Source organism: Lipophrys pholis (genome assembly GCF_963383615.2).
Source record: "Lipophrys pholis genome assembly, chromosome: 13".
NCBI classification, from domain to species: Eukaryota; Metazoa; Chordata; class Actinopteri; order Blenniiformes; family Blenniidae; genus Lipophrys; species Lipophrys pholis.
In genome coordinates, this window is record NC_137632.1 from 19518786 (window position 1) to 19590874 (window position 72089).

Here is a 72089-nt window from a genome sequence, read left to right on the forward strand (position 1 = left end):
TTCGCATAATCCATTCATATTTGTGTGCAGATGGTTCTCCTACCTGAAAACTATCACTGCAATCCCTCAGTGGTCATTCGACTAAGCCTCCAAATGGCAGGATGCTTTATTTACTATCCAGTGCAATGGCCGCAGAGATTCAGGGTGTTTGAAGAAACATTGAGCTTCTGAAGAGACTGACTATTGCACTGCGGGAAAATTGCTACCCGCTCAGAATACAGCGACTGTGTGCTGGTGTGTGCACACAGAGAAGACATTGTTAGGCCAGCACAAATCAGTTTTCCTGATGTCGAGAGAGTCTTGGAAATTGGAGTCTCGACTGAGGATGGGTCAGGGCTCCCACCACAGTGTGTTATTGAAGGCTTCCACTTACCTCTAATAATACCACAATCCTATCACACTATTTCAAGCTGAATGGCCGGCACTCCATAATTCTTCAAGGTGTTGTTGATGGAAAGGGGAGCAGGTGGTTTGAATGTGTTTGCTGGACTGCCGTGGAGTTTGCATAATGCTAGTGTTATGAGACTTGTCATCACCTGGGAGTTCGCCAGCAGGGGATTGACGGCTATTATGTCCTTGAAAAGTCTGCCTGAGGACTGGCTCCTAAAACCATTAAAAGACACAGGACGGCTGACGGCAGACCTCTATGTTCAGCCAGAATTCAGTCAAGCACAAAAATGCTTTGGCCAGAGGGAAGTTATGGTGAAAAAAAAAAGACTGACTGCTCGCTGTGCTCTGTATAATTCGTTTAAAGTCTGTGCAGCGAGGGTTTGTGAGAGATGCTGTGATACAGTAGAGAATGGTTAAAAAAAATCCGAATTGTCTTCCTGTTTGTGTTACTTGATATTTACTTCTGTTTTAGCTCACTATTTATATATTCTTTCAAAAGCATTGTCCATTTGCTTATGTGTGTCTTGTTTATAAGTGACATTTTGTGAAGCTCACTGAGATTTGGTGATAAATAAATGCTAAAAGTTTGGAGAAAAAAACTTTGATTCAGTCAACAACACCATAAATCATGGTTTATATTAAAACGTGGTAAATCCTATTAAAATCTAATCCACAAAAAAGATGTCAGTATGCAACAGTTGGTACAATGCACAGTGGGTTCTGCTCTGGCACATTTGAGAATAGGTGATATACTGAAACATTGAGCAGTTGGACATGTGCATTCAAAGGTCACTTAAGGTCATTTGGGGTCACTGCCGCATTGACCGCCTGACCACGGGCCTCCACCATCTTCAGCCTGATTTGATTCCTTCTTCTTTTGTGTGTAAAAAAAAAAGTATTTTATTTTATTCACTTGTATTCTGTTTCTCTTGCTGACACGTACCTGTGCCTGTTGGTCTGTGCGTCCCATCGGGTATCTGGGCACTGATATCGTGTGGCACAGTGTCTGCATCTATGTACTTGTAGTCCTTCTGCTCCTTTTCTTCACTACAGGGGTGTAACAAATCAAAAGTTGACCTTGACTGACACCCAGAACGCACAAGAATTTGCAGACTGGTACACACACAAGTTCATCTAGCAGGCTGTTCCATGACTATAAGTCAACGCAGCCAGGTTCTGCAGAGGGTAAGGAAATCTTTATTGTTTGTGCAGACGGAAAGGCCATGTCTTTTTGGCCGTGGATTACAAAACAGTGAGTCTCACAAATGCAAAGAACAAAACTAACCCTTCGGCTACTAATTTAGCGTGATCTCCTAAACAGTCATGGTTGCAATACGCTGCAGAACTCAAGGCTTAGAGAACACCAGAGTCACATTTGCTGTTCATTAGTGCAGCTGCCAGTGGCAATGCAATTACTACGGATTAGGGATTCAATTCATCTTTCCAGGACCATCCATTCGTCTTAATACCTAGAAACTAATCACGAGGAGCAATCGTGATTAACACCAGCAGGTGGAGCCAAAGAAACAACCATGAATAATGCTCAGGAGACATATTTGTGCTCACAGATGGAAGATAGCAAACTCCATCCAGCATCTCCACTAATTGAATTTCATCTTTGAAATACTTCATTTCACTGAATTTGTGCCCATATGGATGAAAAAATATCATGCATTTGTATTTTGTCCCATCAAAATGCACAATTAATTGATTTATTTTACACTGCAAACAGTATATTGACAAACTGTTCTACTGGCTGTGTTGTGTGTGGCCTCATAAGCTTAAGATCAAACGCCCTAAATGGGGAAAAGGTGGATTTCATGTTCAATATCATAAAAATGTTGCAGTGGTGTGCAAGTTTAAAGCAATAGAACCTTTATTACAGGCCAAACTTCAGTGTTTTCCACAGTGCCTGTAGCTGTGAGTGTATAGGCGTGAGCGACTGTTTTCCCCGTCTTGAATGTACCCCATCTAAAGTCAGCTTGGATAGTAATAAACCCACCGACCCCCAACATTAGTAAAACTGGAACAGAAGTTTAAAGAATGACTGAAATTCTTCAATTCAGGAACAGATCATTTTATTCAAAAGTGTCAGGCACTTGTCAATTATGCACTAGTGAATCATACCATGTCCCCTAGATGGAGCCCAGCAGCTGTACTGGAATGGGAGTTAATTAATGGACAAGGCCAGCAACAAAAATGTACTTTTGCCAGTGGAGCAACAACCCGAACAACACCAGAACTTTCTTATAGGGAAGTGAGATATTTTGATTGTTCTCTTCTCCACAGGCAAAAAAGAATTACCTGCTAACATATAGGACATGTTGAACAGAAGCAATAATGCAATACCTGCCAATGAAGTAGTAATTTTGGCCAATAATGGATCTACTTGCCAATAGTGTTACTAATAGTTGAGCCAATAATTTCAGTTATTCAATTAGCATTAAAAATACATACAATTTTCTATGAAATTCTTTTTTGCAGTTTGCTTATCAAAACAGACCTAATGGATGGCATAGTCCTATTCATTGGGAATACAAACTGTGTAGAGCACGGTCAATAATTAATGTATTTTTTAAAACTATTTTACTTTATTATCGGAAATCATTAATGGCCACATAGTTCACTGTTGCCTTAACAGCTTGTTTTGTCTGTCATTTTGTAACACGACACCAGAAAAATGCAAGGCACATCTATTACAATAAATGACTTTTTTGCTTTTCTTCTGTGAATTGTTGATTTCATTATATTTACATTTAAAGTTGAGGTGACGGGCTCCAGTTTTGTATGACATTGACGGTCACCAGAGTGAACTGTATATAACTTTCTATGGATGCAGGATAGAGACATGCTTTCACATGCACGATGACTGATGCAACCTTTACACGGGTCGCCTCTTCTGCGTTCAGATCTACATATATTTTGTAACGTCAAAGGTGCTACAATCCCAGTCTTTAAACATTTACATTGGGATCCTCATAAATTCACTGAGCTTCTCATGGAGCCATGTGCCAATTTACTGAGTTCATCTCCACTCAGTGCTTTGCGTCTCCAGTTCAACTCGAAGGTTTCACAAACCTATGGAGGAAAATATATCATCTATGTCATCAGTGCGGCAAGAGTCAAGGAGCGGCTGCGTCGTCGCATTTGTAGTCCTGCTTTGCCTTTTGTCTTCGGACAGTGGAGATACTGCCAAGTCCGTCCCATTCCGCTGTGTCCTTGGTTGTTTCTTTTTCGTAACAGTTCTGACGGCAGAAGATCTAAATCGACTTCTGAGAGACCGAAACAGAGTTTTCTGGTAAGTCCATCTTCTCATCAAAGCAAAGGAACACAGGGTCTTTGGCGGTGGCCCTCGAGGAGACGAAGCCCAGAGAGTGTCCCTCCTGAAGGTCCTCAGCTTCTTCTGGACACTGTGGATGGAGACAGACAACCATGATTTACTGCTGCAACGATATCGCCACACCAGGCTTAAGCAAAAAGGTTCTGCTTGAAGACCTATATATTCAGTGGTGTTGCTCTTACTTGTATCCTGCTGCCTCCAGACGCTCCATCTTTTGACACTTTAAATGCATGAATGATAAGAGGCGTTTCTCCTTCTCCATCCTCTGCGATCTGCACCACTCAATCATTTCTTCAATGTGGCTTGCGATGAGAGTGAATGTAGCAGCTTTTCTCACTTGTGTTTTAAATCCTAGTTTCCTTTCATCCTTGCGGGTTTTTTCTTGAAGCGTGTTCCCCTAGAGTGCCGGAACACTGCTCTTATTAGCACTCGGCAAGCAAACAGATTAAATAAGAAAATATTTAATGAATTAGTGTAGTTTGCTCACATACCTCTTTAAAATTCCTTAAAATCCTAAAAAATGGTTTCATGTCGGTGTCATTCACAAGATCTGGGGAAAAAAGCAAACAATAGTCATGGCACCAGAGGCATCATGCTGCATCAGGAAGCAGACGAGTGAAAAGCAAATAAATTGTGTGTGTGGGGGGGGGTGCATCAGAAAATCTACCTCGTTCAATAGCAACACCAAAGTCTTCAATCTTCTCCACTTTGACCTCCACTGATGATTTCTTCATTCTGATCTGTTTGGCACCAGGGTGTCGGCTCAGTAAAAAAGCACATGAGGGACCCAGGAAGTGAGCCATGTCAGCTGGGAGGGAGTACTCCGTGAGGAATGGCATAGGCTGAGCCTGAGCCACGTCTCTAAGGAGGACGAGGAGCGTCTCGTAGAGAGAAGACAGGCTGACCAGCACACCTCGGAAAATCACCCTGACGAAACACAAAACAGGGACGTTAAGACTTTGGCGATTAAATGCAAAAACAAATCGTTTTCTGTGTATGTTTCCATCATTATCTAAATTGCGGTTGAAAGAAGGAGAGAGAAAGCCAGGCCAGAGGCCCATCACAGAGATACGTGCACACCTTGCTCAGAGTACATTCCACTTCTGCAACAATAAGAGAAAAGACTCACCAGAGCCGACTGAGCATGCTGGTTATCACCACATTCAGGATTACAAACTCCTCCCATTTCATCTGCCGCTTTGAGAGTCTGGAACAAATATCAGTTAAGGGGGAAATCACAAGCAGACATCTGTGGAATAAAACTGTTACAAATGCAAGAAGTAGGAGGACTAATGTGTAGAAGTTTCACCTTTTAATTTAAAAAAAAAAAAAAAAAAGGATACACAAAAGCCATACTGCAGCGACGCAACGTGCAGCTCATCAGCTGGCCGGCTCCCAGCACTTTGAGACAGGTCCACTCCAGCATGGGCTGACTGGGAACATCACACTCACCACACTTGAGGGCCACTTTTCTAAAAAATAAATAAATAAATACATTTATGCCTATCATCACAATTTGCAATACTGTTGATGGGATGATGGATGTTACATGGAGCCAAAAGTGGAAATCTTTGGGATTCCAATACATCAGTGTGTTATAGGTTACTAAATGAATCCCATAAATTAAAAGTACGGCTTACATACTGTCAAACATGTACAGCTTCGAACCCAAAGTATCAGGTTGTATGTATTTCTAAAGCACAAACGCTCACATTTGGCAAGTTTTAAGGTGTTTTGTGTGCACTTTTGCTAAAAACTATCTTATTTCATTTGAGATCGGAGAATTGTTTTTTTTCCAGCTGCATGATGTCCAAGTAATCAACGATTTTGCTCTACAAAGTGCCTACATTGTCATAGTGGCTCCTGTAAATAATGTTCCACATCCAGGACAGTGATATCGACAACATACCTGGGATGTGAGAAAATGTCAGCAAAAAAATAAATCTACACCACTGGCATAAAAAGACACGATCTGATCTCAGGAAATATACAAAGGATTTGACATTTGGTTATACAACTTAAAAGCAAAATATATAGTTGTCCAACATAGTTTCACTGTGTGAAATCTATGGGTCCACATTGTCTTCCAAAAGTTGTGCAGAAGCAACATGAGCCCTACCTTTCAATCTGACTGGGGCAAACCTCTGCCAGCTCCTGTAGGGCAACATCCAGCTTCATGGTCTTCAAGCGGTTTATACATTGTTCGACCTGCAGTAGAGGAGATAGAGACGTGTCGTCAGGTCATCTTTTCTCCACTAGTCGACAATGTTGGGAGGGGTGGGGGTAGGGGGTCCTGACCTGCTTCAACCCCTTGAATGTCTTGTTGCCTCTGAGGCTGTTGTTGAGGTTGTACAGCAGCTCGTACAAAACTCGGATCTCCGTTTGAAGACTCTCACACCGGATCAGCCTCAGGACCTTCTCGCTTTGCTCCAGCAACGCCTGAACGTTTGGATCTGAGGGCAGAGGCATGGCTTCACACGTGGGTTTACACGCGAGGCGCTCCTGCGCGCTATTTCTCGAGCCGATTTTAAACCACGTGAGGGATTTATTCGCACTCGGACACGGGGACGTACCTGTGGATGGTGTTGCAGGTATCCGCACGGTAGAAACGGCGCTGGGAAACGGGACGTGTACCCGGTTCCACAGCTCTGCCGCCATGCTTCCACACGCAAAGGAAAATATACACCCGGAAGTGTAACAGCCAATGATATTCCAGTATAAATACATGCTCTTGTCGTGTTCAGCACACGTCATGAGCTTGTTAAAGGTGCAGCGGCCACACGTTCTTCATTCATTCATATATTTGATTCAGTCAGGGATTACAAATACTCACATTGCTGTCACACACAAGTGTTTTGATCTACTTGTAATTTAGGAGTGTTTTTTCCCCCAAAATATGTAATTGTATTTAGATATACATTTTTCATCATTTAATCTGCTTTTTAAACTGTACAATGTAATTAACATCTCGCTGTTTGATCTGCATTGTTGTTGCCAATAAATATTGGAATTTAAAGAATTTTCCCATGGTGATTAATAACGTATTTTATTATTCTATATGATTTTGTTTTTAGTTTTCCTCCAGCGACTTATCACACAGCTCCTTTCTTTAACAGTAATTGACTTGTGTCATGTAATATAATGATAGACCTTTAGAATGATAATGAATGTAAGTTAATGCAGTGTCCTGTTAAGGTCTGAATATCTTCTCTCAGTTTCTGGATGCCAGATGTTTCCATGATGTGGTCCTTCCTCGTCACAGTCTTTCTTTTGAATCTGGAACGCCTTTCTGTCATCAATCAAGTTGTTATATTCATAATCAGAATATCTTATGTGATGTTCAGCGACTTCCTTGATATATTTTCTTTTCAGCTGAAAATTTTAGAGTCAGTGTTTACATCATAAAATAACAAAAGTAAACTTCAGCTTAAGTTACTTTGAGGAAGATGGTTCATCATGTGTTGCTATAGTGCATGCATAGAAATCAATGAATGAACTACTTATAATAGGAAGCAGATGAAAAATCTAAAATAAACTGCCCCCAAACAAAGGCAAGTTAATACAAGTTATTAAATAAGCTAAGGAATAAAACAACAGCTGACAAACAAGAATAGTTTTTTTCAGTTTATTATAAAGATTCAGTCAACAGTAGTTCAGGTTCTGGCACCAACAATATTAAAAAAAATAAAAAACTAAATAAAATAAAATAAAATAAAGTGTACACCCGAAAATAGCATTGAACAAAATGCCTACATAAAAAAGGGGATAAATAAAATAAAAAATGGATCTAAAAAAATACAAAATATAGGGAATTGTTGACTTTCTTTTCTTGGAAATAATGGTTATTTTTCCAATTCTCTTAGGTAACAGCTTAAACTTTGGGCCAGCGAGTTTTGGTGGAATAGCTTTGTATTTTACAGGTAAGTTTTTAAAAAAAATTGTGTCATTTCATTAAAGTTGACATTTTTCATAGGAAGATTTTCATGCCAGTAAAACACACAGTGAATGATCAATGGTAGCTACGGTCGTCATTGGGGAACCTGATCAATTAAAATCTGTTACATTTAAAGCTTTTCAGTGATTTAATGTGTTCAGAAAAGGAGAAATGTGATGGAATGTTCGGCAATTAAAAAACAAAACAAAAAAAACCCCAAAGAAAGGATGGAAATACATAAAACGACTGCAGTTTGTGTGTGTTTGCAGACTGTATGCTGGGTGAAGGTGAGAAAGCAGCAGGAGTTGTGCTCTGTGAGAAACGCGTATTCTTCTCTTTTTCTCCGTAGTCAGGCACGAACAGCTGGACAGATGTTTGGAGCAGAAGAGTCTTTTTTTTTCTTTTTTTTAAAAGGCACTACACATTGATGTGGTGAAACCCTTTAAGGCACAAATCTGATGAAAATGTTTTTTGGTTTTTTTTGGTGGCAGTGGGAGGAGCCGTCCTTCATGAAGTGGTGCCGATGCAGTGAAGGGGCCTCATTTCTTTTTCCTCCTTCACTCTTTGCTCTACTCTGAGGGGCTGAGTGCGTCTGCAAGCAGCTCGGGCCTCAAACATTCAATCGGACACTGGATGTTCTGCAGAAACAGAAAAGAAAAAGTGAGACGTTTTGGCTTTTCCAACAGAGCAAAGGTCACAAAGTAATCAGCTCGATGATAAGGACATTTCCTCCATATGAACTCAGGATTTAATTCAACCAAGTTTAGACTTTTAGATAAACAACAAACCGTCATTATAATGGCAGGTTCATGTAAATGCCAAAGTCCCCCTGTCGAGAATGTAAACTCTTTGGAGTTTTTTATTTTAAATATTTTTTATACAATTCACATGAGTCAAAGGCCTTTGCTACTCATTACTGACTACGTCCATAATTGAAAATGTTATATTCCAAAGTATTTCCCTGCTTGTCTTACCCAATCAGCTTATTTTATCAAGACAATTGTTGTTTCACTTCTTCTACTACCATTTTACTTTTTTATGTACTTTGCGCTATAGGAGGAATGTGCCTGTTAGAATATAAGAAGTTACAGCTGTGAAATGCCTATTACAGTTTTTAAATGTACTTTTGATTTTCATTAGATTACTTTCAACTATGATACTTGAAAAATTCTTGTTAAAATTAAAAATACTTTTCAGATTTTAATAAGAATTTTTCAAGTGTCGTGATAAAATTTCATGATGAAGTGAAACAGCCGATGCGACCTGTCATGATGAATGCCGACAGTTTAACACAGCACGCGCGTCGACAGGTTGAATTTCGTAACTCGTCAAATGACGCGCAGCGGAAATGACGACACTGACCATTTTGCGTAGAGCATTCTCTCTGTAGCGGTCGAAAACATCCAAGTGGACGGGCTGCAGGAGGTCAGCATCCACATCAGTCTGTGCGCCGGGTCGTCTGCAGTTCTCACATCGCCAGCCCTTCATACAGAGGGGAGAACACTTTTTAATACAAAACACACAGCAAACGGCTATGAGAATACACCTTGAGATTCAGATTCTTTTAAAATCAGCAGAGCTCAGAGCAGAGGATATAAGTGTGATTTTTATTTTTTAAAGGATGATCAAACCAACTTTAGAAATTAAAAATTTAGTTTTATATAAACAAAAATAAGAGCGATCTGAAATGATAAATGGATATTACCCATATGATGCATTTAACTGCTTGAGTGATTTCAACGCACTTTACATGGTACGTCGGCGACAACGGAGGAACTCGGCATCACTGAGAGCAATTTGGGTTTCAAACCTCTGGCTCAAGAGCACTTCCAGATAGAAGTTATCAAAAGACTGCCGCTTCTGTGGCTGCACACTCTCCAGCCACCATCCTGCATCTTTGGTCTTCATAGTGTAGTTTTCTTATACGGTCATGTGAAAACTTTAGGACACCCCATTAAATGTTCAGTTCTTTATCAATAAATATTCCCACACTGATGTCTGATCTTGCTTTTTGTCATCTCTGGAGAAGAATGTGATTTAATTGCAGGTAAACAATAAAAAAATAACCTTGTTTTACTCAAACAAACAAAAATGTGGATTCTAACTGAGGAAAAAGTTAGGACACCCGACCCACCAATAGCAAGTGTTGCCCCTTGTGGCTGAAATAACTAAGTCCCTTGATGTCATGGACACCTGATGTGATCCAACTGTGTCTGATTTTAGCCATTTTAGGAGGGAATAAATGCGGGGGTGTCCTAATTAAGTCCTCACTAGATATTGCCTTTTTTATTATTTACATTTTTGAAGGGTGTCCTAATCTTGTCACATGACTGTAAAGGTAGCCTCAGTTAGGAAGTTATTGTTTTGTAATGTCATCCTACCGCAGATTGAACCTTCTGGTGGCCAGTTTAGGCCCGCGGCCCCCCCCTTGTTTGACCTCCCTGGCATATACCCGAGCGTTATCTCACCTGTTGTCCTCCGTAGCAGGTACAGGTGCAGATGGCTCCCATGTATTCCTTCTGCCACTGGTTTCCAACCTGATACATCTTCCCATCGTCATAACATGTCGACTCATCTGGAGAAACGATATTAAAATCACGAAACTTCACTTGTGAAGGAAAAAATATCCAAACATGCATATATGAAAGATTGCCCTTTTCAATCCATGATGGTTTTTGTTTTTGTCGGTCATCGTTAGTTACATCTGAAATTTAAAAATGTGTTTTTTCTGAATGTTTGTCTGCACTTACGTGGTTCACATTTAAACTCTCCCTTGCCGTTGCCCAGACAGGTGCAGCTCATCATGTGACCGTTCTCAGCATGGCGGTCCCACTTCTCTCCAATACGATAGTTATTGCCGTTGTCATGGCACCACTCTGTTGGCGGCAGGAGGAGCACACAGAAGCACAAGATACAGGAGGAAGGAAATGATGCACAGAAATATGCATGAAATAAGAGAGAATTTAGAAGAGGTGGAAGAAAAACCAGATGTGCAGGTTGAAACAGACATGGAAAGGAGAGGATTTCATCAGAATGTGTAAAATAATGAAAAAAATATTTTAAAAAGTGGCCTGTGGAGAAGGTTTCACATAATCACGTGTTGTTTTTTGTGCAACTCAGCATCTATAACATCTGTATTTCAATCACAGTCGCGTTCACACACTTATTAATGTTCCCTGTAAACTGCACTGCATATCGTCCCCCATGATAAACACACAGACCAGACAAAGGACACATGGACTAATGAGCTCAGTTTTTGGTATCGTCATATTAGCTTTGAGTGATTTTGAGCAATACAAAAAACTGAGACTGAGGTTAAGCTCTTATTGTGAAGTCCTCACATTCTAGAGATGAAGCGGAAAGATCAGCATGGACAGACTTTAGGTAAACTCATACAGAGAACAAATAATAGTATTTAAGATCAATTTAACAAGAAGATTGTAAGAGGATGTCCATAAAATTACTAACAATGACATAATTAGAGCACAAACATAAGCACTTATTTAAAATTTATTGCTAAAACTGCCCATGCTGACATTCTTTCACTGCTTGGTTCTGCACATAAAATCTGCCCTGCATGATTCTATGGCTCATGAACTGTAGCTCAGGAATTTATAACATGTCTAATATAATCAATCAAACGAACAAATTTTTTTTTTATAAATTCCTCCACATTAGATCACATAGAATTACAACATATTTAATTCCATGGTGCGTTGCAGGGTGTTTGTGAAGCATGAAGTGATGGGGGTTAATAAGCCACTCACTGGATGAATCACACCTAAAGTGACCGCTGCCGAGCCCCAGGCAGTGGCACCACAGCTTGAAGCCCGTCTCAGACATGCGCTCCCACTCCGAGCCCACCTCGTGGTACGTCTGCGTGAACGTATCGAAGCACACGTCTCGGTTGGTGGTAACGGGGACGTCACCTGGGACTGGGGTGCAGAAAGGACACGGATTAAAAACACAAGTGTCTATGTGTGTCCCTCTGCTCCCCATTCAGGAGAATTAAAAAAAAACAAAAATAAACCCTCAGTTGTCATCATATTATATTTTTTCATGTGTGTTTTTAATCACACTCTTCAAATATTTTGGAATTCGACATGAACTGAAAGTAAAACGACAGAGCTGCAGTACCGGCGTTGCCAACAGTTACGACTTCCTCCAGAACCTTCTCCTTGGCCCCGCCCCTCATGGCCTCCACCACAACATTATAAGACGCCCCGGATGTCAGTCCAATCAGCGTGGCGCTGTTGGAGGTGCCCGGAAGACGCATCTGCATATTGAAAAAGAAAAAAAATTAATAAATAAAATAAAGTCAGCAGAAATTCTTCTTAAGCCGTTTTTTAAGGTTTGTGTTAATGTGAATACCTGGAAGCCCCCTTCCTCCAGCTGTGTGATGGGATTACAAGACACCTCGTACTCTGATGTGAGGGGGATGGGTTGCCAGGAGATGGTGGTGACCGTCTGAGCTTCTTGGGGAAACTCCGTTTCATTGTCGGGGAAACCGAATGCAAGTCCCGGCAGAGGGCCGTCGCTCACCTGATGGATGAGATGCAATAAAGTGGTGTTTGAAATTTAAGGAAATAATTACAAGCCTGCCACAGCTTGGAGTTCAATCCATCTTGTGTGTTACTGTAAAAATCCTGATGACAGGATGTAGACCTGCTTTCTAGCACAGTTGTCTGCAACCTTCCCCAATAAAGGGGCTGTTTTTAAATCTCTTTACACCAAATAAAAACCTTTTGGAGCCACAAAAAAAAAAAAAAAAAAAATTCAATAATAAAAGATCACAGCGTATGAATTTTTTTTAATGTAGTTTTGCTAAATGTACATTCATGACTGCAATTGATTCAGTTAGTTTGGTTGTTTAGCCAATCTTTCTTTTCGAACACTTTTTTTCAATTTTATTTAAAGCAATTTTAGCATTTTGTAGCGTTTATAAAAACACACAAAAATTGCGAGGATCATTAATACACCTCACAGTAATCTTTTATTCCAACTAAGTATTTTAAGTCTACAACAAAGAACCCAAGTCTTACCCACCTTGACCAAAGGGACTCGGTTTCCATCTGGGCCGGCTGCAGGAATGTAAACCAGGGGTTCCCTGAGGGTGGGTCTCTGGCCTTCTTTGGGGCCACTAAAGGGCCCGTGAAGTCCGTTGTTGGGTCCCAGGCTCTGATACTCTGTGTAAATGTGCTGACCCTGCTGGCCTGGTTGGCTCTGGCCTCCGGTACCAGCCAGGTGGACAGTATTCGTGTCAAAACTGGACAAGACAACAAGTTGAAGGATGAGAAAAAGAGACGCACGTGTCATGTATTATGGACAATACAGACAAAACTGCTCCTTAAGTTTAACAAGCCACAGACAAAAAGAAGTGATGTGTAGTAAATACATTTTCATGCATTCTAATAATTTTAGTCTGATTATGGAGACGATTACATCTTGTCATTGAAGGACTCGGGAACATCCAGGATGTCAGTGGTGGGTCGATGAGGAACAGGAAGCTGAGGCAGCTCTGGGACCAGCAGCTGAGGATCTGTCGCCGGTTCTGATTGAACGAGAGACAAACAGATGTTGTTATTCAGCATTAAGACCAGTAAAGACTTTTTAGATGACTAATCCTCCTTTATAAACACCGGACAACCCACTGGTCTGTCTGTTTCTAATGGAAACAAAGAGGAAAAGTATTTTTCTATTTGTAATGGACTGTTTTTTGGAGAAAAAATAAAGAGTCAACTTGGAGACAAAAAAAAGCCACTAATTAAAAATAAGTCGTGATTGCTTGGAAACAGGCCGTGTTAACTGAGGTTTTTAATCAGAGAAAGTTATAACTAGAATGTAGTTGGTTGTATAGTTCTTAAAAGAGCCTCATTAAAAGGTTGTAATTTAGACATTTTGCTCTAAATCAGTTCCAAAATTAATATTTTGGTGTAGAAGTTTCCCTGCCGTCCATTATTGGAACCGACTCAAATTGTCAAATGTAGTTTCCTCCGTATAGGAGAATACACGCAAGCATTTCATTTACATCAGAAACTTTATATGGGTTAACTGCATTCTGATCACTGTACAAGAGAAAACCAGGAGAGGGCAGCACAGCATAGCTATTGTCATGTAATGCAGCCATTGTTGGTGCTTAAAAAAATCATGGCCTCTCTTCAAGTAACCCACATATGGCTTCAACAAATTACTGTGAATATTGTGCAAATTGTCGGCACAACTTCTTAAAGTGGATCATAAAAACTCGAGTTGTTCACATGATCATTGATTTGTTTATTGGTTCACTAACAAAGTAATATGTAACTAGTGCGAGGCAAAAAGGTGATTTTTTGTTGTTACAAGAAAAAGTTGTATAACATTCAATTTCTACAAGAATGCATTTCAGAAAAATGGAGAAGAGTCCCGTCAAGTCGCCTTGTGAAATAATCCCATTCACGACTTACGTGTTCTGGCTTTTCCCACCAGAGGTGTGCTTCTCAAAGAGTTCTGTAGTGCTACGATCTTAATGACGTACTCAGTTCCTGGTTTCAGACCTGCAATCAAAAATGACACAGAGGAGTATAAATCCTAAATAAATTCTTCAACTTGTGCCGTAACTTTTTTTGACGCATACTGCAAATCTCAGACACACTCACCGTTTATATTGGCGTAGGACTGGCCTGCGTGGGGTCTTGGGATCAATTCCCGGGGCAAACCCCCAGCTTCTTCAAAGGTGACGTAATAACCAGTGACCCGTGGACTGCGGGACAGCTCCCACATGAATGAAATGCTGGTAGGATTCAGGGAGGTGAAGCGAATGTTGGTGGGAGGGATGACCAGTGGCTGGGCTAGAAGAGACACGCGCATTAAAAAAAGAAAAAAAACTTAATGCATGCTTATCTTGAGAATCATTGTCATCATTGTAGTCCTCTCTAGGACTAAAAAGCCTAAAGTAATTCTACTCCAAGCACAGACTAAATCAATGGTTTAACTTTTTACAATATAAGGATGCCACGACACAAGTACGTACTGCATGGTGCTGTGAAGGCTCAGTAATGTGTCCCTTGTTGTTTCAAAGAGAGAGGTCATGTTCAGTTTCCATGTGTATTGGTTACCTGTGGTGGCAGTGAGTGTGAGCGGCACACTGCGTCCATTGTCTTTCAGTGTATAGATGTTGATTTTATAATTGGTTCCTGGCTCCAAACCTGAAGAATAGATGCACATTAGTTAGAGAGAGAGTTTGCAACTTTTTTTTTTTTTGCTGAACGTTATTTTTGTATATTTGAATTGTAATAGTTCTGTACCCGTAATAGTGTATGAACGCGAGTCAGAACCGATGGTCTTCTGAATGGGGATGAAGCCTGAAGAAGAGGAGGTGGGCGTGGCTTCGACCAGGAACCCAGAGATGGTGTCCGTCTTGGACCTCCAGGTCAGGGAGATCGAGGAATCGTTGACGTCTGCGATGCGGACGCGACGAGGCGGGCTGATATCTACAGGTTGATTAGTAACAAAAATAACTTGTAATATTCACTCGTATCTAGAGAATAACACTATTCATGATGCTACCAGAGTTTTTGGACTTACTCTCCAGGGTGGTGACCTCTCCTTTAACTGGCCTGCTGGTCAGAGAGTTCTTCAGGGCGTAAACATGGACTTCATAGGAAGTTGCAATCTAATTGAGGGGGAAAATTAAAGTTAGCCATACAAATGAAATAAAACGGCTGCAGCTGCAATCCTAACTCTTTGTGCATGCTTGTGCTTATGTATCCACAGGCACAATCCTGTCCTTGTCTCACATTTTGCTCCTTGGCATTAGAGAGCGCAGATGTCCACACCAGTCACGGCGTGTTTGTTAGTGCACAAAGAGTTTTCAGTGACCTCAAGCTGTTCCAGTTCACACTCACCATGAGTCCTGAGATGTGTGCCTGAGTGGCGTCCGGGGCCAGGTTGATCTCTTTGGTCGGCCCGCTCTTGTTCTTGGGGTTCACCACCACACGGTAGCCTGTGAGGCCTGGCAGGGCATTAAGCTGGTTTCCCTGGCCCGGCACAGCCCAGCGCATGGTGAAAGAAGTAGGCCCGACCTGGGAGAACTGGAGGTTTGAAGGAGGAGAGATCGCTGGATGGAGGGAAAGAAAAAAAAAACATATATAGATACGTTTCTCTCACAATGAAGAATGAATAAACCGAACCGTCTTTGTAAAAGGAGCAAAACTCTTGTATTGTGAGTGACTTTTCACATTTGAGAGACTAAAAACTTAAAATATACAGAATGAAAATCTGATATTAAATTCCTTCCTGACCTGTAGCTTGTGTCCCAACCAGTGGCGTACTGGATGTGCCGTCATGCAAGGCGATGACCTTCACGGTGTACTCGGTGCCGGGCTGGAGACCGTAGATGACGGTAGACTCGGCGTCTGACCGGGGAGCAGGGCGCAGCTCTCTCTCACCCTCCTCTGAACTTGAATAAAGCACCCGGTAGGAGGTAACAATTCCCTCGGGACTGTCCCACGTGATCCTCAGAGAGGTGGAGTCGATATCTGAGAAGGTCAGGTCCTTGGGACGGTCAACATCTAAAAAGATAAGAGAAAAATAAGGTAATAGTGCTGACAATGCAGTACAGTGTCAAGAAATTGGACTACATTTTCCAAATAAATACTCACTTGTTACAGCATTCGCCACCAACGGGGTGCTTTCTCCATCTTGTCCAAGAGCAAACACACTCAGAGTGTATTCAGCAGTTGGCATCAGTCCTGAGAAAGTGAATTCTGTTTGGTCTGGGGGAAAAGAAGTAATGTTAAAAGCCATTTGGATTATAAAAAAAATAAAAATAAAAATACAACCACAAAAAAATAACAGTGTGAAGTGAACGTTATACCTGGAGCCACCACCTCAGTGAAAGATGACCCCTGTCCATTTTTGGGGACCCCAGTCACCCTGTATCCCATGATGGGGCCCTGGGCCGGACTCCACCTCACCGTGACACTGTTGTCGTTCACATCAGTCACTTCCATTTCAGAAGGAGAGTCGACGCCTGGGAGGGACGAGAAGCCGTGAATGGAAACTCGATGTCAAGGAGTGATCACAAACGATGTGCTTGTGCATGTGTGTACCTGTTTTGTGTGTGACATAAATGGGGATGCTGGAAGCGGGGCTGTCTCCTCTGCCGGTCACGGCATAGACCGTGACGGTATAGTCGGTACCAGGCTTCAAGTTCTTGATTGTGGCTGTGGACTGAGAGCCGGGCACTGTGAACTCCTTGACATTACTGCGACCACCTGGATGAAGAGAGGGAATGTGGAAAAATAAATAAATAAGTCAAGTCTTCCTTTTTCTGAATGCGAACATTACACAAAGAATAAGCATCGCAAGATAGGTTCATGGATCACGATAAATGAAATATTTTCAAGGGGCAAAAACAGCAACAACTAAATAACAACTGAAGTTGAAAAATACAAATAGAAAAGGCCAATGACTGCAAGAATAAAACACTTTTTTGTTAGTTTTACATTCTAGACAGAGAAAAGCAACCTAAATGTCTTAAGTAGATGGCAGTGGACACATAATATAAGAAAAGACATCACATAAACTATTCTTTAAGGTTTTTTTGGGGTTATGCCTATAATCTTGCGGCAGACTTTGAATCCTAAAATTAACCACATGGGATTGGCAAAGTTGTTTCTTTCGCACGAGCAGATAAAGATGAACCGAGGAGGAAAGGATTAAATCGATTGAATCTTCAGCTTACCAGACTCTCCATGAGTGATCCTGTAGTAACGGACAGTGACTGGAGGGGCAGTCCAACGAACGGTGATGGTCGTAGGGGAAGAGTCCAGCACTTCCAGTTCAGTAGGAGCATCGGAGACTGAAGAGAGAAGCGAATCAAACCCATCGACATCGAGGTTAGCAGCAACTTGGCGAGTAAAAAGAGAGACTCAAGAGTTAAGTCCAGTATTCCTACTTGTTTTCTGTTTCCCACTGAGCGGCAGGCTCTCCTGGGTGCCGCTTACGGCGAAGATGTTGACCATGTACTCAGTGTCGGGGGTGAGGCCTGTCAGGGTGAAATGGTTTCTGGAGGGGGGCAGCCGCTCGTCCTTGGACCTGCCGCCGCTGACCATCTGGTAACGGATACGATAGCCGCTGATTTTGCTCTGTGGCGCGAGCCAGTGGATGGTGAAGGAGTTGGTGAAGATCTCGGAGAAACGGAGGCCGACCGGCGAATCCAGAGCTGCGAGAGGGATCAAGGGACGGATTGACGAGAGTTAGGGAAAAAAATAAAGAAAAATACAATGAGTGTACATTCAGGATCCATGTGCCTGATGCTAAAACTGTTATTTGAAAAATCACCTGTTTTCTTGGTGCCAACAACAGGGGAGCTTTCCCTCTGCTCATAAACGCACACCACACTCACCAGATACTCGGTGTTCGGGAGCAAATCTGTGGGCAGCCAAAACAACATCGACATAAACCGATATTCACATGTGATTGGAGGTTTCTGTGCAATATTTGTTGTTCCTGCGACATACTCTTCAGCACCACAGTGTTATCGCTGCCTCCCACACTGGTTTCTGTGATGTCATCTTCATCATCGATGGGGTGATATCTAAACGATACAAACGTCCACCAGAATGAGTTTTCTGAACGTAGTGCCAGTTCAAGATAAACAATCCAATCATATCTGTTTGCATACCTAATAAAGAAGTTGTCAATGTCTGCAGCATTTGGCACGCGGGGAGCGATCCAGGTGACCTCTATGGTATCGGGACCAACTTCTCCGAAGTCCAGATGAGTGGGCGCTGGCACGGCTGTTGGAAAAAGAGAGCAGCCCGATTCAGGATGAACGTCAGGTTAGAGTTTAAAGATGTGTTACTGCTCGTAAAAGGGCGTCGAGGGGATTGTAAATGTGCTATGAAATAGTGAGGAGTAAAGACAAAGCAGAGACGACAGATGAAAGGAAATGAATGAGGCAACTTATCTTCCAAAACACAAAAGTCAGTGTTTTATGTGTGCACATGTGTGTCAGTGTAGATTTACATGTGAAGTTTTACAGCATCTTAAAAGTGAGAGAGCACGCGCCAGTTTGCAGTCGGGGGGGGGCAAAATGAGCCTCAGTATGATAAACCTGCTCAACTAAAACCAGATGTTGCACGCGTACACAGAGGATTGTTAAACTGACAACACAGCATGTAAAGCACATTACAACAACAACTTGAAAAGGTTTTTGTTGGGAGGGCTGCACCACACGGCTAATAAGAACCTTATTACCACACACTGTCTTTTACAAGTCCATCATATGCAAAACTTTTTCATTTTTATCTATTTCGTGATCTAAACCCTTCCAAGGAGAAAAGGATGCAATGGAAGTTCGGTCTTACAGGTCTGCTGGGTGAGCATGGTGGGCTCGCTCTCGCCATTTTCGCTCACGGTGATCACGCTGATGTCGTAGTCGATGCCAGGCTCCAGGCCATAGACGGTATAGTGACCGGTCGTCGCCTGGACCATGTCCTCGAAGATGGGTACGCTCTCGCCGGCCGCAACCACCGTGATCCGGTAGCCCGTGATGGTGGTGGTGTTGAGCGGTGACCAGCGGAGACTGATGGTGGTGTCACTCACATCCTCGAAGTTGAGGTCGGTTAGCTTTGGCACCTCTGGGCGGGTGGGAAATCGATTTTGGAGGAGGGGGGGATGGGGAGGGAGGAGAACACAAGAAGAAAACAAACAAAGGCAGGAGAAAAGCAGAATGTGTGAAGCATTAGTAAGCGGAGTAACTAATGATATACTTCCAGCAGGGTGACACACAAATCACATCGGTGGAAGAACGCCTTCTAGATTTACATCTGGTGAGGTTATTTAATGAAGCATCTCCATTTAATATACACACAGATGAAACGGCATTAATGTGGTACATTAGTCCCTTTTGCATTAGCAGCTCAGACCATGTTAGCATATTGTTAGATTAACGCAGCTGCCATGGATTCACTCTTGAAAGCTGCAAATAAGATTTCAACATCATAGTACTTGATAGTGTGTTCCAGCTCAGAATTTGGGATTCTGTATTGTTTTGGGGGTAATAACAATTAAATAAAAATTTTTAGAATGCCATCCTTGAGTGCACAAAACTTTCCCAGATAGTTTTCAACAAGTCTACATGCAGTGTGACAGTGTTTCAATCTGGACATAAAACTCTGCCTATAGATATGAAGTTACAATATCAATGTGAATAGAATACTTTGCTTTCATTTACTTATACATAAGAACAACTACGAGTTCTTATTTTTCTTTATTCATATTCTTATTTACGCTTTCTGAGTGGAACGCATTATTTGTTGTGTCGTCTCCATCAATGACGGCATGCCATTTTCTGCACACACAAAAAATATCCCGAATAAAAGGATTATGAATTTTTTTTTATCAGGGAGGTGGCACAGATCTAAAATAAATAAATAAATGAATAAATTACCATCCCCAGCACTCTCCAGAACCTCCCTACACTCACCTGGTGTGATGGTGGTTGACACAGGAACGCTCTCCACATCATCCTTCACAGTAAAAACACTGACGTTGTACTCCACCCCTGGACTGAGGTTGTCCAGGGTGCAGGAGTTCTCTCCCGCCTCCACAAACTCCTCAAAGCTGTTTCCTTGCTGCCCTTTTGTGGGAGTGGAGGTCACTTTGTAGCCAGTGATGTCTTCAAGAGGAAAGGAGAAGGTTTAGAAGGGAGGAATCTGGTTGTTAGTCAACGTGTTTCTCGTTTACCTGGTGTACTCCCTCCGTTCCAGTGGATGATGAGCTCACCAGTGTTCGGGTTGGATTCCAGGTTGAGATCAGTGGGAGGAGATAAAGCTGGAGAGAAGAACAGAGTTCAGTAAAGAAAGTAAAGACTTGGTTTACTGCAGAAGTGTCCAAACCGCAGCTTCAGGGACAAACTGTGTTCAATTGCCCACCATTTTACACTTTTTATTTATGATACGAGTATTTTTATATTATATGTACTATTGTCTTTTTCGCAGTATTTTTATTATGCACAAGGGGGCAGCACCTGTAATTCTATTATATGACACATATAATGACAAATGAAGCTATATAATGGGCAACCAGGTAATCATTTGCCATTTTCAAATGTAATAAATCCAACAACATAAAAACTGGATGATATCGCATTAAAACATTTGACAAACTTGCATATAATTCCAAAAATCATTACATCATTGAAAGAGAATTAGAAATAATGTGAAAATGTTATAATCCTCTTAAAGCTTTTTTTTTTGCAGTTTTATAATCAAAAACAGATATAGTGGATGAGAGTTATATTCACTGAGGATACACTATGCAACACAGTCTCTCAGTTATGGATTTACTTTATTTGCTTAATATATTAGCAAGTTATTACATTATTGGCTTTATCACGTTTCTACTGGCCAAAGAGATTACGTTGTTGGCAGGAGCTACTACATTATTGTTCCACTGTTAATTTATTATTGGCACTCAGCAAAGTATATATATATATATATATATATATATTTTTTTTTTTTTTTTTGTATGGGGATTTCAGTGAAAACAGTTTGGATGCTAGACCCTGGGTTTACACTATACTCACGTGTCACAACATGGCGAGTGATTGCAGTTCCTTGCTCATATCCATTCACAACTGGCTGGACACTGTAAGTATACTCCACTCCTGGAGTGAGGCCAGAAACGTAAATGCTTCCTGAGTCAGAGGTCACGTCTCTTGGGGCCTCCCCACCCTGACTGGGCCGTACTGTCAACTGGAAAATGGATGAGCACAGAGTCGGAAAGATGAAGGAGAGGGAGAGATAGATCATGGATACAGGAGGTAAAGGTCAGAGGTCGCCGTTTTCCCAAGGAGATGTAAGCCTTCAGCGGAGTCTCATCTCTGGTGTGAGATATTCGAGCCAATTAGATTTATCTCTGAGGTCAGAAGCCCCCATGTTTGCTGACACTCAATGAGGTCAACAGCACACCAAGAATAGCTCGGGTTACCTTGTACCCAATGTGAGGAACTGGAGTCCAGGAGATGATAATGGAGGTATCAGTCACATCAGTGTTGAAAGTAGGAGCGTTTCCCATTGCAGGGCCTAGAAAGACGCAGAGTAAAGGGTTCTAGTCATTACAAAGACCAATGATAAGTGTCTGGAGGCTGATCAGCAGTTTGTTGGCCAGCACTCTAGCCATGTGGTGAAAATAGGTCTAGAGTTTGCATGTCCTCCCTGTGGGTGCAAACGTTTCCCATGGATACTTTAGTTTCCTCCGACAGCTGAAAGACTGCATGAGGTGAATTATTGTCTCTTAATCATAAATAATTAATGATGACTGGGTGTACCCTGCCCTCTTCCTATTGTAAACTGGCCCTGGTCATGAGATGGACAACATGGTATAGAACAGGAGCCTGCAACCTTCATGACCACAAGAGCTGTTTTTGTCACTTTTCACCAAATCAAATGTAAGTGGAGTAGCAAAACACGTTTACCTTTAAAATTAGGCTAACATGACTTAAGTTTCATGTATAGTTTGAATATACATACACAAAATTTGCAGCTTCAATTACAATTTAGGATGGGAAACATTTCATTACATTTTCAGCTGATTTTAGCAGTTTCACCCTTCGGTTTTTAAGACTATTTTGACATTTGAGCCTTATAACTATTTTGGGTTAAGCTTTTTTTTTTTTTTTAATGAAGGGCTAAAGAGCCACATGTTGCTCCCGAGCCGCAGGCTGCAGACCCCCGCTATAGAAAATGGATGTGCAGTCTGCAGTAAAAAATTTACAATATAACAGAAGGTTGGAAAATAACTTAAATGAAGGAATAATCTCAACTGCAACATTCAAGCACTCAGACCAGCAGTTTCCGATGTTTGTTCTGAGGTTGTCAAAAGTAAATGCTTATGCGAGAGATACTCACCAGTAGTAAAGACAGCAGTCTCCCCCTCACTCAGTGTGTTGTCTTGCTCTGCGTGCAGAGTGGCAGTGTACTCAGTCTCAGGCTTCAGGTTGAGGAGGGTGTACTGGGAAAGGTGGGCGAGCAGGCGCTGCTGCTGCTTGGTGTTAGAGCCCTCCACAGTGAGGAAGAGGCGGTAGCCGGTGACTTTAGCACGGGGCGCATACCACAGAATCACTGCACTGTCGTCAGTGATGTTGGAAAAGTGGATATCGGTGGGGGCGTCTGGCTCTGAAAAGGGACATAAACAAACACTGTTGGATACAGGTACATTTTCAAGCATGCGTTGTTGAACATCACTTCCCGGACATCACCAACACATACTTGTAGTTTGCTCCCCAACAAGCGGCAGGCTCTCCTCTCCGTTATGAATGGTGTAGACGTTGAAGCGGTACAGTGTGCCGGGCTGCAGGTGCGTCACTTCAATGTAGGAGTTTTGGCTGACGGGCAGCGTCATCTCTCTCTGTGGAGAACCCGACTCGTCCACAGGGACCACTGTGACCCGGTAACCAGAGACGGAACCGGTCGGGCCGGTCCAGGTCAGAACTATCTTTTTGTCAGACACTTCAAAGAACTGCAGGTCGGTGGGAGAAGCTATTTCATCTGTGGAAAAGAACAAAATGAATCAACATTGTTAGATTACTAAATTTTAGCGTCGTCTAACAAGTCATGACACTTTTGTGTTTATCGAAATCGAAGCTAAGCAAGTGTAAAGCAACTGATGCGTGTCTAAACACAGCGCCCTGTTCTGTCTGGGTGTGCGTGAAAATACAATTGCAAACTCAGCAGATAAGATTGACTTTTCTTTGCCTTAGGGCAACATTCATCTCACTACAATTATTTCCATTGTGAGCAACACGTCTGGGTAAATAGCTGGAATATCACTTGTGAACTTGCTTCAGTGAATGCACGGAAAACCAAAAGAGGGGAAAACCCATAATTCATGATTTAAACCCCCAATAAAGTGCAGGTGAAGCCAATACGTTAACAGAAGACACAAAACAAACAGAGTTTAAATATCCCCCAGCATCTGAACGCTTCACACTTCAACATCAAACTGCATTCCTCGTAAAGATGATATTGTTCATCAACAAATGATGATATATGGACATATGCCTCATGGATCAAAGTTTTATCTTGCATGACTATAAAAATAACGAGTCATTCTCATGAGTCACTTGGCGCAGGTCATCAAAGCGCACGCTGCTTTATATGGAAACACAACATGCTTATAGGGGCATGACCGCTTTAAGGCAATTGCTATGTAGAAAGTGCCAAATGGTGACAGTGCCTCACATTATGGACAGAGTGGTTGACACAACACACCAAAAATGTCTTAAAAGAGTACACAGCTGTAAATAAGAGCAAGGGAGAGAGAAAGAGAGAGGGCTCTGGCTTGTGAAGGAGATGGAATTAAAGAAAAGAATGAAAAAGGAAGGTCAAATTAATTCACAGGAGATAGAGCTGCACTGGCTCATCTTTAGTCATTCCGACCGCTGCAAACCAGAGTTCAGTACAAGGTTTAACTGAATTAAGCAATTGTTTGATTCAGGAATCTCATGATGCTTTTTTTTTTTTTCCAACTGAGCTTAAAAAGTACAATAATTGACATAACAGGACTTCTCATCACATGCTGATTTGTTTGCCAGATATAAACCAAACACAAGCTTTCTGTTCAGGAGACCAATTCTTAAACTAATTTTATACCTTCAGAAAGCTTGTTTATTTACCGTTGCAAAGGGTGCCACATTTGTTAGGAACATGTATACAACTTTTCTTAACGTATCGTAGTGAGGGGAGTGAAGGAGGGAACAGGCTGACTGTTAATTACAGAGCCAACAGAGAACATGTCGACTACATCCATGAAAAATGTATCACACATCCTCTGCCAGTATGGACTTTTCTTGAGTAACACTTATCACAAAATCTACCAAAAAAAGAAAATATATATATTTCTTAAGTTTAACAATGGCTGATTTGCCGTAGCGTACTTGTGCCACAGCAGAGCATAGTCTGGCACGCAGTGGTGACGGGAATTCTCAACTAGGTCATGCATCTTCAGTCCATCACACAAACTGTACAAACACACTTTTCCTACATCTGCAACTGGCTAAAACAGCATGCTCAACCTGGCACGCAAACGCTTTACCAAACTGCAGCCAAGCAGAAGAAGAGCCCAACAGCTGTGCACTCCATGACTTCACTTTCCATTGGAAAACTCTTAATACCTCCATGAAAATCACAAAATTTTTACATTTGCATGAAAACCAACGGCTTTGGTAGGTGTGGGGATGAGAGGTCAATTTAAAATCGGCAATATGGACAATATCGCTCAGGTGCACAATTTTTGCAGGTATGCAGTTGATTTCTGCCGTTTTGACATAAATGATTTTAAAAGTAAGCAAGTACAAGGCAAACTACCGACTTTTTACATCGACCCATCCAGCTGGCTCAAACTTTCTGCCAGAGCGTCGGCCCCGTACCTGGCAGCGGATCTCCAGAGGTGTTGACCTGAACGAAGATGGGCTCACTCTCCAGACTGTCCTCCACAGCGTAGATACTGATGTTGTACATCTTCCCAGGTAGAAGGTCACTCAGTGTCACCGACGTGGCGGTATCGGGAAGATTCAGCTCGGTGCTCTCGCCTTCCACTGACGGCGTGTAGACGACCCGATAGCCTGCGCGGAGGATACAGAATGCATAGCTCTGTATGACGACTTCAGAAAAAGGTTCAAAACATCAAGACAATGCTTAAATAATGTGATTAGAACTTACCAGTGATAGGAGCTAGTGGTTTATCCCAGGTAATTACAATGGAAGTGTCGCCAACATCCTCCACTTCATGCTCCTTGGGTGCATCAGGTGCTATTGGAATATAGGAGGTGTGAATATGACCCAAAAAAATAATAAAAAATTCTTTATGCCTCTATTTCTATGTAAGCAATATATTTTTAATTGGTTATCTACAAATATAAGCACACGTTTCTTTACTAGCAGGACTGTTTATGCCTCGTTAATATGTAATACACACTCGGACATTCAGTGAGGAAGCACAGAGAGACAAGTGGAAGACAGACAAGCAAGAAAGACACAATGAAAGACAAAAGCAGAGAGACAGAGAGAAGACTGAAAGAGAGAGAGACATCAGTGGAGATGAAAGTGAAGAGAGAGAGGAATATAAAGACAAAGAAAAAGAGAGAGACAGTCAAATGTGGTGGGAGTGTCAAAAAACCCAGGAAAAGTAACAGAGGCACAGACAAAAAAAAAAAAAAGAAAAAGCTCACCGGTTGTTTGTGAAGTTGTAAGAATGAGGTTGTCTTCTCCGCTATCCGTCACCTCATACACATTAACAGTGTATTTCCTTCCCGGCAGAAGCTCATTAATGTTGACTGAGGTAGATGAGCGAGGCAGGTCTGATCGGAGAGAATCACTCGGTCAACGATTTTCAGACCAACGTAAAGGGGCAGTGGAGGTTGCATCATTTTGAATTCAGTGTGGGTCTGCACTTACCCAGCACAACAGGCTGTCCAGTGCTCTGGCCCTGCTCAGTGAGCTCGTACTCCACCCTGAAACCAGACACTGTGTCGGAGGCAGAGACCCAAGAGACGACGAAGCTGCTGGAGGTGATCTCAGTCACCGACTCCGAGGTGTCGATCATAGGCGGAGGCAGGGTGGTCTCACCTTGGGTTGTCGCCACTACGGGAGAAACAGAAGGACAAGTTTGGAAAAATGCAAGGGTAGACTGCTTGTAATATTAGGACCAGAAGCCGTGGCCAGGACACACTGGAAAAATGGCTTTAAATCTCTGTGAGGACAGGCTTGTTAAATAAAGATTTATGGAACTAAAATAGAGAAAAATACAGATTCGATTTTAAGACCCAGACCCTGGTCTTCAGGATTCTTTTTCTATATTTTACAGCACGAGTTCAGCTGAATACTCGACAGTAGGCGTGAAACATAAAAGTAGTAATAAACTGGACAAGCCAAAGCCAGATCCAACAACTTACATGATCCGTAATTGGTGGTAAAGTCAAAGCGGGTGACCTCTCTGCGTCCAAGCCTCAGAACGCTGATCAGCTGACCCTCGTAGGTGATGCCCGGCTTCAGACTGGAAATGGTGTAGGAGTTGAGATGGCCAGGGATCACCACCTCCCTCCATGGGTTGGATGTGTGTTTCTGGAAAACGGTGACGAGCATTGAAATCAAACAAACGAATGTAAAAACAATCCGAGTAAGACTATCTCAAGCACCCAGACATCCACATTGGAGCATTGTCTCCTTGTCTGAAGTCTTTCTGATCGGCGTGTTTGAGAAGCTTCCACACGTCATTATACTCCATACATTTGAAAGAGGTCGTGATTCGCTGTCAGCTCGACATTTATAAAACTCACCACTTTCCATTTCAGGATGTACTGGGTGATATGGGCAGACGGAGGGGCGTTCCACTGAATAGGGTGGGAGTTGGGTTGGTTTCCTGATTCTGTTATGATCACCTGGACAGGACGGTGTCCGCCTGCAAGAGAAACACAGAGAATTACACAAAAGAAATCAGACCTGCTTCATCCCACTCATGTGATTTAGTAGGAATCAAGATTCATTATCAACACCCTTTACTTCCTGCAAATTGTACATTTCATAATCACAATCCCACAAATGACGGAGAACACACAGCTTCGCATAACCCGAGTGCTACGGAGTGTGCGGCAGTATTTTCCAGAGCAGGACACAGAACAGAGGGGAAAATCAACAGCTCCGTGTGAGATTCCAGCTCCCATGTCAACTGCTGAAGAGCGGGAAGAGTTTTACTCTACTTTCTCCACTCCGAAGCTTTTCTTTTATCACACGTCATAGTCTCCCTCTTCCCTTGAAATCACAGACACAGTGCTAATATAGTAAACCAACCAAGCAAACGGGGAAATGTAGAAAGCTTTTAAACCTCACTATTTTCTCTGACAAAATTTCTCTATGAAATTTACAATGTACAGTCACGTAACAATCAATATTATGCAATTATACAGTTCACATTTTTTATTCTTATGATTACTGCAATAAAATAGTGTTTTTCAATTAAAAATGCAACATAATTCCTGTTATGTCACCTTTAAAGTATGTAAAAACATGTGCAAGTAAGCAGGAGTCACTTTATTCCTTTTTAGGGCATGTTTCTGTCAGTAGCACTTACCCAATCACTGACAGAGTGACTTGCATTGTGTTTATAACTTATAATCAGGTAAGAAGTGATGCTGTTTCACCCCCAAATTTTTTTTATGTCATATTGCAATAATGTTTTTGAATTAATTAATTAACTTTTTAGATTATAGAGCTCAAAGTGCAGAGAGGTGGTATGATATAATGTGAGGATATATAATATGGCCAATCCAGAAGTACAGAGGAAATGTGGTCCCCCGAAATTATCACCACAGGAAAGATACGAAGCTTTACCCGTTTTTTGAAAAACAAATCTACATCAAAAAAAAACTGTCCAATGCTTTATTCTAAAGGCTCCTTGGTGAGAGTGGGTGTCACTTCCACTGTAATGTTTATCAGATGTCAGAGAGGGGGGTCCACATTTATTTATTTATTTTTATAAAAAGGAAACGGGATGGTAACCACTGATTTAACGCCACCTCTGCACGTGTGGTGCCACAACAGTCTAGACAAACAGAGAACACAAAAGAGTGATTTTTCCCTTCAATTTCACTTCATAAGTTATATTGATTCCTGTTGTATGCGGCCAAACAACATTTAACAGCTGCCCCATCCTATTAGTGCATGTCTGTTTGCAAACCAACTTAAAAAAAACAAACAGTGTGGTTATAAGTTGTGTTGGTCATTACTCTGAGCTGCTACTTTATGTAACTCAGTTAATAGTGTGCTGTCAATCTAAAGTGTACTGATTTCCAAAACTTGCCCAGAGCTTAGCAAGTCAGTATGACACCGAAGAGGGTCAATGCCATAAGCCGGAGCTCAAAAGTTGTCAGATCTGGAAGTTTTTAAAGTAAAAGAAGGCTATCAAGTCATCTTTAATGTAAACAGAAGTCATGTGGCAAGCAGGCTCCTGACATGAGCTGTGCTGATAGAAACTAGTAGCTTTTGTAAAGAATTGAGGTTTCCTAACCACTTTTCCAAATAGCAGACCTGTAATCAAAGTTTCTGAGCAAGTGGCTCGGTTAACCAGACGTTGCTTGCAGATACACAAAACCTCAAAAACAATCTGGGACCAATTACTGCGTATTACAGACCCACAGGCCACTGGAGAGGCGAAGGGTTGTGTAGAATCAGATGTGGGAGGTGCATGAAAACGGATGCACACTCGCAGTGGATTCCTGCACATGCACACACTTTTGTGTAGTGTATAAGCACACACACGTTACACTGAACACACAAGACATAACAGCCATTCATTCTGGATGCACAGAAATGCACTGATAAGGACCACAGTAAAGGGAGGCAATGCTGGGAGTCTCCGCAACAATAAGAATTGCCCCGAAAGATTAAATTGCACTTCAGTCAAGTAGAGATAAACGTAGACGCCAGATGCATCTTTTTTAAGATCTTATCAAGCCATGTGCTAAATCTGAGACTTGTGAAAACCTTCACAAAAACCCTTTACACGGGGGTTTTCCATTTTTACCTTTTATGGTGCTCGACACAGAAAAGCCAACCGAGTTCAAGTCTGGATCTGGCTCTTGCTGCCCTTAAATCTTCACTTGCAGTATTTTGCATGCCCAGGCGCACACACAAGGAGCAAGTTCACAGCTGGTTGCCATTATGGCCACTTACGGCAGAATAGTGCCCTACATTTTGTGTATCCCGTCAACCTGCCTCACATAACAAACAAGAAGCACGTCTAAATGGGTTGGCCACAACAACACCTGACAAACCCGAAGCAGTCTGTATCTTCAGAGCTTCACGTAGAACTGGAAATGCTTTTATTTTCCACAATGCCAAGTTCAGAGACCCAAGAGCAAATCACATGCGAGCATTATGAAGATGTGGGGGAATTAGAAGGCAACAGGAACAACAATACAAGATGGGAATTTGTTTACGGGGATCCAGGGATACTGACACAACCCAACAAAAGACACTGAGTGCAACTAGGGAAACTGGAGTTTGCAACTAAACTGGGATGCATGCTGTCTAAATCCAACAAAAAAAAAAAAAAAGGTGCTGCATAATAAAGCAAAACTGAGAAAGACTTCAAGTCAAGTGAAGCAACCCAACTAATTCATTAGTAAGATGACCATATTTTGATTTCCATCAATGATGAAACTTGGCCCGGGCTTGAAATATGTGAAATTATAGCACACAAAACATAGAACCCTACCATTCTATGCAACATAACAGTCATTAAAAATACATGCTTAAAAGTCTCTTGAAAAACAATGAAAATCAAAAAAATAAATAAAATAAAATAAAATCTTTCACGACCAAGATAGGACTTGAAAAGACCAGGTTATAATATGTTGAATAAATACAAGCAAGCATGTACAAAGAAATGATTAAAGCCGTCTAGAAAAGCCAACAAGCCAAGTCATTAAGAATCCAGTAACTTAACCGTTAAATCAATTCCTCTTAAGTATTTCATCTAAAAATCGATGTGAACTACCTTCTATTAAAACCCTCTGTACGGTAGCTTTGTCGGTACAGAGCTTTCAGCGTGTGTCGGTGTTTTATGCTCATGCACACTCGTGCAGGCTGCCGTCGAGTACAGCTGTGGCAACAACACAGGGGATGTGCCACATGCTGGCAGGAACAAAGGCTCAAAGTGGGGGGTGTACTTGTAAAAGAGGAAATCACACCCCCTCTCCCAACACTGTCTGTTTCACATCAAAGTCAAGGGCCTCATTTTCAAGGTGACTTAAGCAAACACTTTCCCATTGCAGGAGCACAATTTGTTAAGTCCACAATGTAGCGAGGGATGACGCAAACGGTATGTTAGTGGTAAATCAAATATGTTTGTTTTTTTATTGCAAAGCTGCTTGTTATAAAAGGTTTGAACTTACCAGGGTAAGACTGCTGAGGCTCACAGCTGAGCTCTCCCACACCATTGCCATAGCAATAACACTTGTACATGATCCCATGGATGACTTTATCCCAAGACTCCCCAATCTGATAGAAAGCTCTGGTCTCTGGCTCCTGGCACTGATCTGAGGTCACACAAAAAGGAATAATTCAACAAGAGAAGCATTATGATTGGTCTAGAGGGGCTTGGTGCAGAACTGCTTTTGCTTAAAGAGTCTTTGGTTGCAACACAACAATGATGGCAACAAAAAACACAAAAACACACTGAATTACAAGATATTTGTTTTAAACAACCAATGTAGAGTTTTAAGAGCCAAACAGATGTAAACAAAAGTGTTTGGTTTAGATTTGGACTTAGTGCAAACTTATAATGCATCTCATTTGTTATTGTGTTCATTATTCTGAAACATGACTTTCTTTTTTAAAGTTGTTTGAAATTCCTAAATTAACATGACATCACTTTCTCAGAAAAGATGAGTCGCAGTGTTAGTCACTCAACCAGACCAATGCTTCTGGTGAAGCGGTTTATGTGCATGTCTCTTATTGGACAGTTCTTTCATAAGAACAGTCCATTTTCACATGAAGAGGCAACACAGTGGCAGAACAGAGCTTTGAAATGGTTGGAAACTTCTATGTTCCATCACTGCCCTTAGCCATCTTCCTTTTATCGACAATAATCTTCCATAAAAGTATCCCAAGTTTACCCTCAGGTCTTTTTCTGCTCCATCCCTATGAAAACATCTCAAATCTCTGAGGCTACTAGAAAGAAGCATTGCATTTCCTATGTGTATGATGTCACACTGCTCTCGTAAATGGATGAATGGAGGCCGCCATATTGTTTTGTCACAATTTCAGACACAGTTGGAAAGCTGAAATAAAGTCTGCACCCACCGATGGCGTCACACTTCCAGCGGCCGCGCCCCTGTCCGAAGCAGGTGCAGTTCATCGTGTATCCCTCGTCGTGTTGTTTGGTGAAGGTCTGGTTAACCTCGTAGGTCAGGCCGTCCACGCTACACTGGTCTGAAACAAACGCAGATGCAGGTCAGGCCACAAGCAGTGCAGGTGTGCCGGATTACTTCTGACCTTTTAGTATGAGAGTCATTATATCCCACATGACCTTTCACCCCTTTACGCAGGGAACTCTAATTTAGGTCCAACTATTACAAAGCACACACACACACACACAAACACACACCTTTAAGCTGGGAGTATGCAACACAGCTCCATTCTCCTCTTCCGTTGCCAACGCAGGTACACCTCATCATGTGACCCAAGACGTCATGTCGTTTGTCCCACTGGTCGCCAACGCGGTACATCACCATCTCACTAGTTGTGCACACTTCTTCATGGGCTGCAGTGCAAAATATCAGAAGAGCACTTTCTTTTACATCACGACCCCCGATGATGAGAGCTGCTATGGAGTTAATCTCCACACTGTCTCTTGTATTTACAAGCCAAAGTATCTAAAAATGAGGCATGCTTTCAAACACAAAGGTATAATATAGATTTTCTTGTTAACACAAGCGGCATCAAGATTATAGCATTCACACGCTAATGGACAGATCTCTGTTGCAGATCACTGGTTCAACACAAAGCTGCACAGGATATAACCCTCCCAGAACACCTGCGTCCATCGGAAAGGAAATCTGATTAAAAGTTTGAAACAGCTGTCTTTCCTTGTTGTGTCTATGGATGACTGTGTGGGTCCACCGTATGTTAGCAGCCGATTAAAAGAACAAGGAGATTTCTTTTTAACAGAGATAAAAGTGGTTGCGACAAGTACGAACCTGCTTTTAGGCTCGAGTGTGTGAGTGTGGCTGAGAGTGGTGGAACAGCTTTAATTCCGTCTCGGCTTTAACCTCTTGTGTGGTTTGTGATGTACGACAGTGCAAGGCAAAAAGGTCTTTTTGTTGCTTAAAAACAGATCAGTCGGTTTCAGGAAAATATAAGAAAGTTTGGATTTCTTTCAGTTTTCATTGAGCTATTTAGAGGTTATAAAGAGTGGAGTTCCTCAAGGTAGCCATCTTGGACCACTGTGGTATCTTTTTCCATACACTATTGACTTCTTGTGCTCAAGTCAAAGTCCAAAAAGCAAATTGAAAATGTACATGCACAGTTGATATTCACTTTAGTCAATGAGAAGAAAATGATGCACGAGAGGTTTGCCGTCTTTTATAAGCCAGAAACAAACTGCTCCAGACCACTGGATACGAACGGTTATTTGCTGGTTTGGCGACTGCAGTTAAGATTATGTAGCTGGACCAGTAACACAGGGGCTGAGAATGGAGTGCACTGTCATGTACCTTGGTGGTGGTTTCATAGAGTAATTTAGTCTAAATTAGAGATTTGAAAAAAAATCACAGTGATGGCTGATCGGTACCTTGTAATCTCAATGACTTTGTAAATAGCCTTTTAATTCCAATGTTACTATATAAAGTGCAGGCCACCAATGCAGATTTAGCTGTGATGTAAAAGTTTTTTGATCAATACGTTTTTGCAAATGAAAAATTCATCCAAGCCATACAGGTAAAACGGACAAATGGAAAGTTCATTTTTCAAATAATTCAGTTCAAACCGGTGATTGTGAAATCATACATCTTAGATCCACATAAACGGCACATGTTTCTGGTCTAAAATACTTTCTCGGTTCCCGATGCGTGTGTTTCTTTAGCCATTTGAATAAAGCCTTGTTTCTTCATACAGTTTGGCTTGTGTTTAGTTGTCTTGACCAGAGGGGAATCAGCTGCTGCGCACAATTTAACATTCATCTTTTTCTCCAGAAACAAGAGGTCTCACCAGAACGGCTTTTTAAACGGCTCAGGAGGAAAAGCCAACAGTCTGACTCTGACTGCATTTGGCCTGAAGTCAACGTTGTTTTGAGAATCTCTCTGCATTTGGCTTTTTAAAAGGCAATCAGGGCTCATTTCGGGGTGGCTGGCTTCATGACTTGGAAAGAGGCCATTTAAAATGTTATTGCCTGGTACAGCCGTGGAAGCTTAAACAATTCCCTCCGTCCATAACAGATTTATCCCCAAGTAAGGGCTGGACTTGTCATAATACAGGAAATTAACCAAATGATACCGTTTAACTTAGAGAATGGAATTTTTGCCAACAGCAAACTTTTAGGTTCAATTGCAATTAATGATAATTGGGTAAATGATACAATTTGCATAATGGAGGTGAATCCTGGAGGTGGGCTCACAGCTGGACAACGTTTCCCCACCATCCCACAGGCACATGGCAGACAGCAAAGCAGCCTATTAAACATCCTTTGAAGAAGATTGCCACAGGTGGAGGAGACAGGAGATCCTCCAGACCAGTTTCAAAATCCCCAGTGACATCTCAACAGCCTGATTTGTTTTGACAATCCCCGTGAGGTCATTAATGTCCATTTAAAAAGGACCCCCTGCTTCTCTAACTGCTGGTCTTTGTTTACCAAAGACAAACTGTGATCACAAAGGTTGAGGTGTTCAAATACTGTTTTGTTTTTTTTAAATCGAGTTAATCTGGTGTAAGGTAGGGCATATTAAGGACTCCTGGGGGATTTGAGTCTGTTCTTCATAGAATGTGCCATGTCAAAACATCTGGATGCAACAGAATTCACTGACCTCAAGGGAGAGTTAAACAACGCTGAGATATTACAGGTTTCTTTCCACCCCCTCTTTCTAAACATTTCTTGCCCCACATGACCAGTCATTTATGTTTGTAATAATGTGGCACCTACTCTAAACTCTAACCCACAGTGGACAGCCAACATAATGCCGTGGTTGTTGAAATACAACTGTTAAAAGACAGTAAACTTTAACTTGAACAACTTGTTTAATTTAGCAGTAGGTCGTCTCCACTACAGGGCACAATGCTGTCATTTGTACCATCCTATCACTCCTTCATATGACTGAGACCACCATCAAAACACCCCATAGCTTCACCGTCTTCAGTCTATTTTGCCACCTGCAGAGACCCAATTGACACTTTCACAAGACAAGAGCACATTCCTGAAGGAAGCGCTGACACTGATAAATTTGGCTATCAGAGTAAACGAGTGCTAATGAGATTTATTTAGTGCAAATCCAATAGGATTACCTGTCAAACACTTTCAGCCACAGCATACTATTTAACTGTTGATCCAGTCGGTGATTTGCCAATGCTTTTAACTCTCAAATACAATTTTAAAACAATGCGGCGCCACAAAATTGACCCTTAACACAACAACAACAACAAAAAAATCGACATCAGTTTCTCTTTCTCTCTCCATCTTTTCCTAATTTTTCTCTTAAATCCACTCACCAGCCATGGGACAGAAACCAAAGCGCTGCTCTCCCTCATAGTTTGTGGTTGTGCCACACCACTTCATGCCGTCCCGGCGTCCGTCCGCGGTACAGTCGGTGTAGTTTCGGCCATTGTAGAGGTAGGGGAACTGGCACAGAGCACCGTTAGAATTACCACCACGAGTAGTCACAATTGCTGTTGGATAAGAAAGAAATGAAAAACAACAGGTAAGTATTCCAGCAATGCAAAGGCAGCTTAGGCTTCGACCATCTATATAAAGCATGAGTGAAGCTATATTTGTGAAGAGATCCATTTCAACAGTCTTTAAAATGGTTGGTAAAAGGTACATCGCTTGTCAACCATCAATTTTAATAAACTTACACACTGTACCAATATCAACTCATGTGCTCACCGTTCTGCTCTGTGCAGAAAGAGTACTTCTGATCCGTCTCGAAGTCCGAAGAAGTGGAACACCAGAGCTGCCCATCGCTGCGTCCGTCAGAGGTACAGGAATGGTACGTTTTCCCTTTGTGGACGAACGGGAACACGCAGGGCTGCCCCCCGGAGTTGCCCCCATACACTGGAGCTGGTCCATCTGATTCACAACAAAGATGTTTAAATGTCATTGGAAATTTCACTTGTATTGACCTTTCTCTGGAAACATCTTATTTGTGAAAACAAAAAAGAACAAACCCCATTGGTCGCAGCTGACTCCACTGCCAAGGCAAGTGCAGATCATCTGATTCTGTCCCTGGTTTTTGATCCAACGCTGGCCAATGAAGTACGACAGTCCTGCATCGGTCCTACAAGGTCCCTCCTGTGAAAGCTCTGGTACGGTGGCGGGCTGGTAGATGGCAGGCTGGATGTTGGTGATCACACGAGAGCCGGCGCCTACAAATGTGACATGTGACTTAAATTAGACATCACACAGCAACGACATCACAACGTTCCCCCACCAAAACAGCCACAGACAGAAACAAAAAGGGAAGACACTTTAAATCAGTTACACAAAGACTCAGCTAAATTAAATACAGGAATAAACATCTTTGAATAGATGCCTGTAAATGCAGGACAATTTCGAGTAACATTGCAAAACAGTCTACATGTTAATACTAGCTATAGAGTTACACTGTCTCACAGACGAGATGTTCTCCACATGTTTGTTTTTTAACTGTTCTTAAATCAAAACAAGCATATGTTTCTATCTTTCCCCCTGTAATTGCTTCAAGCCACTTTAAACACATTCCCCCGCTAACTTTTCATACTTTCTCTCTTTTCTATTCCCCAGTTCCATTCATATGATGTCCATCTCTCATGAGGTCATGATCACGAGTTACAAGGCATGTCTTTCTCACTTCAACGCTCGACACTTCTTATCTTTCCGTCCTCACAACATCTGTCTCTGGCACACATTCCTCCCTTCGCACGTGGGGAGCCAGAGCGGAGGGGTGGAAAACACAGATGGGGATGCAATCAGTTCTCACCGAAGCCCGTGGTGTGAAGTGAGGCGTGTCGCTCACACTTCCACTCCCCTCGGCCGTTCCCTGTGCACAGACACTGCAGCAGGTGTCCGCGGGCATCAGTCTTGGTCCAAGTATCTCCGATACGGTAGGAGGACAGGGTATCCTGATCATTGCAGCGATCTAGGAGAAAACGGGACAGTGTATTAGTAATATTAATGCCGAAAGGAAACCTGTAAGAGTCCGCTGTGATTGTGTGGGAACCCATTCCTCCTCGCCTCCAGCAGTGTCTGTGTTCTGCAACCCTTGTTGATAACGTCAACACATTGACGGATTTACCGATGATCTCTGCTGAAAAGCCTCCAAGGCCACCCTGAAGTCTTGTATCCAACAACAAGCTAATGAGGGAATTACATTCATTATTATCTGTTGCATCATCCGGCGTAATTAAGGATGGAAGCCGTGGCTTCAACTGGCAAACACAGCTGGGAAGCATTTCCCCCGCAACCCGTTTAAGATGCCCCAACTAATCGCAAGCTGCACTTAGTAACATCAATATGGCTGCTGGATACTTACACGGCACTCAGTAATGAGTGTGTGGAGAGATGCGCGACCCCACAAAGACGCAATATAATTTTCTGCAGACGACGTGACTCATAAGGTGTGTAAAGTGTGTCCAACAAACCAAGAAACAAGGTGTTGCTCACTTCTGGAGGTGCATGTGATCCGTCCACTTCCCTCTCCCAGACAGGTGCAGTCTACGACCATCCAGCCCTGGTACGGCTTCTCCCAGGTCTCGCCAACAACATAAGATGCTCCCGCCGTATTGTCATAGCACCTCTCAGCTGCAGGATGAAAACATGTCAGCTCCTGAGCCAGTGATTATCTTAAAACAACAAGTCTTTGTTTAAAAGTGGTCCACTTTCCCCTTTTTTTAAAATTCTGTTTCAGATGAAGCTGGGAGTGTGTAAAACATATCCAGCGTGAGGAGCCGCTGAAGATGTCAATTACATCTGGAACACACCCTCTTTTTTTTTTTACCAAGTTTTTTTTACTTGCCATCATGTCATGAAATACAATTTCAAAAGCTCTCCAGCATTGTTTCACAAGACTTTTTATTCTTAAAACGAACAAGGTTTCATTACATAAACATCTCTAACAAACTCCTATACAATCCTGCTATATATTTCCACCCAGGTGAATAAGTCACCTATTAGTCAGTGGCTGCCTGAGTGACTCACCGACAGGTTTGCAGGTCCACTCTCCCTTTCCATTTCCCAGGCAGACGCACTCCAGCATGTAGCCTCCCGTCTCGTGGGGTCTCCTCCAGGTGTCACCAATCTTATACGAGGCCCCACCTTCATGACAGCGGTCTAGGTAGACAGGAAGGGAAAAAGCAGGTAATCTCCGATTACAGTTTTAAAAGCATGCGTGTGATTCAGTGTAAATGAAACAAAGAAACACAGACATGAGACAGTTCTGTTATCCAACCACTCAGCTAAGTGCTAACAGCTGCCCAGCACCGGTTGTTAATCAGCTGCAGGGAATACTGGAGATTAACCAGTTTACTGCCGTCAGTCACAAGCTAGGATGTGTGGTCTGTGGTCAGAACAGTTAATGGTGAGGGGCAGCTCCCTGAACAGCCCTCATACGTTCCCACAGAGACCCACACTTACTGGCAATGGTGCAGCTGATTTTTCCCCTCCCAGATCCGATGCAGGTACAGTCCCAGATCATGCCCTCCTTGGGTCTCTCGTAGGTCTCTCCCACACTGTAGGATTGCTGGTTGATTTTGTCGAAGCACTTTTCCTCTGCTGCAGTGAGAAAACAAGTGAGATGATGCATGAACCTCATTCTGTTTAAACGGGTTGAAGAAAATGAAAAAAACTGCACTCAAACCAACCTTCAGGTTTGCTTTTACACTTGATTCCTGCAACTCCGTGGCAGGTACAGATCAGAGTGCTGCCCAAAAACGGCCGTTCCCACTGGTCATTAGGTAAATAGACATTACCATTTTCCACGCAACTCTCTGAATGAATAGGAGATAAGAAGGGTGGGGGTAAAAGCACAGCTCATGAGAATTTGATTCTGTTCGAAGCAGCACAAGGCTCCTTGAATTAGAAGAACAAACAAAGCCACTGGAATATGATCCAGCCCCTAAACACACAGGCGCAAGACTTTTTTTTTATTTTTTTTTATGTCATGATAAGCAAACCCTAAATTGAAATAAACATTCTATTGTAGGACAAGACTTCACCCTTGTCCGTGAAATTGATTCTAGATGTGTTAACCTGACTTCAAAGGGGCCCCAAGCTGAGCGATAAATCATTTGCACAGACTGGCGGAATAATAGTCATCCACTTTTACTCTCTAGCTCTCTCTTCCCGTCCCCCCCTCCTCTCTCTGCAGGCCTGTTCTTTGTTCACATCTCCTGACTTCATATGCAGTGAACATCTCTCTGTTCTTTATTTGTAAACTCCAAATGGATAGACTCTGTCTTTTTTCTGTGTATTTGGAGAGTTCGGAAGTGTATAAAAGTTTGTTGGTGTATAGTGATCTCATATTAAGATTAAAATTTATTAAAAACTTGCTTTCTTTAACAATTTAATGCAATCCACAATATAGTCAAGCCAAGACAATCAAGCAATGAATCCTGCACATCTCAAAGTTAAAAATGACAATCGCATTCAATTATTTGCTCAGCTGGCATCTCATGAAAAACTCCAAAAATCAACACTTGTAGCTTCTCCCACTTGGTTAGATAATCAGCTGCTGTCACAGTAATGACTCCAGAGTTTTACCTTGAGAGACCGAGGAGACGTGATGCTGCTGCCCCTGCCGCCGGGTCCTGTGGGTCCCTTTGGGCATGCAGTTCACTGCGCTCCCGATGCACAGCGCAACCAGCACCCTGGCAATAGTGCTGCCGGACATACTGTTCACAAACCCCGCCGCTCAGGTCAGTGCAGATACAACTTGGCCACAGGTACCCCCTTGTCCGTCCGAGTGTGTTCTTTTGACGGGCACCGGTGAGGATTGGGTGCAGCTCTTCTTGTTGCCCGCTGCGCTCAGACCTCGTTCAGTGCGCCTCCGTGCGTCTGCAGTCCTCCAGTCCGCGGCCCCTCCGTGTCTGTGCGCAGGTTCCCTCTGTGTGCCTGGACTGGGAGAGATTTATCTGGGCATGGCTTCACTCCTCCGGCGGAGGGAGGAGGGGAGGTCCGACCGTGACAAGAGACTACCCACGCAGCGTGTGAGTGCTGTGCTCAGACTTTTTACGCAACAAAAGATGCGTCCGCATTTAGGATGTAACATTTTCATTACTGTATATATGTTTTCATTGGTTATAAATTGAATGATAATTTCAATTTCCACGTGTTTCTCCACATGGTCTGCACATGTGACCAGACTTTCGAAGAAATCACTGATTGACCATATTTCCTCAAAGGTTTAGGGAAAAGAGAATTGGTGACAGGGGCGGATCCAGAGATTTTCCTGTGTGTGTGTGTGCGTGTGTGTGTGTCTGGGGGGGGGGGGGGGGGTCTGTACAGGGGTTACCACTAAAAAGTGATCACATGAAGGCTTCCTTTGACAGGCTTCGTGGAAATATGGATTTAATTGCTTGCTCGATTTTATTTTGTGCATGTGCAGTTTCAGCTTTTCAGGCACCAACTGCAAAAGACTATTTAAAATATATCCAATACCTGTGGAGCTTCTTCTACTCCATTTTGCTGAGATCCATCAAAACCTTGTGTAAAAATTCGGGAGTCTTTCAAGTCACGTCAGTGTCAAGTGCCTCTTCATAACTGACACGTGTTTATTGAGGCATCTTGACTTTGCCGCAGGGCATTGATGCAGTGCAGCGGCAGTATTCTGGCCTATAGGTTTCACACAGCCAGCGCAGTAATCTGCAGGAATTGGGTCACATGGCGTCAGCGTCTGGAAAGTCTCCAGTAGCCTAAAGTTTCAATGTCTGGAAAGTGTTTATACATCCAGGTGTTTTTATTGAAATGATCCCTCTGTAACACAAGCTAACTTCTGTAATGTACAAATCAAGAGGTTGGTTTCCCCCTCTCACTGGCTCGCCCATTCCCTGTTCCCTTTAGCTGAGTCTTTGCTCTTGTGTACATCTGCCTTGCGCACTGTAAACCATATATAAAAACAAATGGCATTTTCATTTGTTCCAGAGTTTGTTTATTTCTCTTTGTGTACATTTTGTTTTAAATGGATTGAAACCCAAGGGCACGCTCACAATGTCCTGGTCTGTGAGATGTTTGAGATCTGCAGACCAGTTTCACCCAGATTACTAAAATCTGGAAACTCATTTGATTTCTTCAAAGTAAGTGATTGAAGAGAAAGAAAATAACCATTCCCCGCATTATAATGAAGATGACAGCACAGGAACGATTACACCAAAAGTGGTTCCTTTGGACTGCACAAGGTTAATTTGAAGTAGCAGGGATTGCGGTGATTGTCATTGAGGTTTGATGTGTAGTGCACATCCTAAAGCAATTTACTGACTGATCCAGTCCTGCCAGGAATGAAGAACAGCTCATAGCGTGTCATTATTTCCTCTGCAGTGTCATGAGCTCAACTGTTACAGCAGTAAAGCAGATTAATCGCCGGTCGGCTGGTGAATGACGCCAATCAAACTATGGGGAAATAAGAGCAAAGGGGCTTTAACCGCTGTCATGTGTGTCAGGAGATCAGGCATTTTCTAAGTGTTAGCGACATGCTACTTTGGCATTGTGTTTTGCTTGACTTTGGCATCCAGCTTGACACTTTATATTATTCAGCATTTGCTCCACATGAGGAGACAGTGATTAGTTACGGGGTAGCTTATTGAAATAGTGAGAGAACCCATCTGTTACACGCCAACTGTTTATGGGATGTTTCCTGTCAGTATGAGTGCCATATAATTTAAAATCATGTACGTGCATGACTGCAGGACTGAAAGCAATTCAGAGCATTCAGAAAATCAGGGGGAACCCGGATATTAAACTGGGATTCCACCCAAAGGTGCAAAAAAAAAATTAGAGCAGGAAAACCCATGTTTTTGGTTTAAGATCCTATTAATGCAATTATAGAATTATTTATATATTTCTTTGTTCATTAAGTGTGAATTTGCTTTCAATGTACTCCCAGTCAATCTTTATACCTCATTTGCATGTGTCATTTTCAGTGGAGGCGCCTGCATTGCTATCTCTGTGTTGAACTCGGTGATCGTGACAGCAGAATACCTTCACACAAGAAGAAACAAACAACATGCGTCACCCTTCATGCTGTGATAATGAAGTATTCATAATTACAACCATTTTCTGTAGCGAGACACTCAAGCTACATTACGAAGCAGTTACCCACCGAACTGCGGCTAACCATCGGAAACTGCCAGACATCAGGAGTGAAACGGTTGCCGAAGTTTCTTTAACTGCTCTTTCAACTTTTGTGTTCTGTAAATAACTTTATCATTTCATAGGTCAAGTTCCGTCAAAGACACGTACAGATATATTTGCAAAAAAATACAATCTGTTCAAATGTTTCTGCTCTTGTTAGGCCGTGAACAAATTTATTTTTCTTGTTAAATTCTGTAAACCGTGACTGCCACTGCCGCTCTATTATTGGTGATGATGAAGCTGGAAATCCCGGTTTGAAGCCATCATCTGGTTACTGTGCAGGCTAACTGCCTGTTGTGGCTTCCCATCCAAATATACATTCTTACGGTTGAATGGACTGGTTCTAAGTGGTAAATTTCCATTAGAATTTAATCACACGGGATGATCTGGAATAAAATTGCTGCAGTGATTTCCATTATGTAACTTGTGAGTATCGCTGACGGACACAATAACATCCTGAGTTACTGGGAAACTTGGCAAATAAATCAAATTAGGTTTTATTGAATTTATTTCCCAGACAAGCACGTGGAAGGTGACTGTTGTGCGGCATTAAGGGTGTATGATAGTAAAACATAAAAGTAATAGAGAAAGGTTGCAGGAGTTAAAATTGAATAAGCAGAATAAATTCTGAAACTGAAAAATGTAACAAAGAGTAAACGTGGTACTAGTTGCGTAGGGGTTCATATTATATTCATAATTGGCTGGTGGGTTAAAAGTAAAGAGGAATAATGAAAGTGAATGGAAAGTTGAGAACTCTGGGCAGAGCTAGTAAACTTTTATGCTGACGTGTGGAAGTTGTACTGTAACTTTCTGATTGCAACAGAGCCGGGACCTTCACTCTGAGAACAAGGGCAAATATGAGGAAAGCGATTGCAGCTGCACGGCCTCAGTACAGCTGCCACACATCTTCAGTCCAACTCTTTCTTTCCCTCTCCACATTTTCTCACTGCGTTACTCCAAATGTCTGTCATCTGGCACTAGAAATTCCTTCTCGCCCCCTTTTTCTTACTCTCTCCCGGTGCCTTGTCTTTTTTCTTGCCTTTTTTTTTATTTCTGTCTTATTACTGAAAAAAGTCTCAGAGGAGATTCCTCTGCCTCGAAGTCTCCATGTTTTGTGTAATAGCATTTGTAAGTTATGAGCCTCTTTTTTGTGTCTTTGCCCATATTGTTTTTTTTTTCTTTTTTGTGCTACATTTCCAACACAAGATACTAATACAAATTTCATCCAGAACAGTGCAACGTCCAGTACTAGGCTTTCCTAGTTGCCGCCTTTGTAACTTTCCCACCGATCTACACTATTTAAAGCAAAAGTGCTTGTGGTCACACGTTGGATGTCCAACAATGAGGTGTGGTCGGGTTCGTTGGTGAGTCAACAAAAAGCAGAAACAATACTGACCATGTAAAACCAACTCTCAGGTCAATGGTGTCGTATTTTCTTTTTCTGGCGGCATGAGCACGATCAGTTTGTGTTCAACTCGGGGGTTTTGCCAAAACAATATCAGGAAATCTTACTGGTATCAAAACAAATTTGATACTATCTTGCTTTTTAATCATCTGCCTGTACCTTTATGTCTTATAATCTTTGCCACTGCCACCTAATACATTTTATCTATACTATATCTAAAAAGGGTATTTACTCAATATGTTTTTATTGTTGTGTATTTAGGCTTCAAAAAACCAGCATAAACTTGAGGCAAAACTATGAATTTGTGATTGCAAGCTTCTGTTAGTTATGAAAAGGGTTGCTGTCACATAACCTGACCCACCATGTTTGCTATTCAAGATGAGATGATGGGGGGAAAAAATATGCTTCTTTTGTTGACTTGTTTTTTTCTCCGATTTTTAGTTATCACATTAACACTGACAAAAGACTGTCACACATTGAATTTGCAATACAAAGGCTGCACTCAGTCCCAAGCTCCAGCTGTCACCTGCATTTTTTTTTCTTCTCAAATCAACCTCAAAGAAAGCCCAGTAACAACAGTTTCATTGATTGGACACTGTCAGAAACAGATGTGAGACGAAATGAGAGAATTAGTTCATAGTTCAACCCATATGGCCACACGGTGTTGTATCAGTCAGCTCTCTTGTATTCCAAGAAGACGTCGCCTGATTTTATCCCGGATTCCACGGTCTGTGTTGAGTTTGCATGTTCTCCGTAAGTGTGCATGGGTTTTCCAGTGATACACTTTGCCCATTGAAAGGTAGAACTGGACCCAGCTCCCTACAACCCTAAATCAGATAAAGCAGCATAGAAGATGGATGGTATATCATTCTTACTCCTGCAATGGACAAATAACTTGTCCAGGGTGTATTCTAACATTTATGACACTAGCTGGTAAGAATAGAGTCTAGAATACAAATCAGTGCAGTAAGACACTGTTTAATCACGCTCCCTACACTTTGAACTCCATGCCTGCTGTTAAGAACACAGAGAAGTGTATTTTGTCATGCTTAGAAGCACAAGCGTGGAAAGTTGGCCCAGGGGTTCAGTGAACGATAAGATCACTCTGTCCTGAGAGGACCTACTGCACTCATAGCTTTGACTTGGCTGCACCGTAGGAACTATTAGAGGATTATCAGTGTCATTGGACTCTTATCCTCTTGAGAAGGAATAATGTAGCAATTATATGAACAATTGATTTTTCGATGTCTCAAAAATCCCTGCTTGGATTGTTCTTTTGGCTATGTGGAGTTGATATTGGAGCAGAGGGAGAGTTGTTGGGGGGTGACAAGTATTCATCTTGTTACATTCATGGATGTTATATCTCTGGAAATTAATTTGCAGGACCTAGTATTTATCTGTAGATCTTACCGTCTACAAGTAAAGCCACAAGTAGATTTCTAATCTTGCTTAAAATCTTCACATTTTCTCTGCGCCCACCCCCCTTCTCGGCTCCTTCTCATTTTCTTCCTCATGCAACCTTCCAGCTCCTCCAGGGAGATGAGGTCACAGTCTGGGGAGAGATGGAGTGATTAGAAGCTCACACTGCACACTCTTCTTTGGTTGAAATAGCTGTGGATATTTTCCAATCCCACTGTTTGCAGCTGTTAGTAATGTAACATGAGTGATTAGACAACAGGGGAGGAAAAATTACTTCAAGGAAATCTTTCATCATTTTGACTTCTGGACTCATTTATCCACTGCTGCCACAACTTTATACTGTTCACTGCTTAATTGGCTCATGTGTGAACGCGCTGTCACCAAATGACGAGGAATCTGTTGATTCCTGTGTACAAATGTGCAAATTTTACTTCCTATGTATCTTGCAGGTCATGTTCTCCATGTTTTTGTTTTGTACTAAGTTTCCGCTCTAAAACCTGATAGGGGACAGAAAAGTCTTTAGTCTCTGCCACCCACCACAGTCCCTGATGTCAGCCCCCACTGTGTGACCTCAGTTAAAGCCATTCGCTGTGAAGACGTGCAGGAAAATGTGTCCTACAGTCCAAGAGAGCGTGAGAACAACATGGCCTCATCCACCTCCACAACCATGAGCTACAGTACACCGCAGATATGAGTGATTCAGACCTCCAACCATATGCAGGAAACTTTTAAATGTGTCATGGACACCTCACGGACCACTTCCCCCATTAGTGTTGTGGGAATACGTCATGTTTTTGGGTTTTTTTTTCTAACACTGCACTGCAAAGACCGAGGGTTAAATTCCAAGGTCAGCCCATTTGACGATCAATTGAATTATTGATCTCGCCAGACACATCCTAACTGCATTGACAATTAGACTCTGGGGGACCTATTACTATTAAAGAATGTTGTAAATGTCTTCGCTATGCTCCTGACGCTCCTCACCTTCTTCTGACTTGGAAAGTGCAGATTTCTGTCAATCCATCCATCCATCGTCTACACTGGTTGTATCACCACAGGCTTGTTTAGAGAGAAACTTCAGATATAAATACTTCAAATACTAAATGCTTTGGGAGCTTTTGTGGGTTCAAATTCCAAAGACATGTCTGCAAGGTTATTTAGTAACTCTTAACAGCTCATGATTGTGAGCATGTCCACGTTCTCAGTGTGGACTGAAAACCTGTCCAGTCTTTCCCCAGTCATGAACCTAATTTAAATGAAGCAAGTACAAATCTGGACATTTAAGTATGAATGGATAGATGAACGCATGTGTTGACTGAGAAAGCTCCTCCACAATGGGAAGACTTTCTAAGCTCAATGATGGAATGATGTTAACCTCACAGCCATCATTTCCTCTGTGTGGCAGTTTACATGCCTGGTGTCTTTTTTCTGCATATTATGCTATTATAAATGGTTTTGAAAAGTTCCCAGCTGCATCATATTACTTACATGGGCTCTTCACCCCTACAGGATAGGCTGTCATTGACCCTTCTCCATTGAACTTCACCTTGAGCTGTTCTTTCTCTACAGCTGGTACCACGCCTGATATGCCTGATATATATATATAAATATATATTTATATATATTTTTTCTTTCATTATATTGTGACTGTTACAAAACCAGATACATGTGGAAATGTCTATGTATAAAACCTTGCCCAAGTCAGCTTTTGGGGTGACTCAAGAAACAAAATAATCCTGTCAGTACTGACATATCTGTTAACATCAAATAACAATAGACGGACATAAGCTGCACTTAATTGAAAAGTTTCAGCGTAGACTAAGCAGATATGCTCTGAAAGCAAACACTTAGTCAGTGCAAACAGCAAGTATTTGATTATTCACTCAGCATACTGTAGGCTAAACAAACTGAGAACTCGGTTAGACGTGCTTCTCTAGGTTTTGAAAGGCATCCTGCTTCGCTCATCCTTTTTTTCCCCCATCAGACCATCAAACCCAATCTCTCTCTCTCTCTCTCTCTCTCTCTCTCTTTGTCTGTCTTTCTCAATACCCCATTTTTCCTCACTTGTTCCTGACCTCTCCTTCTTCCTTCATACCATCGCTCCATTCCCCCCCGGGACCTTCCAACAACAAACAAACAGACAGACGATGTCAGCACGGCAGCGTTTGGTTTATCTCCTAGTGACAGACCATAATGTGATGGGCCTTCGAACTGCCTGCGGGGAACCTGAACGACATGGGAGGAAGTTGTGAGCAGTCACAAGGGGGTTTGGTGGTCGGTGTGGGCCAGAGACAGGAGATCGCACAGGCAGATGCAAACTGTGCGCTGTCGGCGAGACGAGCTATCTGATGTTAAACTTTTGCATTTTTAACGAACTAAATAGAGGAAAAGTTCAGGTATTAGACTGACCAGAGTATATATTCATGCATCAAAACGTTGGGTAGTGGCTGAAGGGATGGATCTGCAGCGCTTGGTGTTTGAAGTGAATAAATTGAGGACTGCATTTGTCTTGTTAAGCTGTTGGCAGGTTGAGAAACCATTTAGCCATTTAGTCACAGTTGAATGAACAAAGTGCTCTTTGGGTAACTGAATGAAGAAGCATGAGCCGGCGTATTGACCCGTCTGACCCTGCTGCCCCCCGTCTGCCCCGGAAATATTTAACATCCTCATTTGCACATACACAGATTTCTGGAAAACACTGGTAATCACATTTTCTCCTCGCTAAATTGAGTGGTAAATTCAGGGTTGACATGAAATAGTTGGTCCTCCAAGAAAAAAAAAAGCACACTTGGCTTTTTTCACAATTTTGTTTATGTGAAAAAAAAGAAGAAAAAAAATCAATACTAGCTATTATTGTATGATTTAAAACACAAGATTTAAAAATCGTGGATATTACAGGCATTATTGAATTCTGACTGTTGCCCCATGGCTACGTATGTGACGGTATACATTTCATGTGTCTGGGTTTTCATGGTTACCCCATAGCACTGTTGAGGAATTCCAGAGTCATAAGTTGGCTGCAGGAACAGGAAGCTCTCGGGGGGGGGGGTCACTAGACCAAATGGAAGAATTGGAGTATGGGATGGGGTGGGGGTGGGGGTAAGGAAGAGAGATTGCGAAACAAAAAGAAAGCAAAAACAAATGAGAATGCACAAAGGAAAGCTCCAGCAGCATCATGACTAAATGTGTCTGGTCAGTTTAACAGCAGAGAAAAACAGTCACTCAGCACAGAGGGCATGGAAAGTTGGGAGAGTTGGGAAATGATGACTTCCCCTTGAATGTCTGAGTCATACACCGTCGTGTTGTAATTAAAGGTATGTAAGTGCAGATGGAGATGGTTGGGATGGGTGCTGTGTCTGTTTGTGTATATGTGTGCAAGGCAACCTTTTTTTTTTTTACAAGTGTGTTTTTTTTTGTGCTTGGGGCAAAGTATCATGACAACACTTTCTGCAGGGCTTTCTAGTGGCAGAAGCTGATCCATTGCTTCCTTTCCCACATCACATTTTTCCATGTCTGAGTCACAGGGGAGAACAGAAATAAAACAGCTTGTGAAATGTGTTGGATGATCAAAGACGTTGAGACAAACAACAATATGATTTACACGAGCTATGACAGCCAAACTGCGACAGATTATTGAGTATAGTGATTCTGTTTACGTCACCAAAGCAAAGTCTGGTGGCACTGTCAATAGGTGAAAGAGTCCTTTACCGACCTTTTTCCCTGTATGCCTCCAAAAAACAATCTGTCAACTTTATCACATTCTAAATGTCAATGTCAACATTAAATGAATGGAATATGACGACCACAACAATGTATGCAAATTCACTGGAGTGGCATTATCCATTTCTGGATGGTTGCATTTATTTAGTGCCTTCATCAGCCAAATTAATGCAACTGACCAAAAATCAAGCCATTGTCAAAGCATTTATGTGCATGAAAAGTTGCATGGTTCTGCATTGTATCAAAACAAGAATCTGAAAGCCATTGTTAAGTTGTACTGCTAGTGTTGCAATGATCACTGCACCATCTTTTGCTGCATTTCCATTAGTTGGTAATGAGCATCACCGGAGAGCTGATACTCGGAGGATATTTCAGGATTTAATCTGAAGTAATCTGTGACAGTATTGTAGATTAATGCAGTTCATATTTGACATTCATGAATTAAAAATCAGACTTTTATACAAGCAACTGCCATTGCTATCCCATGTACTGTGAACTATACTTTCAAATTGAATCACAACGTGTTGTTCTATACTTTATAGCTTCGATTGGGCTGCTGGCCGGAGCATCAGAGGTCACAGTGGGAGTTGAAAGGCTTTACCAAAGAAAGACACTTTGTAGAATCAACAGCAGACCTGAGAAACTACCCATTGCTTTAATTCTTTTTTGGTTTCAGTGTTTTCCCTAAGCTTTTCTCACAAGCAGCCTTCTGCTCCGAAAAGTAACCAAGCTGTGACCGTTTCAAACACTATTATCATCATCACACTGATTATTGTCATGAGAGTGACTGGAAATCGACCAGCCCTGCTGCTGCAGCATGAGAATGTTTTGATTTAACAATATCAACATGTGGCACACAATTTCAAAGAAATCCAGCCAACCTCGATGTTCTGACACTCCTAAAGTCATGGTGGCAACTGTAGAGGAATATGTCCTAAAAGGTCCCCTCTGAAGTGCCTATGTACTCATCTAAACAGTAATTAAAAGGCAGATTTGTATGTTCAGTAGTCGACGTGAAGTGAATGTTCAGCTGAATTTGTGTGCCCGAGTTCCTCAGTGTCCAGTAGTTTGGTAAAATGCGAATAATATAATTCTATTAATGTGTGACTGGAGAATCAAATCAAACTGCATCTCTGTTTTCTTTGTTCCTCTTTCTGAGCTGGAGAGTTACATCACAACCTGTATGAGTCAGTTTGGCCTGAGTGGAAAGAAATGAATGGAAACAGACTGAGAAATGCTTTGTGCAGCCACTCCAGGAGGATTGGAAAGACATCAGCTGTTCTCACAGGGGCCGAGAGGGAGGGAGGAGGAAGAGAGAGAAAGAGGGAGAGGGAGACGTAGTAAGTGGTATTTACAGATGTAATAATTCAGGAATATTCGTAATTAATCTGAAATCGTTTTATTTGTGTTCTTTAGCAACCCGACACTGTATTAACTGGCTTAAAACGCTTGTATGATCAAATAAAGAATGTTTTAATAGGTTACATAATACCTAGAGAATACTTCATATGAAAAAACTGCCTCACTCCCAGTTGTATTTTATAAAGGGTCTAAGAATTTAAACTGTATGGCCAGCTATTGGCTTTTTTATAAAACCGAAAATAAAGCAGTATATGTGTGTGCGTGTGTAGTAAAAACAAAAAGGATCAAGTCCTACTTTTGTCCTCTCATGTGTATGTTATTAAGAGAGACTCAGCTTCTTTGCTGTCCACCGGACCGGGACAGATAAATCAGGTCCTTTGATGCTGTGCAGTCATCTACCCCCAAATATCTGCTCATGCTAAAAGAACAGAAGAGTACCTGTCTCACAGAGGGCATGACGCCCACTCTGCTGAGCGCCTTATTAATCTGCCCCGTAAGGTGCAGAGAGGCAGGGAAATGAGAAGACAATAATCACAGACGAGTCAGTTGTGAAGTAGTAGTAGTAGTAGTTTAGTGGTAAAGAAAGTCAAGGGGGGCGGGTTATCGACGCAGAGTTCAAGTTCAGCTCTCACATTTGTGCTTCTTCAAACGGGTAGATTACTTTTTCAGTCTCACTAGAAAAAGAGCTGATTGTATTGACGGGATAATCAGTTTGAAGATGGGTGGATGATTGTAATGTCGCTAAACGTAAGAGGCAGAGCCTGTAAGAAGGTGGAATTGGAATAATGCAGACAAGTTTCGGCTGTGTTTTTTTATGAAGTGAAATTGCACAAAGCTCTTTCTTTCTGTGATGTACACGTGTGCAGACTTAATGGTGTGATGAGCACACATCCAAGGAACTGCCACATGTTTCTATGTGGCTGTTTCTGTGTTTACTCAGCTTCAAAGTTAGGGCTTAGTTGCCCATGTGTGATGCATTTACCTCTAAAAATGGGAAGAAAGGTTAAAATTCAAGTAAGAACCTGCATCATGCACTCTTTCACCATAACAAACTTACTTAATCAGACTTATATATAGATAAACCACATTTCTATGATCTGAATAATATTAGATAAACATGCAATTTGTGTTAATGTTGAGGATTGAGTTAACAATATACCCAAACTGAATTATTTGTGCTTTTTTCTGACCCTAATTTACACCAGCTTTGATTTCATCATGTTTTGTTTTTTTTATTTAAAAATTTTTCCATCACGTTTCCACCAGCATTATTTCAGAAGATTAGCAGTTTGTTGAATATTGTTATTTTTGTTAATTGAACGTCTGTATCTTTTACATATGTAAAATGATGCGATTTTAAATTTGCAGGGCATGAATGGACAGTGCATTAAAAGACTATTCATCACAGCTGATTCAGTTTTTGACACGTGTTTATTGCACATGTTGACGTCATGATAATAATAGATACATGTGCTATAAATTGTGCATTCCTATTCTATAGCCATTTTTCAGTGGCTGCATAAACCACCACAAAATGTTTCTAGATGGTTGCAAAATGCTTTGTGCATTGATATAGTTGATCTTTACTTTTTATGATTGTAGTTGGGGAATTTCTACTTAAGAGAAGAATATCAATACTTTTACTACCTCTGGGGTATTGGCTGGGAATCCAGTATGGTGCTTGGCTAAGAAGAAATAAAAACAAAAAAAAACAACAAAAACAATGATTCACCATTTTGCTTCACATTCTCTAAGAAGCTTTACCCCACCATACATGGACATGGTCTGCAGCTGCGTGCGCGCGCACGTGTGCGTGTGTGTGTGTGTGTGTGTGTGTGTGTGTGTGTGTGTGTGTGTGTGTGTGTGTGTGTGTGTGTGTGTGTGTCACCGCTTTGTTTTCTCGAACACCAGTCCACTGTAAATTGACAGCTCCTTTACTTTGTCCTACAAATACATGAATACATTCTGTCTGAATTATTTTCTAATTATTTCACAGAAAACAACCAAAACGTGAGAAGCCTTTACCTTTTAAGCACAAATGAATCAACAAAACATTATTTCTACTAATATGAGGCTTCAGCTTTGAACCAAACTATGAAAAACACATTAGTGACTGTAGAAACAATTCCAGTGGCCCTCTCTTTGGTGTTCTTTTCTTTCAGGGCTGCAGATACTGGTAGTATAAGTATAAGACCTGATTGCAACTGAAGCTCTTGAGAAACAAGATTATGTGGCAAAGACACATAGAGACATATTTAAACTGAACAGATGACTATTTCAAAAACTATTAATTATATAACACATGCCTGTATTTTCCGGGTTTGTGTTTTCCTCTCATACATTGCTGTTCTGTCTTTTCCATGTCATATTGCCAAGCCCGTTCAGTTCCCTCATATCCTGTTTTTACCCAGAGAAGTTTCTCCCTCTTTCTCCTTTACCTCACACTAGTAGAAAACATCTTCATTTGAAGCAAACATACCATCAGTTATATCCAGTGAAGCAACTACAGACACCAATTTTCAGTTAAGCGTTTAAACTTTTTACTTTTATGAAATGAATGATTTATTAAATTTTTTTTACAAATTCCCTCAGATGTGATAAAGACACCAGTGGAGATCACTCCACGCTAATAATACGGCAAACGCATGAAAATGCATTCTTTTGGTATTTCCGTTTCAGAAAGAATTTTGCGTTTACACACCACAGTTTTGAAAATGATGTTGTTTTCATGTTTGGCCACTAGTGGCTGCTGTTGCTTGTTCTTGTAATGAAACCACACACATATGCGTGCAGTGAAGATTACACTATAAACGTTAACAGTGGTGAGTTGACGGACATTCGTAAGCTTACTTATAGCAGTTAGATTGCTATTATGGGTGACTAACTACCAAGTCCCAGGAGAATATGGACTGGGAATCATAACACTCTGGAGGCAAACGTTGTTATTGTCCATCTAGTTGCATGTGCAGAAGAACGACACAGCCATGGTGCGCATGTGCAGTAGCAGCGGTTTCAAAAAGTTGCATTTTCCACCGTCTACACAAAGATGGAGTTGGAGCGTTTTCAAAAAGTTGCGTTTTGAGTGGCTCTGGACACCGTTGTCGTGTAAACGGACTACTAAAACCAGAGAGATGTCCCTTTTCTTTATGGTAAAATACCAATACCATAACAACAGGATCCCAATGCTTTGTGCTAAAGTTGTAAAACATGATATTTCACAAGATATTCCAGAAATAACTCCACTAAAAAGGCCATTATGTTGTTCTCATATGATTGCGTGTGCCATCTGCCATTCTAAAATACATCTGAATGTATAAATTGACATTTAAAACAAGGGTATCAACTAATATTATTTTACAAGACAACAAAGTGTTGATTTAATGATGCCAAGCAGGAAAACGTTAAGTAAATCAACCTTTGAATAGTAAAAACTCTAATTTCATAAAAACTCCACTACTTTTAATGCAATATGAGTAAAAATGTTTACATTTAAAAAAAAATGAATGCGGTTTTGATTAAACCTAAAGTGAACAATTTCAGATTTCTCTTGAAAACAGAGTGCAATCTGAAATCATACCTGCCATGATGTCTCTATAAACGTCCTTCACTGAACATCATCAACTTTAAGTTTTCACGGGCAATGAGGTGAATCTTAACTGCTGTGAATTTTATGACACTACTGTCGTTCTCTGTTCAGTTCTGGGTTTCAATGTTATACGTATATCTTCTTCCAAGTAGATGGAAAAGCAGTTACTTTTATGATAAAATTGCACTTAACGTGTTATCAGTCGTATTCCGGTTTTGGTCCACAGCGCTCACGTTAAGTTGATAATTAGAAGAAGACGAAGCACAACTTGCTAAGAAAATGCTACAAAAAGAATTTATGTCTGCAAACCGTTTGTGTTTTTGCATTTTCTGTATTTGTTTTCACCGTCTCAGTTTTCATCACACCATCTGTTTCTTGTATTTCCTTCAGCCATTGTCCCCTCCTTTTCCAGTCATTGTTTTTTGTTTCACTTGCCTTTAATTAGTTTCATCCTCTGTCGTGTGTGATGACGGACACTCACGTTGATCAGGGAACTTTTTCTTCATTCTGAAATTGAAACCTATAATTTCTTTCTGTGCTTTACAGTTACTAAAAAAGGAAGCACTGCGTGGATTGCCCCGGTCATCACAAAACAACACAGTCCATTTCCCATTTCTCAGCGGAATAATTTGCAAATAATATTATGAATGACTGTTGGAAACTACCTGTGACCTTTGTTCTCATGGTAACAGCCATAATACATTCGATAACAATATGACTGGACATCCTGTGACTTGTGACCCAGAGTCAGCCCGAAAACATTCAGCAAAATAATCATTATGGATGGATGGATGGATGGATGGATGGATGGATGATGAACATTCAAGTCTGCTGTGAATTTTTATGGACAGTTTTTCCTACATCTGTTGAAATATGTTATTTCTAAAATGTGACATGAACGATCTGATCCTCAACCATCAATTAAGAAGCGAAGAAATCTTTATGGATGAGAGCTGCAGCGGTTTTCATAACTTAAAAATAAGTCCTGTTGTCTTTCATCGACTGAGTGAAAGTCTGTGTTTGATACATCCTGACACATCCAAACTTCTCCCACACGTCGTCACTCTCCATGTTACACCCGTCAACAACCTTCATTACTTCCTAATTAAATATCCTATTTCACCAAGTTGCAGAGTAAATATGAGCTCTAATGACAGCTTTCTTACAGTGTGTTGTTACTCTGTGACCTCCAAGGAATCAACATCTTTGTGGAACATTCATCTCGCACAGCACTGGCTTGACATTTCCACAATACTTGCTCTAGATTTCACCTGTCAACGGACCAATGTCGTGCAACAGTCGAGAGACAATTGAGAATTGTTGACCGTATAAGTACAGGGTTTCTGCACAATCCTGTAATCATTTTGTCATCAGATGTCAAGCCAAATGAAGTCCATAAAAAAGGAGCAGGAGCAGGAGCTGCTGGATGAAGACCAGACGGACATACTGAAGGCTACTTGTTGATTCCTTACTAAATTCAAAGGAACTGAATTGAGAGGAGTCTGAAACAAGTTATAGCGTCTGTGAAACTGTTGTGGAAAGAAGTTTTGCAAAGTTCAAACGACATGTTTGTGAGGCCCTGTATCTCACTGTAGGAGCTGATGTACCTTTACCAATTCTGTTTCATGCAGCTCAGTGAGAAAGAGTATGTGTATGTGTGTGTGCGTGTGCGTGCGCGTGCGCGTGCGTGTCCACTGTAAGTGTCTGTGTAAGTTTGCAGGTTACACCCAGCTAATACATCATGATAACAGCAGGATGGAACCTTGTCCTAACGGAGTTACAAAATGTGTGTGTGTGTGTGTGTGTGTGTGTGTGTGTGTGTGTGTGTGTGTGTGTGTGTGTGTGTGTGTGTGTGTGTGTGTGTGTGTGTGTGTGTGTGTGTGTGTGTGTGTGTGTGTGTGTGTGTGTGTGTGCCATTACTTCTCTAGATAAACACTCAATTAGCCTTCTGGTGGGGTTGCTAGGCAGAAAACACATTTTCCTTGCGTTTTTGAACATCAAAGACAAACAGATGCTGCCCTAATTTGTCACATGTTATCTTCTGTCTCCCTTTTAATCTACTTGCCCCCTCCCCTTTGCCCTCCTGCCTTCTCTCTCTGGGTCCGTTGCCCTCCCTTCCGTCCCTCTTTCCTCCCGCGGTGCTCCGTGGCCTCGTCCTCTGCTTTATAAACAAACAAAGACAAACCGTTTCCGGATCTCGGACAGCACACAGCATGAAACCTAATCTGAGAGTGATATCCTCTTCCATCAGTGCTGCAAATACACCCCGCCTTATGAATTACACTGAAGACAAAATAAGATTATTATTAAATTGACCATGCATTGTACAGAAGCACACAAATGCTCTCAGTGAACATATGAAACTCTTTGGCCTCGATGCGTCGTGAGTCCACCTTTCAACCTGCCACAGATATGTTGTATGAGATGATAATAGGATGACGTCAATCCTCGTTTCCTCTCCTCTTCACTGGATCGGAGGTTTGACAGTTTGCTGATACCCATGCCAGACCTCCTGTCCACTATCAGTATATCAACCCACTCCTCCTCTTCCCTATTACCAGTCTTTCATTTGTCTCTCTTCTTCTTCCTCCTCCTCCTCTTTCTCTCTGGTACTTTTTTCAGTTATCTATCTTATCCACAGTCACTTCCTCTGCTCTTACCTCCTCTGCCCCTTCAGGTCTCTTTATTTACACTTTCTTTAAGGAAACTGAAGACAGAAAGTACAAAGCAAACACTAACATCGTGGATATTATACTATATAGTATATTGTTATACTAGTATATTTAGTACTTGATTAAAGGTACACAATATTTCTTAAAGAGTAGTACCTGAACATATAAAGCAAGCACACAAGTTTGGTATCTCCAAATGGACACTTTACCATGAGACAGTCACACATGTCAGGCATTATGAAGAACTTTATGAAGAACTGAGTCGCTATCGAGTTGAACTGTTGGCAAAGTCAGAATTACAAGGAGAGACAGCTCTACAGCTTCAAAACAATTTGTATCTATGACACAACGTCAGTCAAAAACTTCATGTGTGCAAAGGAAAGACAAGAATATTCTTTCTAGATGAGAGCTTAAATTCATTCTGCCAGTTGAGAAAAGAATCTCAAACAAGCGCCTGTGGCACAGCTAATAATAACTGAGCTTCAACTTCCCTGATCATATCTCAAATCATAGAAAATACAGAGACAAAAACACAAATAAAAACACATTGGACATTTATAATATATACTGTATATTTTTTTTAATCCCAGTTAATAATTTTAAACACCAAGTCCATCCAAGATTGCAAACCTTTTTCACTTCACAGACACAGTGAATACTGTATCCTAACCTTACATCCAGTTGCTGGTGTAACCTTAATCTTCCCTTAGTTCCTGTCCTGCATGATGTCAGCGAGAATCTGAGACCTTTTGGAGGGACATGGAGCCAGTCATGGTTCATTTACCACGCTAAAGGCTTTATGAATCATAGCCAGAAATAACAAACCGAAGGCTCCCTTGCTGTGTTGTCTCAAAAACCTTGGATCCCTGCGTGGGTCATTAGTAGAGGTGGGGAGTTCATATATGTGAGTCCTGTATCAACACAGTCCTGAGTTCACTGAGAGTGGACACAAGGAGTATAGAGAAAGGAGGCGAGGGAGAAAGAGTGAGAGCACAGGCAGATAGAAGTGAGAGGGAGTGAAAATGAGGAAACAAAAACGTTCTTTATGCACTTGAAAGTAGCAAAAGGGAATTTTAGGTGTCGCAGTGTAAACAAATCACAATAACCCTGACAACATACAGTCGATGAGCTTCCGTCTGAAGGAAGACGAAAAAAAAAAAAAAGTGGATTTAGAGCTCTGAGCTTCACGTGGTGGATGTATACTATACGTGAGATCCTTCTTTTTTGCATCTGTTCATGTGTTGTTCTCCTTAAGGCCTTCGAGGTGTGGTTTGTAGTATCACCCTCTGTCTTTCTTTATGTCCAAGCAGCTGACTCCACTTTCCTCTCTTTGCCCTCGGTCTAACCGCCGCTGAGCTCATGCTCTATCATTTAGCCATACCACACTGGGATAAGGCCTGCCTTTTGAAGGGTTCACCTCTGTGTGTGTGTGCGTGTGTGTGTGTGTGTGTGTGTGTGTGTGTGTGTGTATGTGCTCGCGAGACAATTTTTCCCAGAGGGAAGGGAGGAGCAAGCTTTTGAGTCAGATAGGACGCTGAGCCAACAAAAATGAAAGGCAAAAACATGCGCGCACACACTCTCGACACTTATATTTATACTCCACATTCTTGCTTACTTAGTCGTCATAGCAGTGATACTACATAGAGCTGAAAAGCCATAGGAAGAAGAAAAACATCTTCCAAACTGCTTCATTGTGATGAGCTGGACCTGATCCCAGTTGGCTATGGCTGAAGGCAGAGTACCTCTGGACGGGTCACCAGTGCAGGCAAAAAGGCGAACACACCTACAGTCACGTTAAAGACATGCAACGTATATAGAACAAATGAAGGCTGACAACCCAACAGTCCAACCTTATGAATTCTTGTTGTCGTCCATATTCAGCCACAAGGACCAAAAATATCAGTTTTTAATCAAAGGTCAATCCTTCCCTTTCAAATGTTCCTTTGTCTCTAAACCCACATACTAATACAAAAGAAACTGGTCACCAAACCAACCAACCATTTGTCTATCTTCTATACCGTGCTTCATACAGATCATAAGGAGTTGGAGTCTATGGTGAAGGGAAGATCGAGAGTGATGGCTGACCATGTAAACCTCATGTTTCATTTGGCACTAGTTTCACATCAGACGAGCTTCCTGATACTACGTGAGCATTTCTTGGTTACGAACCTTGCCCAAAGGCCTAGAGTGCTGTGTGGGATTTAAACCAATGACATGGTAGTTACCACCACCTCCTCAGTGTGGGTGACAGGACCGAGAAAGATCCCATGCAGTCAATGGAAAAACATGCAAGCTTGAAGCTGAAAGGCCCTGTCAGCCAACATGTAGAATACTCTGTGAAGCAACAGTGCTAACAACTCCACCATCACGCTCTCTGACTGAAAGAAATATTATAGTTGGATATGTTGCAGGTGTGTGGGTTTGGGACATTATAGCTACAAACTAAGAATGGAGATGCAAGTGCTAAACGGTCAAAAGTATGAAGACATATTACCTGCTTTTACCTTGTGGGTTTCCTACTCAAAGTGAAACGAGTTGGGCTGTCTTTGTATCCGCCCATGACCACGGTTTCAGAAGTAGGACTGATGTTTGACTAAACCAGATTTTTTTCTTAAAGATAGCTATATAACAGAAATGGGATGGCAATAAATCACAATGTGGGTAGACACATCTGAGCCATCGAGTCAGACAGGTAGGGAGGCAGGCAGTTAGACATACGATGCGTCCCCCTCGTTTGACCTCTGTCAGAGAATGGCAGCTGTTTTTCAATGAGCTCATAATGGTGGAAGCCCAGTATGTGTCATGTCTGTGTGTGTGTGTGTGTGTGTGTGTGTGTGTGTGTGTGTGTGTGTGTGTGTGTGTGTGTGTGTGTGTGTGTGTGTGTGTGTGTGTGTGTGTGTGTGTGTGTGTGTGTGTGTGTGTGTGTGTGTGTGTGTGTGTGTGTGTGTGTGTAAACCTACCAGAGGGGATTTCTGGGCAGTGACTCACAGAAAGTGGGGATTGCGGAGTCAGGCTGATACATATCCCCTGTGTCTGAGGGTTAAAAAAAAAAAAACACCCATCCGACCTAAAAACACAGACACGGGAGACAAAAATCTCCTCAGTCGTGATTAGGTGTATACACCAGCGTGTGTGTCTGTCTGCGTCTGTGCCAACTCATTTACCGTCACCATGAGGAGCTTGTTCATGTCTTCATGAAGACCCGGGGTACTACTGTACCGGTTTCACTATTTAGGTCAAGTCGCAACATTTTGAAAAAAGATAATCATAGAACTACTGTAAGGATTACAAATATCTCTGAAATATTCCTTACTTGTTGCACAGAAGGAGAAAAAAAGACCTTTTGATTGCACGTTGTTCATGTTAGATAAATCACGCTGAGGCTTTACAGCTTTGAGCAGATAGTCCGAGTTCCATGGGTCACCAAAGATTTTCATCTTCATCAGACCGATGTAAGCAGACAAGAGGTCGCCAATTGCTCGCAAACAGTTTGTAGCATGTATCAAATATCGTATATGGAAATCACGGCAATCACAACATGTGGTGGACAATTCAGAGTTATTTTGTAGCAGTGCGAGCCTCCAGCGAGTCTCAAATGCAGTTACATAATTTCATTGCTATTAGATGGCAGACGGCGCTGTGAAGAGTGGAAAGAAAGCTGGAAAGTCTGTGCAGGGTTTTTACCGTACCAGATTCAGCTCAAGTGGGCAATGTCTGCGAAGTGAATTAAAGGAGAATTCTACTTTATTTCAACCTGCTGTGTTTCCCATTATGCATAGTGGATCTGGAGGCCATGCTTTCACTACGGTGTTTTCTTATGATGTATAAGTGCAGAGCTCTCGGCATCTTTCTGAACGAAACTGTATTTATTTACATTTGTCCAATCCGACCAAACTAAACTCAGATGTAGGAGAAAAACGTTACTTCTTTCAGATGAACAAACCAATAAATAGACATATATATGTTTGTACAACAAAATCATGTTCGTTGATTAGTGTTTCTTAAAACCTCCAATGTCCAGAAAGCAATTGTGTTCCTTAAATAAAACCATTGGATTTAAATTAACATTGGCGTTGTGTCTGTTTGCATGGCTGTATGTTAAACATGGAGCCCATTCTAATGACTTGATCGAAAAGGTTTGTACACAAATGTGCCATTAACCATCTGAAACTCCCATTCCGAAACTGAAACTTTCCATTTGTGTCATTATTTTCATACATGCAGAAAGGAATTCTCCTATGATCTTTTGTTAACAATTCGGCATTTGGTGAAAATGATAGCACGCATACATCAAAACATGTGAAAAATTTGAGAATAGTGTGCTGTGACTTTTGTTTCAGCAAATCGTTTCCCCAACAATTGCTCAAAACTGCAAGAAATTGGCCAACCAAAGCCGACGGGATTTGGGTGAGAAACACAAAATGGTGGGAACACCAGTCAGCAACGACCGTCGGGCACACAGAACATTTCTTCTGAAATATTTGTGTTTCTGTCAATGCGCTAATACAGGCGCAGTCTCTGAAAAGTACGTTTATTGACCGTGAATACCAGAATGATGTCATCAGCACAATTCAGAAGGAGATGCAGATTAATTGTTTCATGTTTTACTCATTTTTAATCTCTGCTTAACTCTGCTGAATCGGGTCAGATATGTGCTCGAGGTTACCCAGCTTACCACAAGTCACAGAAAACATTGTTCCAGCTAATTGCGTTCAGACACTTCCAATTTCAAAGATATCAAACGTTTGCTTCCTGGATATACTCACTGCGTGCACTGTAATTAGCTGCGGCAAATAGGTCCAAAGAGATAGACAATTTTTCCTATTGTAATAGTAGCTGGTAAATATTTACACATTTTCACAGTACGTAAAAAAGTTATATATCAAATATAAAAGTCTCCTGCCAGCAAGTAATTGTCTCGGGGGACAGAAGTGAGGGCCCAAAAAAAAAGAAGACCACTTTTACAAGAAGGCGGTGTTTTTCTTTGTACTGCACTGTACTTTGTTCCCTCACGGGGTTCCGTTCAACTATTTAGATTTAGTGCATTATAATTAACCAAAAGTCCTCAACTAGAACATCAACTGAAGAGACAGACATAGAAAATGAAGTCACATTTCTGGTTTGACCAATCCTGTGGTGTGGTAAATAGGATCATGGGATCAGAATTAGAATTATATTAGTATTCCAGAAAACAGAGGGAGAGAGAGAGAGAGAGAGAGAGAGAGAGAGAGAGAGAGAGAGAGAGAGAGAGAGAGAGAGGAGAGAGAGAGAGAGAGAGAGAGAGAGAGAGAGAGAGAGAGAGAGAGAGAGAGAGAGAGAGAGAGAGAGAGAGAGAGAGAGAGAGAGAGAGAGAGAGAGAGAGAGAGAGAGAGAGGGAGAGAGGGAGAGAGAGAACTGGACTGGCTATTTTGACCTATCAAACCACATATTTATGCTGCTCAGTGAGTATACCTGACCTCCGTGTGTGTGTGTGTGTGTGTGTGTGTGTGTGTGTGTGTGTGTGTGTGTGTGTGTGTGTGTGTGTGTGTGTGTGTGTGTGTGTGTGTGTGTGTGTGTGTGTGTGATTATGCTCCTTGCTTGTTTTTCTTTGAATTTCAGAGCCGTTATTCCGTCTCAAACCATCATTACATGACATCATTTGAAGTCTAGATGTTTCTTGCTGGAGTAGGAGGTTCCTCTGCTCTTGGGTTGGTCTACGTGCTGGATTGTGTGAGTGTGTGTGTGTGTGTGTGTGTGCATTTGCCAGTCAGTACAACATCCTGATCCAGCCTCTGATTCAGGTCGGGGGAATGGTGAACAACTGTGTTCCAGTGTGGTGCTGTTTTGTGGTAATGACTGCAGGTCAGACAGTTTTGGTGAATATCAGCCGGCTGCTGACAGAAAAATCAGGGAAGTTGATCTTGAAGGGGAATGATTCACTGTCTGGTTTTGCCCTGAACAGAACGGAGAGGGGAGATATTAATCTGTGTACAGCCTCTTCAGCCACGACTGTCCTTTTGTTTACCTTGTTTGTAAATCTCCGTATCTCAACCACTGTTGCCTCTTATTTCTTTTAAGAGCATAGCGAGAGCTCTGTACAAAGGTTAAAGAAACCCTTTCAGTTGGGATGGTGTGCTTGGTGGTGTCCTTGCTTGTTCAGGGACCACTCCTGCCGTCACAAAGCGTAATAAAGCAATAACCACATGCTGCAATATATTAATCTAATCAATTATCTCATCAAATTCACCAAATTTACTTCACAAATTGCAAAGAGACACAAAGTGAGGCAGCTATGAGCTGAGTCCTCCCCCCCATATCAGGTTATCCTTTGGCATGAGCACTTGTCTTTGGCTTTTTACTATTCGTCACCAATATGATAGTCGACAGACAGTTTTATTATACGTACTTCATGTGTGTCAATGGGATATTTAATCTTGCTGATATGACATCAAGCCTGTCTGCAGTTTATATTTCCATGCACTTTGTGTGCATATAGTGCGTTAAAAAAATAATATCCTTATCTGAACCAGAAAGAATGACGTTGTCACCTGCCATGAACCTCACCGCACTACAATTACAATTGATTTTATGACAAGATATTGTTCCGAAGCTCTCATTTAGGAACAGCGTGAGGAGAAACAAGGCAAAACGTTGAACATGTCGGCACGTGTTGAAGAGCATGTCTGGCAGTTCGGGGAGGACGCAGCCTCAATAGCTGTGTGAGATCACCCAAACATTCAGAACCACATCAGTGAATACTGTAACTCACCTACACGTACGCACATGTGTACACAGCTGCATCCTTACGTCTCCTTTAATATGATATTATTGCTGATTATTGTGTGCGCGTGCGTGCGTGTGTGTGTGTGTGTGTGTGTGTGTGTGTGTGTGTGTGTGTGTGTGTGTGTGTGTGTGTGTGTGTGTGTGTGTGTTCCTAATTGGGTTTCATTTTCCATCGGCTTCGTTTCAAGCTAATGGGGCCGAACGAGTTTAAGTTTTCCTCTATTGTCCTCAAACTGTGTTGAACGCTGATGAATCCCTTCTTATGACTCTTCAGATAGGAACCGTTTCACCAAACAAAAGATAGATCCCCGGCTATTAACTCGCAGGCTTGGAATTAAGTAGAGGTAAACCACAAATCTCCATTGTAGAATCACTTTCAAATCCCGCCAGTTCTCCATGTAGAAAGATTTAGTTCCGGGATGGATCTTCAATGGATATTAATAGTTATTAATTCATAACCACTTGAGACTGTTCTGTGCCACCCTGGTTGTGAACATCTCAGGTGGATACACCGTATTGGCTTCACAGCCCTGTGACCCTAAAATACATAATACTATATACAAGACAGATGGATGCACACTGAAACTCCACCTGCAACCCCGAGTTTGACTTCCGTTTGCATTGCATCCTCGAATGTAGGTTTACTCCCTGACAGCAACGTGTAACTGTCAAATGCTCCTCCTGTTATTTCTTTGCCCTTAAACCAAGGCTGAAATTCGTGGTATACTATATTATTTCCTCGAATTGGGTTCGATTTGAGGGAACTGAATCAGAAAATTTCAAAAGCGTCAGTGGACTTGTGTAATTACTGAGCCACAACTGATGACCACAGACATGCTGCACACACCCTGCCCTGCCCATAGGCTTGCTCAAGCCCTGTGTGTGTGTGTGTGTGTGTGTGTGTGTGTGTGTGTGTGTGTGTGTGTGTGTGTGTGTGTGTGTGTGTGTGCGTGCGTGTGTGCGTACGTGCGCACACGTGCATCTATGAGTGTGTGTTTGTGTGTGTGCATACATCCATTTGTGCTTGCTCAGCATTATTTGCTAAATATAGAAGTAATTTCTAAAACGGCATTCTGCGGTCAGTGAAATGTTTTATTGTAGTTAGTCGTTCAGCATTAATAGCCTACTGAAATGCACTGACAATTTGGTGTAAACCTTTTTGTTTTTAAATGGTGCATCAGAAAACAGCTTGCATTTTAAAAGTTGGCGAGTTTTACTGCGTCAGGAAAGACCACGCTAAACCTTTGTTTCAGTTTGTCTTTTGCCTCCAGGCAATCTCATTAAACCAACATAGAATAGCAAAAAATCTGGAATCTGTTTTCTCTTACCAACTTTATTAAAATTGCAATCGGTAGGTTTGACTTAAAAGTGGTGGTGTAATAACGTGGCTTTTCCTGACTCTTGACTTCTGACCTGTCTGGAGTCACAGAGGTCGTCACATCATGGAGCTGTTTCTTTGCTCGCTTTTCTAAGCATCCGTTATGAATCAGTGCGTGCGTGTGTGTGTGTGTGTGTGTGTGTGTGTGTGTGTGTGTGTGTGTGTGTGTGTGTGTGTGTGTGTGTGTGTGTGTGTGTGTGTGTGTGTGTGTGTGTGTGTGTGTGTGTGTGTGTGTGTGTGTGTGTGTGTGTGTGTGTGTGTGTGTGTGTGTGTGTGTGTGTGTGTGTGTGTGTGTCAATACTTTCTTGTGATAAAGGTCCCTCAAAGGTAAACAGTTGGAACTTGATCCATTTTGGCTCGATTTGACTTTATCTTGTGGCTCTATTCTAGGTTAAAGATAATTATTATTATTATTATTATTCTCAGTTAAAGATAATAATCTCACAAAAACCAAGATCAAATTAAAGACAACTGACTTTTTTTTCACTGTATAATTCTTTCGAAGTCACTAACTCTTCATGAATCACCTAAACGACTAACATGTTTACGCGTGAGCAGCCAACACATCTGCCTACTGTCCAGAAGCACCAATCTAAAACTCAGTATCATTAGTGGATTAGCCTAGTTCCTATTGAAAATATTTTATTACATCTCAGATGAGTCACAAAACCTTTGATAGAGATTTACAGGGACTTCATTTTCTATTACGCATCTTGAACACTAAGATACATTTGGACTTGCACTGGACGTCCTAGTAGTAATAACAGACTATAGTAGTGGTAGTAGTAACTGTTGTTATACTAGTATTGCACCTACATTAAAATGCCATTGCTGATCTGTCTGGCTAACACAGTTTATCCAAACGTATGAGGTGGAGTGATAAATAGCCATGTTTAGTCTCCAGTAAACCAGGAACAAACAGTTAGTCACTGCAATGAACCATGTATGTTTAGTTTGTGTAATTAAAGTCAGTGGATTCCCACTTTTGAGGCAATCGTTAAAAAAAAAAAAAAAAAAAACCCCAGTGTCACTTCATAGTTCACTTTTACAGACTTTCAGCGGTCTGAAGTATTAGTCAGTGCAGCAGAGGCTTCGGGACCTTGACGTAAACATAAAGGTCTTCACCCCATGAGTCATGGCATTGCATTAGAAGCAAATGTAAGACATCAGCGACAGGCAATACGTACTCTCGCGCTTCATAAATGAGGGGCTGAGAGGGAGAAAGGAAAAGCAGCACCTGGAAGGAACCCCCCCCCCCCCCCCCCCCCCCCCTCATTTCAACAGTTTATGCAGGAATAAAATAATACATTTTTATTCACTCTTAAGTCAGCATTTATAGGCAAAGAGTTCTGGCAGAAGAAGAAGTAAACACCTTTAATAATAAAACATTTATACAGACAACACCTCTTTATTAATACAAAGCAATGATGAGAGGAGCTGTACTTAATAACACTGCATTTTTGCGTTGTGCCTGAGGACCCCACCAGAGCCTCTTATAAAACATCCAACCATCAAAAGGGGGTCACAGTCCAAGCGACGGCTCTCTTTGCATGCATGACTGTGTGGTTCAAATATGCTGTCAGATCTGACAGGCCTGCAGATTTTCTTACACACACAAATAATTACCACAATAGTAACAGATGAGGGCTGTTTTCAAACACTTACATTTCCAGATTTTGACCCCTCAGATGCATACGTGCACCAGGCAGAATGTGACAGCTTTTGTTTCTGTATATTACACTCACTCCAGAATCGTACGCAATCTCCCACTTAATCTTTTCTGTCATATTGCCGTCCAATAAATACACAGTGACCACCATCTCAATTACTCTCCTATGGGAGTGTGTGTGTGTGTGTGTGTGTGTGTGTGTGTGTGTGTGTGTGTGCGTGTGTGTGTGTGTGTGTGTGTGTGTGTGTGTGTGTGTGTGTGTGTGTGTGTGTGTGTGTGTGTGTGTGTGTGTGTGTGTGTGTGTGTGTGTGTGTGTGTGTGTGTGTGTGTATGAATATTTCAGTGAAATTTCAGTGAAAGTCTGAAGAGTGACGTAAGCACTACACACACACACACACACACACACACACACACACACACACACACACACACACACACACACACACACACACACACACACGCACACACACTGCGGTTTAATGAGAAAAAGGTGCAGGCAGCACAATGCCTCCTGACGCTGCCAAACCACTGGTCTGTATCTAAGTGGGCTCCCCTCCCCCCAGCATCCCCACTTTTAGTTCCACATCTGTTTCCCAAACTTGGAGAAGGGGCCTTGAAGAGAACAATATCTGGGTCAGAGTCGACTCTCTTTTTCTCTGTGAGTGTGCAGAAAAGTCACTGCGATCATCAACTGGATGAAAACGGTCTCACACCATCTTCAACCTGCAGATGGTGCAGACTGGCTTTCAGATGAAGGAACTATTTATTCTTAACAGTTAAAAATGCTTTGGGAGACAATAGGCAGGATGGAAACGTTATTGTCTACATTCTGAAGATATCCTGAAAAAAAAAAAAGTAATTTCCTGTGGCCATGCTGCATCACTGACATCCTACCTTCTTAAATCCTTCTTCCTATTTCAAGTGTAGGTTCAACAATGATAATTTCATTTAGTCCAATTTCAGGATCTCCTAGCAAATGTACTGAACTTGAACAGTGTTGTCAGTATTTTACAATTCCAGTTTATAACTGATTGAAGCTGCAAGCAGAGTTACACTGGTCTGGTCAGCGATTGGAATAACAGTGTATTTTGGCCTGTGGATGTGACGAGGGCCGACGGTGGTCTTACATGTGAAGTTCCAGACTGAGTGTAGAATGTACAGGCTGGTTATGCAGCACTTCCTGTCCATCCGCCTGGTGGCGCTCTCGACGTGACTATATATTGGTATGTGGAATTCATCAGGGCATTACTGTGATCGCACATGTAAAGCTTTAGGCCTTTGTTGCCTTTTTCATCAGGAAGGCCTGTTGTATATACAGAGCAAATTTTATGTCTCTTGGACCCTGTAGGAGGAGTTCAACACCAGAATTTCACAGTTAATGCCAAAATGGCGGACTTCTTGTTGTGCTTAGAGTTTGATGGGCGTCAGTGACATTTTTTGTGTGTCCTGATGTGCTCCATCATCCTTCCAATCACAAAGGATTATATCATACAATTTGGTCATGGTATGTGAAAATATCATTCATTAAACTAACTAACAGACTGCAAAACTAAATACCATCTTCTGTTATAAAAAGTGCAAAATAAATAGAATAAAACATAAAACTAATGCATTACAAAGGTTCTCATACCATTCATTCCGTCTGTTTCAAGATTGAGATAGACATTTTCAATGTTGTATTGCGAAGTTAAACGTAAACAATGAAATACACTCATAATTAGCAATAGTTCTACATTGGCACAAAACAAACCAAAAATGTCAAATAGTTCTAAAACTGAAAATCTCCAAAACAAATAATGAGTGTTTAAATTACTACAGCCAACGGCCAATGTAAAAATTAAAGGCAACACTGAACTGAACTGCATCTTTTGGTGTGAAAATACAAAATGAATACACTATAAAATATAAGAAAAATGTAATCGGTGCCTTTCGGAGTAATCCATCCCGTGTGCAATTAACTGAGTCTGTAAAGTTAACTATACCTCTTGACAAGGTACTAGAGTGTCATTCAAATTTGACATTTTTATTTTTCCCCAAAAATGTGTTCTGCTGGCAGTCACTATGTCCCCTGCAGTTGAGAAAACACTCTCGCTGGAGACTGAGGTGGCAGGTACAGTCACCATGGCGAGGTTAGGATAAAGAGACTCATGAGCCTTCCACCGGGCCAGCGGGCTGGAAACGATTGGAATTTAATCCTTTGACTGCTGCCTCCAGGCTTAAAGACTGGGCGAAAAAGTTCTGCCATGGCTGACTTCTTTGGTGGAGGGGGAGATGCTGCCTCAAACTGTGCTGTCACTGGAGAGGAAGTGGCCAGTATGAAGTTGATGGACTGGTCTCTGTAGGCTCTCTGGTCTCATCCTGCAGTACAGATTGTGTGGTGCTACTCTCTGTTAGTGCTGAGTAAAAACCCCTTTGCTTTGCCGTTCTGGACATGTATTTCTTTGTTACATTGACCGAGCTCCACCTAGTGGCTTAACATAACAACTGCACATATGGCATAGATAATGGCTACAACAATATATATCTATCTGCTGTACTGAGAACATTTGGATCATCAGTAAACAAAGCGGTTTATTTATTTATTTATTAATACTGTATTCACTGATTGACCAGTCCTTCCTGCCCACTCTTGTGGGCTCATGGCTGCTGCTTGGTGTTGGATCTTACAAATGTACATCTTTAACAATGTCTAACAAAGTCACTGTCTGAATGTCTAAAATGTAGGTTGAAGTGCTGATGACACCAAAAACTGATATCGGCTGATTGTCTTCCATATTTACTATATAATTAAGCACAATTGTATTTTTCAAATAGTTCTGTCCTGTTTGTGAGACAATCTATGGAAATAGCAATTTTTCTGGAAATGGGTCCTGTTGTCTGTAAATCACAGTCCGTAGAATGACTTCCCGATTTCAGCCTCCCAGTGATAATTTTTTTGGTTTTTCAGTCATTACATCCAGGAAGCCTTCTTTGTGTGGGAGCGAGTGAAGCGCCAGTCTATGTAGGTTATCCAGCTCCTGGGGCCTCACATCCTTTTCTTAAGAATAAGGTCCCACCTCAAACCCTGGAACAAAAATTGTACCAAATAAAAAACAACACAATCCTCCCTTAGCAACTCCAGAAACAGCTTTTTCCCACGTGAGATCATACGAGTCCTTCAGCGATGGAGCCTCCCTTTGCTCTTTCACCAACTCCAAACACAAAGATCAGCTGGCAACGGAAATGTAAATGATTTGAACTGATGTTTGCAAAGTTTCGTCTGTTTTCGTGTGCGTTTACGCTCCTAAAAGTCACATTTGCTCGTGACAAAGAATTTTGAATAAACAATTGACAGACAATTCCTCAGATAGCAGCAACAAAAGACACAACTTTGGAGGAAGATTGGTACAAAATGTGTAGGTGAATCTTGACTTTTAATACAATCAAAAATAAATTTCCATCCTGCAACAACTCTTGTTGATGTGGACCATTCACATGTTTCTGCTCTGTACAAGGATGAAACAGTCCTGAAGAAATGATGAAATATTCTTTAAAACAACATAAAACATTGATACAATTCATATTTGCCTGAAGTCTTATTTGAAAAATAGGAACACTGAAGGAAATTGGCTGTGGGGATATCTATGTTAGGCAAAAAAACGAATGGTTAAGAGCTGATGTATGTGAGAAAGTCTACAAAATTAGACAATTACTGTATATGGCACATGACAGCAGGTAAAACATAAATGAAAATACACAGATAGAAATATTAACAATATAAAAACACATTGTTGGTGAATTGTTCTCAGTGATGATGTGTTTATTAAAAGTGCCCTGAAACGACTCTGTTGTATTTGGCGCTATATAAATAAAGGTAAATGGAATTGAAATGAAAGCAAAGCGACTCCGTTCACAGATTTAGATAAACTTCTACAATTATCGTAAAAGTAAATATAGTGACAAAGTTATCTGTCAAATAGTGTCACAATTACCTCCACAGGCTTCGTTTACTTATTTTCTTAATTTCTACACCTTTATTTCCGCCGCCTGTTTGTTTTCCTCCTCTGTCAGCCATCTTTCCCGGGATATTTCTCCTTTGCCAGCCGCACAAATTCCTCGGCACTGTCCAGAGAAACCAGGCGATCCTGCAAAGGGACATTAGATAACACAAATTCATATCCACTCCAAAAATAGTATCGACCTTTTTTTAAGCAAGGTATAATGAGAAAGCGTGTGTGTGAGTGTGCACCATGACAAAGAGGTATCTGTTCTGGTGCTCCGTTCCAGGAGGGAATAGAGAAGTGTGGTCCAGCAGCTGCTTCAGTAGCTGTGTGGCCTTGTCAAGATGCTCTGGATCCCGGCTGAAGTGACTCTGTCTGTTCACGCACAGCAAGTTATCCACCTCGCACTGATAGCCTGCGGAGAGAGGGGAGCGCTGAGCAGCTTCTAGGGTAAGCGGGTCAAAAGAGTGAGCTAAACACAATACTGTTAATCAATGTGATTCCAGACATCCTGCTCTTCATGATATACTGAGCAGGCTGGTGCAAGATACTGGCGGGAAAAAAAAAGAAATACTTAAAATTACAAGAAACAACTTTCTAACAACTCAACAGAGGGTGCGAGGAAGTAGACGTCGCAGAGTCTCACCGAGCCGCAGCAGGATTTTCCTCCATCGAGATCTGACTTCCCGTCTGGCATACCGCAATGTGTGTATGTCGTAATTTAGCTTCTCCCATTCCTGCAAGCAAATAACACAAATACAGCGCAACGTGAGAAGGTTTCACCCCCATGTGGTAAAGCACTGTTACCTGTTGTTGTTACACTTAATCCTTGAGAGAATGTGAATGTGATCGTTAATTTCTTGTCATTCATTCTTCCACGGCAACACAGCAATGTTTTTAGGATTCCTTGTGTACAGATAAAGTTGAGCTGAGGCTTTACATTAAAACCCAGCAATTTGTTGTCAACATAGTTTTATTTTTTGTTTAGAAAAAACAGGCTCTCAGGCTATCAACAAATGGATCATGACTATTATAGAAACATTTGTACCTTATCATGGGCAGTTAAAATTTATTTAGTTCTTGTGGGTGTAAAGATTCACGATTTTTCCCAACAAAAAATACATAAATTGCCAAAATGATCCAACTGACAATGGCTGAACTCCATTTTGCATGGCTCGGTATAACATTTAAAGTTGGTACAAAATGTTTTCAGGAACTAATATACAGTATTTTCCTGCTTTGGCTCATGACAATACAATTCAAACTACTTATACGAAACAGGCAGTGTTTGAAGCACTTTCTTCTCTGATGATGAATTACAAATGTAATTGTGCAGAGATGTAACAGACCTGGCATGTCCTCCTTTGCTTAATTGTTTTAGGGTTTTTTTTGTTTTGTTTTTTGATAATGCAACCATTCTGTTTGTTGGTCCTGGGAATAAAAACAGTCTCGCACCATGCTGAGATTGCTTCACTGAATATTCTCTTTGACTGGCCAGTCAGGCTGCTGGCCTACATCTCCATTAAGGAATTCATTTATTTGCACAATGTGGCCAGTGTGTCTGGCAGCCTGTTGTTCGCCACATGAAGACCGTCACATGTTCACCAGACTCCGGCTCTCACTGGGAGTTTGACTGAGCTGCAGTCCAAACGGCCTCATGGTGTCTTCGTTCTGTTGGTTCCTCTTGGTTCCTCTTGGTTTAAGATGCAACCAACTGAATGGAGATAAGATACGGCCACGTTTTCTACATGTCAGTGCTGCAAGATGTTGGATCCATCCATCCATCCATCCATCCATCCATCCATCCATCCATATATACAGTGTATATCTATATCTATATCCATCTATCTATCTATCTATCTATCTATCTATCTATCTATCTATCTATCTATCTATCTATCTATCTATCTATCTATCTATCTATCTATCTATCTATCTATCTATCTATCTATCTGTCTATTCTGTAAGTATCTTTCATTCGAGTGTGTTTGAGTATACAAGCCCTATAATAGTAATTTACAACCATACAATTTTGTCCCCATAAGATATTGTAGGTCAGACATCACACACACAGACACACACACACACACACACACACACACACACACACACACACACACACACACACACACACACACACACACACACACACACACACACACACACTCACACACGCGCACAGAGGTACAGTATCTCTAATGCTGTATAATTAGTCAATAAACTGCCGTGTGTGAGAGGCATTGGTTCCCTGATTGAGTAAATGAATTAAAACGCATGTTCCCTCAGTATGTCTACTGTCTGGTGTGTTCCCTCATACAGTCTGTGGATGTGTGTGTTCAGCCGTTCAGGCCGTTTATAGCTGTTTTAGACAGAGTTTCTCTTTTTATATAAAAGCTGA

The 72089-nt window shown here is 41.6% G+C and overlaps 3 protein-coding genes across 4 annotated transcripts in view; all 3 read right to left on the reverse strand.

The window, feature by feature from the left end:
* Positions 1–2448: 2448 nt before the first annotated feature.
* Positions 2449–6420, reverse strand: rmp64 (ribonuclease MRP subunit p64). Its single transcript, XM_080477951.1, has 9 exons — positions 6304–6420; positions 6029–6183; positions 5850–5938; positions 5074–5202; positions 4860–4937; positions 4398–4657; positions 4222–4280; positions 3913–4127; positions 2449–3800 (listed from the first exon to the last, which is right to left on the reverse strand). Exons 1-9 carry the CDS (start codon positions 6386–6388, stop codon positions 3461–3463), a joined length of 1410 nt encoding a protein of 469 aa, XP_080334077.1. The 5' UTR covers positions 6389–6420; the 3' UTR covers positions 2449–3460.
* Positions 6421–7341: 921 nt separating this feature from the next.
* fn1a (fibronectin 1a) lies at positions 7342–39511 on the reverse strand. The gene is made up of 49 exons (XM_080478828.1): positions 39153–39511; positions 38255–38380; positions 38028–38165; positions 37593–37724; positions 37059–37196; positions 36376–36534; positions 35585–35782; positions 35304–35486; positions 34910–35086; positions 31818–31973; positions 31514–31642; positions 30604–30747; positions 26989–27110; positions 26605–26773; positions 26108–26293; positions 25882–26010; positions 25373–25462; positions 25081–25275; positions 22922–23200; positions 22562–22828; positions 21642–21736; positions 21238–21406; positions 20397–20483; positions 20137–20328; positions 19016–19288; positions 18331–18445; positions 18167–18243; positions 17988–18077; positions 17602–17868; positions 17389–17505; positions 16754–16918; positions 16519–16674; positions 16304–16417; positions 15944–16213; positions 15548–15759; positions 15228–15315; positions 14948–15133; positions 14759–14848; positions 14300–14491; positions 14108–14197; positions 13107–13215; positions 12711–12930; positions 12036–12206; positions 11802–11940; positions 11432–11599; positions 10415–10540; positions 10133–10239; positions 9027–9146; positions 7342–8302 (listed from the first exon to the last, which is right to left on the reverse strand). The coding sequence occupies exons 1-49, from the start codon at positions 39280–39282 to the stop codon at positions 8234–8236; spliced, it is 7521 nt and encodes a 2506-aa protein (XP_080334954.1). The 5' UTR covers positions 39283–39511; the 3' UTR covers positions 7342–8233.
* Positions 39512–69094: 29583 nt separating this feature from the next.
* Positions 69095–72089, reverse strand: part of LOC308118437 (melanoregulin) — a 4719-nt gene continuing 1724 nt past the window's right edge. The window contains exons 3-6 of one of the 2 annotated variants that reach the window (XR_013935885.1): positions 70338–70428; positions 69940–70106; positions 69683–69835; positions 69095–69217 (exon numbers count right to left, since the gene is read on the reverse strand). Coding sequence is in view for 1 of the 2 variants with exons in the window: in XM_080477848.1 (XP_080333974.1) it covers positions 69758–69835; positions 69940–70106; positions 70338–70428 (336 nt within the window). In the remaining variant the exon portion in view is untranslated. Of the gene's footprint in view, positions 69836–69939; positions 70107–70337; positions 70429–72089 lie in introns of both variants that reach the window. The other variant, XM_080477848.1, reaches the window with a different exon arrangement.

Bases quoted from the DNA above. Each gene is read 5' to 3' on its own strand.
- rmp64 (XM_080477951.1), bottom strand. From the start codon at position 6,388: ATGGCGGCAGAGCTGTGGAACCGGGTACACGTCCCGTTTCCCAGCGCC. The intron at 4,938-5,073 runs GTATCCTTTTTT...TATTTGTTCCAG, and splicing joins CGCTGCAGTATGGCTTTTGT to ACTCTCAAAGCGGCAGATGA. The intron at 4,658-4,859 runs GTGAGTCTTTTC...GTGTTTCGTCAG, and splicing joins AGCATGCTCAGTCGGCTCTG to GGTGATTTTCCGAGGTGTGC.
- fn1a (XM_080478828.1), bottom strand. From the start codon at position 39,282: ATGTCCGGCAGCACTATTGCCAGGGTGCTGGTTGCGCTGTGCATCGGG. The intron at 27,111-30,603 runs GTAAGTTCAAAC...TTTCTCTTGCAG, and splicing joins GCCTCAGCAGTCTTACCCTG to GCGGACACCGTCCTGTCCAG. The intron at 15,760-15,943 runs GTCAGGAAGGAA...CCCTCCATCCAG, and splicing joins GGTTGGGACACAAGCTACAG to CGATCTCTCCTCCTTCAAAC.